At 45.5% G+C, this 72,089-nt stretch overlaps 1 protein-coding gene across 2 annotated transcripts; it reads right to left on the reverse strand.

Moving 5' to 3' along the window:
* Nucleotides 1–6,900: 6,900 nt before the first annotated feature.
* On the reverse strand, nt 6,901–32,985 carry CUNH11orf24 (chromosome unknown C11orf24 homolog). 2 transcript variants are annotated; one of them, XM_044426142.1, is made up of 5 exons: nt 32,883–32,985; nt 26,704–26,754; nt 13,334–13,583; nt 10,746–10,859; nt 6,901–9,075 (listed from the first exon to the last, which is right to left on the reverse strand). In XM_044426142.1, exons 3-5 carry the CDS (start codon nt 13,488–13,490, stop codon nt 7,913–7,915), a joined length of 1,434 nt encoding a protein of 477 aa, XP_044282077.1. In that variant the 5' UTR covers nt 13,491–13,583; nt 26,704–26,754; nt 32,883–32,985; the 3' UTR covers nt 6,901–7,912. The 2 variants fall into 2 exon arrangements, with proteins under 2 accessions (XP_044282077.1, XP_044282078.1); XM_044426143.1 differs by lacking the exon at nt 10,746–10,859.
* Between the last annotated feature and the right edge of the window lie 39,104 nt (nt 32,986–72,089).

Below are 72,089 nucleotides of genomic sequence, written 5' to 3' on the forward strand. Positions count from 1 at the left end.
AATGCAGAATTCCAGAGAATAGCTAGAAGAGATAAGAATGCCTTCTTAAATGAACAGTGCAAAGAAATAGAAGAAAACAATAGAATAGGGAGAACCAGAGATCTCTTCAAGAAAATTGGAGATATGAAGGGAACATTTCATGCAAAGATGGGCATGATAAAGGACCAAAATGGCAGGGACCTAACAGAGGCAGCAGAGATTAAGAAGAGGCGGCACGATTACACAGAAGAACTATACAAGAAAAAGCTTAATGTCCCTGATAACCACGATGGGGTGGTCACTGACCTCGAGCCAGACATCCTGGAATGTGAAGTCAAATGGGCCTTAGGAAGTTTGAGCAGCAACAAAGCTAGTGGAGGCGACAGTATTCCAGTTGAGCTATTCAAAATCTTAAAAGACGATGCAGTAAAAGTGCTATACTCAATGTGCCAGCAAATTTGGAAAACGCAGCAGTGGCCAAAGGATTGGAAAAGGTCAGTTTACATTCTGGTCCCAAAGAAGGGCAATGCCAAAGAATGTTCAAACTACCGCACCATTGCACTCATTTCACATGCCAGCAAAGTTATGCTCAAAATCCTACAAGCTAGGCTCCAGCAGTATGTGGACCGCGAACTACCAGAAGTACAGGCAGGATTTCGAAGAGGGAGAGGAACTAGAGATCAAATTGCCAACATACGCTGGACCATGGAGAAAGCCAGGGAGTTCCAGAAAAACATCTACTTCTGCTTCATTGACTATGCTAAAGCCTTTGATTGTGTGGATCACAACAAACTGTGGCAAGTTCTTAAAGAGATGGGAGTACCAGACCATCTTATTTATTTCTTGAGAAACATATATGCAGGTCAAGAAGCAACAGTGAGAACTGGACACGGAACCACTGATTGGTTCAAAATTGAGAAAGGAGTTCGGCAAGGCTGTATACTGTCGCCCTGCCTATTTAACTTATATGCAGAGCACATCATGAGAAAGGCGGGTCTAGATGAATCACCAGTTGGAATTAAGATTGCTGGGAAAAATATCAACAACCTGAGATATGCAGATAATACTACTCTAATGGCAGAAAGTGAAGAACAACTAAAGAACCTCTTGATGCGGGTGAAGGAGGAGAGCGCAAAAGTTGGCTTGAAACTCAACATTAAGAAAACTAAAATAATGGCATCCGGTCCTCTCACTTCCTGGCAAATAGATGGGGAAGAAATGGAGGTAGTGACAGATTTTATTTTCCTGGGCTCCAAGATCACCGCAGATGGGGACTGCAGCTAAGAAATTAAAAGACGCTTGCTCCTGGGGAGGAAAGCTATGGCAAATCTAGACAGCAGACTAAAAAGCAGAGACATCACCCTGCCAACAAAAGTGCGTATAGTCAAGGCTATGGTTTTCCCAGTTGCAATGTATGGCTATGAAAGCTGGACCATAAGGAAGGCTGAGCGCTAAAGGATTGAGGCCTTTGAATTGTGGTGCTGGAGGAGACTCCTGCAAGTCCCTTGGACCGCAAGGCGATCAAACCGGTCAGTGCTAGAGGAGATCAAGCCAGACTGCTCTTTAGAAGGCCAGGTACTGAAGATGAAACTCAAATACTTTGGCCACCTAATGAGAAGGAAGGACTCCCTGGAGAAGAGCCTAATGCTGGGAACAATAGATGGCAAAAGAAGAAGGGGACGGCAGAGGATGAGGTGGCTGGATGGAGTCTCTGAAGCAGTTGGTATGAGCTTAAGTGGACTCTGGGGGATGGTGGAGGACAGGAAGGCCCGGAGGAATGTTGTGCCTGGGGTCACGATGGGTCGGACAAGACTTCACGACTAACAACAACAACATTTTATCTTACTAACTCTATCTGGGAGGTTAGGATGAGAGGCAATGACTGGCCCAAAGTCACCCTGTGAGCTTGATGGCTGAGTGGAAACTAAAACCCAGATCACCTAAGCCTTAGTCCAACACTCTAACTGCTCCACCACATTGGCATGCTATTCTTGATCCCTTCCATTTTAACCAAATCATCCTCCCTTTAACCTAAAATGCTATTTAAGGGACCATCATATAATGTAACTTGAGCATTAACTTTTCTTTAGATTGTAACATTTAAAGGGAACGTATCTATTCCCTAACGTGCAGTGTTTGCATCATGTTGGGTCCCTGGGACAGAACAGACCACGAGCACTGCTGGGGCACTCTTGGTTTCATGATGAGGAGCCACACTACGGAAGTGTTGCTGTCTCTTGCTGGGCTACTCATTTCGCCAAGGTTTTAGGGCCGCCAGTAATCGTGGGTCACTTCAAAGAGGTCAGACTGGGCAGGTCAATACAGAACTGGCCTTGTGACTGATACCTTGCAGGACAACAGTGATCTATGGATGGCCTTGGCAGACTCCTCCCGTAGCTGTTTTCCCTTGGACAGGTTTCTTACATCTCAGGGTGGAACGTCAGGGGCTGCAGTTCAGTGGCTGAACATCTGCTTTGCATGCAGAGAGCCCCAGGTTTGACCCCTGGCGACTCAAAGCAGTGTGGGAAAAGACTCCTGCCCGAAACCCGGGCGAGCTGCTGCAGGCCACTGCCGACCGTGCTGGGCGGGACAGGCCAATGCCCGGGCACAGGTTGAAGCTCTTGCTGCACTCCTCTGCAGTGTCCTAATCACCACCGAGGAATCCCCATTGCATGGCTGCTGGGCTGGTGGAAACTCTCAGCAACCTCTGGGATGGGCAGCTGTCCCAAGGAACCGGTGCAGCACTGACTCTGACAAAAGTTTGGTCAGCTCTCTGGTATGCTGGAAAGCTCAGCTGATGGCTAGAGCATGAGTGGGGGAAGGCTTGGGATGAATCCAACCAAAGCGCTCATTGCAAAGGGGTGACAGAGGCAACAGACACTTACTTTTCTTCCTCCATCATGTCTGTGTAGGTTGGGAAGTGGCTCATTATATGCCGATTGTTAGTGGGGGAGCAGGATACCTCCCCCCGCATCACAGAATGAGCGTGTGATGCCAAGGCACTTTGTGGATAAAAATAGCTCACATCTGCTGCAACCTTTGGTTGTAGAGTGTCCTTGTGGTCCTACACAGTGTGTGTGTGTGTGATTACAGCCTTTGCATGTGGACAGGATGTCTGAACTGCTGTGTAATGGAACTAGAGCCCACCGAGACTTTTGGATGATCAGGGATACCCTGCCCCCTCCCTTGCTCAGACTGCACTGCTGCTTCTGAAGTAAGCTGCAACCGTACAGGAGCTGGGGATGAAATGGATCATCTCAGGAGCAAAATGCTGGTGTGAGCACTCCTGTGCATGGACATATATTAGGCTCTCGCTGGTATATATAACTCTGGAGCATCACAGCCCCTTCTGGGGGCTCTTCTCAGGGGCCTGGCTATGGAGATTGACAAGACAAGCCCTCGCATGCCACCGTTCACCACTACACCATGGTGCTTGCAGGACATTCTTGTTCAGCCCTTGCCCACACTGTCAATGCCCAGAGGGGAGAGGAAACCCCAGCATGGTCAGCTGCAGGAGGCAATGAATGCTTCATGGTGAGAGGGGCAGTCACTGCCACCCTGAAGGAGGTTGTGGGTAAGACCTGCCCTGGGGAACAAACCAACCAAACTTGCTTAGCCGCCCCCTGCATCCCTCTCTGCACCTTCCTGGATGGCATTTATTATCAAGACCCTCATCAGTCGGATTGAAAGGGGCAGACTTTTGTGTGTCCCCCTGGAAGGTGACATCAGGAGATGGATGGGAAGGGAGACCATGCATTCTGGTAGTTAATATCGTGTGGCTTGGCATCCACTATTATTACCTTAGTGGAAGAGAGATATGGGTAAATTTTGCATTGTCTAGGTAGGAATATTGGAGTCTTCTGCTCCACCCACTGGCAAGTGGCATATATTTTCTCATTCCCCCATGCTATCTAACATCTACATGAAAACAGCAGGTGAGGTCATCCAAGGACTCCAGGTGCCATGTTGGCAGGAAACTAATGATACACAACTCTATTTCTCCTTCTCACCTGGTCCAGGTGTGGCACTGAGGTTTTGAACAGGTGCCTGGGATCGGTCAGATTGGATAAGAAAAAATACACACACATTAATCCAGACAAGACGGATGGGTTTGGAGTATGTGTTTGACCTGTTCTGGATGAGATCATATTCTCCCTTAGGGCCAGGATAGAAGATTGGGAATGTTCCTGCAGCCTGCTTGCTCCTGGGTGCTAGTAGGAGAGCTGTGTAGGAAGAGCTGGCTACATTCATGGCTGATTTGGTAAATGCCACACTAAATTACTGCAGTGGGCTGCAGGTATTTGTGAAGTACTCCAAAACTACAGCTGGTTCAGAACATACTGCTAGTATTCTAGCCTTGCACCACCTTCCTTGGACTTGGTTCAAAGAATCAGCACTCACATGGACCACTCGAAAACCCCCAAGGGAAGGGGGTTTGGAAAACCTAATCGTGTGGGAGGCAATGGGACTGCATAGCACTCAGCAAGGGGTAACGCAAGCTGTGACCAACCCCCAATTATGACTTAACTCTGAGTGGCAGAGGATGTGCTTCGTGTGCAGAAGATCCCCAGTTCAATCCCCAGTGTTTCCAGGCAAGGCAGGAAAAGCTTCTGTCTGAGATCTGGAGAGCCACTGCTGCCAGTTAGTGGGCTAGATGGAGTGTCTGCTTCCTATGTGCCTAGCTGCAGCAGCCAGATGTTGTTTTTTTAGCAGGATACATGGAGTGATTCACCCTGCCCCCCCCCCCATTCAGCACCCCCGCCAAAGATGTGCCCTTCCATGGCTATTAGGCATTTCAAAAGAAGTTGTGGTCATAACATGCAGGGAGGATTTGCCCTGCCCTGCCCTGCCCTGCCCTACAGTGATCCTCCAACCTCAAATGTCCCTTGTTCAGGCCAGGATGGGAGCACCTGCACCAATAAAGAATGAAAGACAGGACCTTTTTGTTAGTGGCTCCCACCTCGCCAGACCTCCTTCCATAAGACCTGCCTGGCTTCTAAGGCACAGCAACATTCTACTTCCATGGAAAGAACTGACAGAACAGATAGCTCTCTCTTTCTCTCTCTCACAATTCTGCCATGTTTTATCTTGGGGATAGTTTTACATTTGGGACTGTCACTTTTAATAAATTAAAATAATAAAAAGGTGACACAGTTAATCTGGTTTGTTGTTAAATTAAAAAGTATTGCTGCTGCTGCTGCTGCTGCTGCTGCTGCTGCTCATAAGTCTGAGGCAGTCCCTTCTCTGCTACACAGCTGGAAATGTCTGTTTTCAAATGATGCCTGGAGGATCTAAAAGCGAAAGACATCCCTAGACAGACTTGCCTGACCCCTGTGTTGTTGACTGCCTGGCAATAAGCCAAGAGCTTTTTATTTTTCTAGGGTATTTAGTTTTGTTCTAGCTTTAATTAATTCTCATATAGCTTTACTGGGCCATGATGATGATGCATTATTACTCTTACATTTCTGCACAAGACATTTATTATGCATGCATTATTTCCCATTCATGCTTGTTTATACCTTCTTTAGATGATGGCATGACCCTCTAGTTTTTCTAGCATTTTCAGCAAGTTCTTTTTAGAATTTGGAAAAATGTGGCTTTTTGTTGTGAAAGCAGCTTTTCCCCCCACTTGTATAGTCACACTATTCCACTCTACCGCAGTGCCACCTAGACGTTATGTAGTAGAAAACCAGGAAGGAAACGCTTGTGTAGCGCTCAGATCTCAAGTCTGCAAGAATATTGAAAGATACAGTGGATTAACTATTAATTAACAGCCTTGTGTAGAAACTCTTTTAGACTTTGAGCCTTGTATTTTAGGTTGCATTTCTTTGGCTTAACTCTCAAATTATTTTTTAACTAGAAAATTGTCATTGGATGGCTTATACATTAACAATAATAAAACGAGATACAAGCAAACCGAAGCATATGTCATGGAAACAACTGAATATTCTTTCTTTGCTTTGCTTTCTGTTCTCTCACCAACTTTTCCCCTGTTTGCAGTCTAAAGTCCTTTAAAGACTTGGGGCAGGGACCTGTTCTTTTGGACTCTAAAAGCTCTACAGAACACATTTAAAAGATAAAGAAAAGGGTACAAGGCTTAAGATAGAAATATTTAAGACAATGCAGGGTAGGGAACACTGGAAATTGTGTGACTTTTTGCCTGTCTAATCATGCATAGGATTGCATCTTAAAATAATATGAAGCTGAACAGAAAAAAGTGGGGGAATCCACTGCTCTGCAGGCACACGGGCTTTTTTTCCCTGCAGGAACACAGGCAGAAAACATGCACACAAATGTTTTCTGTTTGTATTTTTTTTTAAAGCTGTTACATTCCTATCCAAATAGTTTCTTTCTTTTTAATTGGGGTCAACAGGATGCTGGGTCATCTCAATGCAAGTGGAGAATATCTCTTATTTAAATATAGTTCACAAGGGAGAGGAGAGGAAGGAGGAGAGAGGAGGGAGGAATCATCAGCCAAGGAAATAGGAGCATGAAGCAAAGCGGCCGTTCTGGAGGCATCTCCTGCTTCCCAGCATCTCTGGGGATGTTTGCGGACTGACAGAATCCATATGCCTATCAAGCAGCATAACAGCACACCCTATTGGCACATCCCTGGAGCAGCAAGGAACACTTGAAAATACAAATTAGCAACAGAAACTGGTCAGAGTGGCATTGATCAAAATAAAAGCAATAGTGCTTTCCTGAAAGTGTGGTGTGGAGAGCTGGAAGGGACCTCAGAGATCATCTAGTCCAACTGACCATTCAATGCAGCTTCTGCACTGCCCGGAATTGTTACAGAATCCCTGAAAGATAGTTATCCAGCTTCCGCTTAAATGCCTCTAGCAGAAGGGAACCCACCCGCTTGTCAGAAGACTTTTGGGAAAGGAGGGAGGGGAGGAATGGGAGAATAGATCCAGTGAACTTTTAAATGGCCCCCCAGGCCTCTTTTATTAAGTGAGTCTGTACAAAAATAAAATCATATAAGGTGCAGATGCCCCTCAAGGAAGAGCTGCTATGATTAGGAAACAGCACAGCATTCACAGAGTCCAGTAAACAGAGTTTTAACAAGCGGGAGCTCCCTGAAACAAGAGTCCTCTGCTACAAACATTGGCAACCCACAGGGAGTGGGGATTCCCAGGTGCGTTTTCATCCAGAGTCTTCAAGGATGCTCCTGGACTGCATCTTGGGCCAGCAGCTTCCCCAGTGGCTGCTTTACTGCTGTAGCACAATAAGCGAAGCTAATAGTACCATAACAAAGAATTCCCAGCCTATACAAAGGAGCTTTTGCACTTAGCCCTCTTTAGAGATGCGTCACTTGCACAAATGCTGCCAGTCCTTGGTCAGCCAGCAACCGACAGAGCCCAGCCAGGACTTGAGGTGTCAGGAATGCCAACGTGCCAAAACCCCACCACCACCCTTCAGTCAAAAACATCACTTTCTACCATTTGGTGCAAAGGAACAGGTGGGACAGCCTTCCCCAACCAGGAGTCTTTCAGATGTGTTGGGATTACAACTTCCAGAATCCATTGGGCTGCTGGGAGCGGCAGTCCAACAGATCTGGGGGACCCCAGGGTGGGGAAGACCGAGGCAGGCCGTGAACTGAGCCTGAGAAACCAAGCCTAGAAAAGAACGTGGTCCTCAGAGAAGGTTGGCCTGCAGCACCAACACCCTTCACAATGGCAAACAAAATGTGCACCACAGAAGCGATGCTACAGTTTGAGAAATAATATATCCATGGTAACCTGTAATTGTGAGTTAAAAAAATATTTTTGAAACACATGGCATTTCTCCTACATTGCACCAAAAGTAATTTGGAAGCACTTTCGATTGGTCTTATAGGCAGAACAGGGAAGTGAAAGACAAGTTACTGGAGGCTTTTGACTTCCCTCAGTAATAGCTGTACATATTAAGCTTCCTCTTGTTCTTCTTGCTTTCACATCTCAGAATCTGCATACATCCCGTTGATCAGGTAGTCTACTTGGGTGTAGTCCTTCTTCCTGTAGCTCTCATAGGCCTGTATGGCAAACAAGACTACAATCGTTATGAAAAATAGGATTCCAAAGAGAAGTGCCGCTAAGAGCAAACTGGCATCTTGCTGCTGAAAACTATTCTCGCTGCCCATTTCCTGCTGATCCTTGTCTTCTTTTACAGTCACTGATTTTGGCGATGTTGTTGCAAACCCTGGCAAGTGATCTATAGGAGTTCTTGCCATAACCAGTTGACTAGCAGTCTTCATTTGTTGTGTAGTAGTGTGAATTTTGGCACCCTCTGTAGTGGCAGCAGAAGTTGCCTTCCTGGATGTAGATTTGGCCTTGTGTGTTGTGAATTCAGTCAATGGTGTTGTTGCGGCCACAGTTGAGCTTGTTGTCATCATCACAGTCGTCGTCATCGTCGTCGTCACAGCCATGCTCGTATTGGCTGAAGTTGGTGGGCTGTGGGTGGCCACAGATGCTGACAAGCTCGTCACCTTTAAGCCGCCCCCTACAGGGGCTGAGCTAGCTGGTTCAGGAGTGTCATGTGCAACCCCCGCTTCTGGGGAGGTGAGACGTACTACGTATTTTGTTGCTGTAGGTGAAGTTGCAAGTGTCCTTGCAAGAGGTGCTGTTGATCCCGTTTTCTCGGCTGCTCCTGGCATTAACACATTGGCCTGTGGCCCTTTGGAACTCCCTGCACTGCTAATGTTGACAGTGCTGCCATTTGATGGGGAAACTGTGGCAGTTAATGCTGTGGTGGTATAAGGAGAGATGCTGGGAACCGAAGTAATGTTTGGGGTGCTAAGAGTTGTGTTCCCAGGAACCATGGCTACACTGTTACTAGAGCTGGTTATGGCTGTTGTTCCTGCTGCGATTTGAGGGATGGCGGTGGTCCCAGGGATGGCGGTGGTCGCCTTTCTCACAAGGGATGTTATTGTGACTGTGGTGCTGCCTGCAGTCTGCCCAGCGTTTGTCCCTACTTGCATTTCCGAAGAAACAGGCACTTCTATAGTTACTGGGACCAGCTGTGCATTAGTCGTCCTCTCCAGCTCTTTATCCCGTTCATCTGTTTTATTAGTCTGATGGCTTGCATCATGCCCCCTTCTTTTACGGATCATGAATTCTTAAAAACAAAAGCACAACAAACCCAGAGATATGATCAGAAATGGACTCCAAAAACCCAGCAGCTAAGACTCTCAAGAACTATACATGAAGGCTTTAGTGGTGTTGCTTCTAATTCCCTTACACTGCATGTGAATCAACTAGTCACAATACAGCCATCTTTGAGTTGTATCTACGACCTCACATAGGGCACTCCCCTTAGCTTCCATGACCCTCTGCATGCAGGCAACTACTACTTGTGGTAAGAAAATCAGCACTGGTGTTTTTTAAGTACAGATCTGCACAGATCTCTCAGAATGGTTATGTTCTGCCTCCAGAGGTGACAACAACTACTCTGCAATTACTGAAGTGAACAACTGGCATTACCACTGGTTAGCCAGTAGGCAGGCTGCTTGTGCTCCAATATGCCACTTTCATTCACATCAGATTTGCAGTACATTGAACAGGGTCGTGTTCGGAACTGAGCAAGCACTGGAGGGGCAGTAACACTGGTTCCACCCACTGGCCCCCGCACAAGCCAAAGCAGGGCCAAAGGGATCTCTCTCCCCACCCCATTTGCTGGAGTCCTTCTCGTAAGCTGCTTGCTTCTGTTTCTTCTTAGTGTGCTATTGATGCATTTACGAAAATGCCAAAGGAGCTCCTGCCATTCATACTGGACAGGAGAGTGCAAGTCGGTTTTGTTTTTAACATCCCTTTTGCCTCTGCTTCCACAGGAGAAAGTGGCAGAGCTGTACAAGAGCACGGCAGACTCGGGATCAGGGGACAGACTGGGGACTAGAGGTATAGCTCCTGGGGACTGGACTGAGCCAGTCTTCTACGCACACCCTCAGAACACATCAAAGCAGCTGTTTTTAAAACAGAATTCAATTCATTTAAATCATGGATGGGGAATGTGAGGCCTTCCAGATGTTGCTAGACATGACCTCCACTTTCTGCCAGCATTGGCTATACTGTCCAGGGCTGACAGGCACTGGAGTCCAATGACATCTGAAGGACCACATGTTTCCCATCCTTGGCCTAAATATTGGAAAGAAAACCAGTTTTTAGAAACAAAGAGAGCTAAATGGGGAGAGCTAAAATGGAAGGAACATCTTTCTCATCACTACGCCTGGCTCTTGGCTGCAAGGACGTGCTCAACTTAACATGGCCACTAAGTCCCTGAAAAGCCTTTTGAGGACCAGAAAGAACCATGAAAAATTTCCCCTTTCAAAGCACATGTACAGTAGAATTCTTGCACACTTTACAAGGGCCTTTCCTCTATTTCTAACATGCTCCATTTTGTTATGGTGTCACTTTTAATTAGAACAGAAGACATTTCTGCTGTAAAACCCAATGTTAGCCACTGATGCTAAAACCACTCTGATTACACCCCTGGCCTCCTGCTTCTAGCTTGAGAGCCAACAGAATACTAATGTCGAGGCTTCCTTCTTTCTGTAGGTGAACATAAATGCAAGCAAAAAGTCCAGAGGGGAAACAGCAGAGGCTTTTGATCATGTTCCTCTAGGACTACTGCTTCTCTTGTGGCAAAACTTTTAGCAATCTGTCAGAATCCCTTTTAAAACACACTAAACATTGGGAAGATGAACAGGAAAACAGAATGCAGCCTTGTGAACCAAACCTTTCATGTTTGTTTGTCTTTTCTTTTTGGGAAGGGAGGGGTGTCCACATTACCTCCCATTAGTTCTTTAACATCCTGCATGCTGGCATTCTGACATGCACTCAGCTGAGGGCAGCGCAAGAGGACACAGCGACTTTGATACAGCACTGACCAGCAGTGGTGATGACCTAGAAGATTGCAAAGAAAGCAAAGTGGCACTCATGACTGAAGCAAAATGAATCCCATCACACAGCCTTATCCAAATGGGTGCCCTACAGATGACTTGGACTTCAGTTCCCATCAGCATGGCCAATTGACAGGGGAACTGTAGGCTAAAACAGCTAGAGGAGCCCAGTTTGGGAAGGCTGGTCTACTGGAATTGGATTTTATCCTACTAGCAAAAGTAAATGGTGAACAACCATTTCTATTTCAGGTCTTTAGACGCTTCCACACTACAGTCCTTTAGAACATCTGTTTTTCTGTAATCAGCTGGAATTAAAATGGATGTTCCACCTACTACTTAACATAGTGTTGTATTTATCCTGCAAAGTCCTTCCTTATGGAGAAGATTTTTCTATAATGCTTATTCACAAGAATGTCCTGCTTAGCATAAGGTGCGCTGTAACATTAATTTAAAAGCTCTGCCATGTTGGTCCTGTCTATCGATTTAGGCTGGAAGATGAATACCCTCTGATTTGCCCTTTATTGTCAGATTCCATTGCAGTGGAGGAGGGAAACTTTAATCAATGATCTTTGTAGAAGACTGGGAAGAAATTGGTGATTAAGTCCTGCCCTCAAAACTGGAACTGGAACAATTAAGAGAGGCTATTCCAGGGGCAACTAAGGGTGCAACCCTGTGGCACTGGCTACTGTCTGGATAGCTGTAGTTGGATTGGGATCCCCAGAAACTTGTTCTGAGGGTAGAGTAGGGTGACTGCAGAGCATCCTCCTCCCGCCCTCCCTGCTGGTGCAGTTCTTCCCTGGGGCTACAGCTCCAACTTGCAAGGGTGACTTTGCAGATGGTTTTGGGAAGGGCATTCTGAGGAGAGGGAGGGAGAGATTGGGATCCCAGCAATCCTGGCAATGCCTTAGCTCCTCCTCCTCCTTGTAAGCAAGGACAAAGGGCCCTCTTTTGAGGGATGGAAGAGGCATGGAGGCAGTCCTCACCTCTTCTCTTCTCATACCCACAACAGGATGCCCATAATCCCCTGAGATCAGAGGCTTATGGACAGCCACATGGGATGGTGCCCTAAAATGCTATTCATTACTAATTTGATTGCCATGATGAACAGGAGACAATGAATGGGAGAACTTCAATTCATGGGAAAATGATGGCTCTTAATGTCACTTGATCTTCCCAGCCTCTGAGAGTTAAAGCAGATCTCAGAGAGCCTTCAACATGGCTCTCATGAACACCTCTCTGGGTGCCCACCAGGCTACTTGACGAGAGAGAGACAGAGAGAGAGAGAGAATGAGAATTTGCACGCTGCAAAGTGAAAAGCTGGCTCCCTCCCCATATTTACTTTGAAGGAGGTTTCTGGATCCCATGTGGCATTCTTGGCCAAGTTACTTGCCTCAGAGCTGCATTAGCCTGTGCAGAAAACTGGATTCAAGAGAGTGACTCTGTGTCTAGGAACTCAGACTCCATCACTGCCTTGGATAATTTACTTTTTTTTAGCCTCACCAATTTGCTTTCCAAGAAAGGGTGTTTTGAAACTGTCTCAACCCACCATTTTGTGAGTCGCCATCCTCCCTGCAGCAACCATTTTATGAGAGTTCCCGCACCTTTCTCAGCATTCTGAATGTGCCCACTGGCCCCAAAATCTGGGGAACCTTACACAGACAATGCTGAGTGAGACAGGAAAACTATTTCAGGATTTGAACCTTAAGACTCATGATAACTAGGCAAAAAGATGGAGCCTGTTATATAGAAGCCGACTGGTGTGTAGAGGCATGAAGCACAGTGATTGATGAACGTGGCATAAGACAACAACTGTCTACCAGACGCCAGCTGGATTAAGCGACAGCAGCCCTGCCTAAGTCAGGCAATGTGAACAACTGAGCTAAAAACTGTGAAGTCTCGCTCCTCTAAAGCAGGGGAGGGACAACGTGTGTCTCCCCACATGTTTTGGCCTGCAACTTCGTGGGTTATGCTGGGCTGAGAGTTGCAGCCCAAAACATCTGCAGAGCCATAAGTTGCCCACGCCTGCCTTAAAGCTTTCAAAAAAAGAAAAAAACTGACACGTCACTGTCAGAGATGATTTAAGTCTCAAACATCCTTGGCTGGGGCAGGGGAGGAATGAAATGACCCTCGAAGCCCAGGTCAACATTTGATTCTAAATATTTTCCAGGACTACAAGGCATTCAGATAATATGGTAACAAGGACACACAAGAATGCAAAACGTCACCAGATTCAGACACATCTGGCTGTAGAGAAAGTTAAAAATATAACACAATTTCCATGCTAGCCACACACACAAAGGCTCTTCTATGCTTCCTGCATTGCAAAGCCAAGCCAGTTCCTGGGAAGCTGATGCTGTTTTCAATTTAATGAAAGCTGTGAACTCATACTGCATAGAGAGGCCATCGTTACAAATGCTGTGAGGGACACAGACAGAACTATATGCCCCTCACAGGGGTGGTCTGGGGAGTAAGACTTACCTGAAACATTTAGACCTTTACAAGCTTGTCCACAAGGCTTTTCACTGCTGAGCAGATGTACATGGGTTATCTGAACACCACTCTCTTTTAAGACAGAGCTCCCGTTTTTAGACACACACAAGGACATCAGCAGGAAACACACAACAGCTGCCCACATCGTGAAGGCTTGTGCTGGAATGAAGCCAAACTTCTCTGGGTGGTTGTTCTCCAGATTGACCGGCTGCTGTTAGTCAGACTCCAGGTGACACGTCTGCCAAGGAAAAATACGAGTATGTACCATCCAAATGCTTGTGTGACATTTTTAGGTTGTGTCCAGCTTTGCCTTGATTTCTGTTGCAGCTGCCTTTTTATGGGTCCTCAAGCTGGACCTGGCCTGGCCTGTGCACTGTTTGTGGGCATGGGGCAGAGTTCAGCAACTGAAGCCATGCGGTCTGGACCAGAGCAGGGCCTGCAGTAAACTTGCTAATGGCCAACTGAATCTCAGTGCTGCAGGGCAGAGGTGGGCAGCACACTGGGAAATCTGAGAAACTGTTCTGGGAGCAACCATAGGATGCCTGCCATGCGTTGGCACAGCTAAGGCATAAAGGACAGTAACTTGCCCAGGGACATTTATAGGAAAGTAAGATGGTAGCAGCTAAAAGCTTGGTCCTTCAGTTTGGAGCAACACTAAGAACATGGGTCCTCAAACTAAGGTTCACGGGCCGGATCCGGCCCACCATGCCCTTTTAACCAGCCCGCCCCACAGGTTTTGCACTTGCTGGGCATGCATGCGGGTGCACAACTTGCTCACGAGAAGGTCATTTTGGACTAGCTTGGAGAAAATGATCTCCTCACGAGCAAGCTGGCGCTCCCCCCCCCCCCCGGAGTGCCTCCCCCATCCCCGCCTTGCCTCATGTGCGTGCGTGCATACACACCCTGCCCCCCCCAACAGCCCGTGCTCCCCCACCGGCACCACCTTGGCAGCCCACACTCACCACTGGCACCTGTCAACTGGACCCTGTTCAAAAAGTTTGAGGACCCCTGAGTAAGAATATTTTTGAGTAACAGCTGGGAGGTGTCTTCGTGAGCACCAACAAAGGTGTCTGGGGTCACACTATGCCCCAGGCACCAAGATGCCCACCCCTAGTATAGGACCAGTAAGTAGGTATGTAAGAGTGACATAAAGAACAGCTCCAACTATGAAATCATCTTAATAACTGCAAAGGATTACAGGATCAGCCTTTCCATCACAACCAGTGCATAACAGCCTCTGCTACCCTTGTCCATTGCCACTTTGCTGCATTAAGAGGCCATCCCAGCAGGCTCTAAGGGAGGCCAAGCATCCCCACAAAGAAGTTAACTGCCCCTCACTTTTTACCCCCAGCAGTCCTCTATAGAAGACTAGGCAAAATATTGGAGAGCCATCCATCTCCATCTTCCAGCAAACAGCAAAAGTAAAATTGCATTACGGCACCTGACACCTTTGTCCTGTGTCCTAATCTGGATTCCATTTGCAGTTCTTACCATCAAAAGTAATACTTCAGAAAATGGGCACTGCTTCATCCTTGGTTCTCTAGAAATACTCCTATTGCAGTTCCCCTCATCCTTCCTACGAGTATTATCCCATCTCATCCCTCAGTCATCTCTTGTCTGCTTTGCAGTCAGCCTGAACTCCTCGTATACAATATGTATTGACACGTGTGAGCCGGCCACAGAAGATGAAGTGTGCCTTTCTCTTCTTTCTGAAGCATTTCCATGATGACACTTTCCTGGAAATCGACACTTACCCACACACTATGCCTTGGAGACGGTTTGAACGGCTACTTCACTACCTTGGCTAAAACACTGCAGAACAAGCTTTGCTGCTGGCCAGGGAGCAGAATTGTCTCACCATGTGAAAGGCAGCTTTATGGTCACCTCCTTAGCACCTGGGAAACATCAACTGTACCAAACATGCTATTATAAGAAAGTCTTCTTTCATTCCCTTTCCCATAATACTGATGCCTTTATTACTCTCCTTGGGATTGTACACATTACTTGGAAAACCTGACGCCAGCAAATGAAAGCAGAAGAAGCAGATTTAGGACTGAATATTGAAAACAGATCCTTCAAAACACTTAAAATTCATCTCTTCAAGCAGGTGCCAATCTTTTCATGGATTACGTGATTCTTCATAGGAGATATCACCACCTGTCCCACCAGCAACCTCTTCATAACTAATACAATGATAAAGACTGAACTTTCTTACCATGTGTGTGGCATGCAAACTACTCCCTCATAAAGCCTGCCTCTGGCCTGACTTCTGAAAATTCCTCTTCCTTTATATAAGGCAGGCCTGCCACAAACCGCCGTAATGTTTCTAGCAATTTTATTTATGCTTTCCTTAATGAGGGCAGCCAAGTTCTGCTAGTGTTTACACAGCAAGTAGGGGCACTCGCTCCACACCTGGCGTGAGATTCTGGAATAAAAACATCTAGCCTTCTTGGGCTGGAATACCTGCAGTATCTTAAACATCAGAAAATGAATTACTGCACAAGGCAGATCTTAAATTCAGTTTCCAAAGGAGTAGCCATGAGGGTTGGTTGGTTGCAGTAAAAACAGTCCTGTCACATCTTAAACATAAACACATTTATTAAGTAAACTAGTCTACGAAAGTGTATGCCATAATAAATGTGCAAATACACAAGAGGACTCTGTCTTGAATTCAAGTGCACTTAAGCCTGAAGATGGAACAGAATTAAGACCTTTGCCACGAGGTCTCCGAGTGCACAGAGAGCGACTGCTGGAAGCAGTCACTGGGCAATAGGAAAACTAGCAAGCAAACACCTTTGGTCCAACGCAGTGGCTGAGTTCCCACATAACGCTAAGCAATGCTGCACAGTTACTGCATGGCATGGAATTTCACTTTGTGTCCTGAGCTCACATGTTTGCACGGTTTCCATGCATGCATGGTTTCTATGCTTCTCCATCTTCCCTGCAAATGGCAGCAAGTATCTCGTCAGTGCCCATGGCTCAGAATCAAGCCCAGGGTGTACTGCTCCTGCCTGTGCCACCTGCCTCTCCCCCACTGCCATTGGCAGGTTCCCCCAGGCGCTCCCCACTGCTTCCCTACTCGGTGCCAATGTGCAAGCACACCCACACTCCCATCCACCTCGCCCCCCCCCTTCGCAGGGCTTGCACATGCAGCCAGTGGCTGCCCCGCCCCTGCGCCCAAGCACCGGGGGGGGGGGGGCATCTGCACAGGCAGGGCAGGCCAGGGAGAGGGAGTGCCTGCTGCTGGAAAGACTTCTCAGGGAGCACACGTGGGCCTCTGCTGGGGAAGTTTTCAGGCCATGTGTGTGTCTGGCAGCTGCGGTGGACGGGTGGGGGACAGCGGGGCTCGTTGGGCTGCCTGTAGGAAAGCCAGGGACAGAACTGGAGTGGTGGGGAGGTGGGAGATGGGGTGGGAGCCACGGGCTTCTCCAGGCAAGCCCCGTTAGCGATGCCACACACAGCAAGTGTGCTCCTCTTGCGCAGGGCAGGTTTCACAGGAGGAGGCCACTCACTCTAAGAGCAGAGCAGAGCAAAGCAGCTTGCCATTAAAAAATGTTTAAGACTCCTACAGTTGTATGATAAAAGCAAGTGAGTAAACAGTTTGGAAATTAAAGAAAATAATGGTTGGACCCAAAGCTGGTCATCCTTTGGGAACAGATTTCCCCTTCCCCAGCAGCCCCACGCACATGCCCCACTTCTGCCGGAGGGTCAGAGACCCTCCAGGGCAGTTCTGGGGAAAGCACAGGAGGTGAAAAGAGAAGCAGAGGGCAGGGAAGTCGCACTGCACCCGTGAATGCCTGTTCACACAACCGTGGATCCAGCCCTCTATGCTGACAGTGCTGGTGCTCTCATTAACTGCATGCTCCATTTGCAAGATATTTATAGAACTGACAAGTTTCCCTCTTTTTCCAAATATAAAATAAGGTCACCAAAATGAAAATGAAAATCACCAAGTGAGTACAGTCTGCAGCAGCTGAGACATTAAACAGGCCACAAGATGTGTTTTTGAGCACAGAACTGACCTGCTGCGACAGAACAGGCAACACAACCGTGGCCACAAGCATTATCAGTATGTGACCCCGGCGGAGGTGTGGCAGCAGCAGTGCTGGAAGAGAAGCCAGAGGGCGGTACAGGAATTCGGCCCAACACAGCAGCATCGAGCAGCAGCGTGGAATATTCCAGGCTCCTCTGCGGAGTGCGATGCATCGCTCTAGCCAAAGCTGAACCTCAGCATGTAGCATAATGATGCCAGAGCGCTTCTGGCAAAATCCTTATGCCCCATAAATAGCCCTGAACCACTTTTCCTGAACTAAGCAGTAATCACAGGCCTAGAAATACTACAGAACATCTGTCCTTGCAGTTGATGGATTATTTTAAAAAATGACCTGACCAGCCTTCCTGATTTGCCCAAAGAAACAGGGTGTGTACTAGCCAAAGGCTCAGTTAGTGCTTGCATAATGATCAGCCCAAAGCCTGGAAGACAGAGTGAAGGATCCATGCCCCGCTGCTCCTTTCGATGCCTCTCTTTGTGGCCCTATATTGTCTCCCAAGTCCTTTCCTCTTGCTCAACAGCAAACAACCAGGCCCTGGCTCTGTCTTTGTCTCTCTCAGTCTGGTTCTCCTCAGCAGAGCAGCCGCGCTGCATTGTGCAGTGGTTAGAACAGTGCGGCATCGTCCTGAAATTGCTGCACACTCAGCTTGGCTGTCTGAGCTTGCCCCTTGCCAATGGGGGGGGGGGGGTGGTGAGGAAAGAGGGGAGGCAGAGACTGGGCTCAGGCAATACAAGAACCACATTCAAGGGTTGCATATGGGCTTACATTGAATCTATGGGCTGTTGTTAAGCTATGGCTCATCATGTGGTCTGAACCCAGCTGAGGTAACAAACCAAGATGAGCAACCCAATTCACAACCCATTAACAAACTATGGGTACTTTGTGGTTAACAAGGCACAGCTGGGCTCAGACAGCTGCTAACACATGTCTCAACAACTATCCACAGTTCAAGGACAAGTCACATTCAACCCATACTCAACCTTGAGTGTGGGTTATCGTGTTGTCCGAATCCAGTCACATACTCCCTGAGCAGCCACCTCACTGTGCACTCAGCTTCGTAGTCAGCTGCCTTAGGCCAAGTTGCTTTGTATAAACAACAGCACCAAATGGTTGGAGTGCATGATTGTGTGTGCACACATATGGATGGATGACAAATGTTGAGTTTATGTGTGGGCTTTAATCCTCCCAGTTTTGTCTTTGGCTCTCTGACCACTGCCAGAATCCAGCCCCTTGCCACTTTTTCCCAAGGGCATGCTGCCCTTGACTTTATCTTGTCCCCTGCTCTGATCCTGATCCTGACTGGACCCTCCTACCATGGCATTGACATGGCGGTGGAAGGTTCCATTACAAATTTCCACTGGAATGAATTAGAATATCATTTTATTATTGATACTTTTGTTTTTCTCTAAAGCTGTCTTATGAGATGCTGTTCTAACAAGTGGAGTGCAAACCTGTAAAATAAACTTTTTCTGTAGAGGTGGTAGCTGAAGTCTGCTTATAAGTGTACACCTCTGTATACTAATCACTATAAGCAGGTACAGCTACAGAGGAGAAAACGCTAAGGCAGGCCACCAGACTAATTAAAAACAATGTCAAAGCCTCATCGCAGACAAAGCATCCCCACACTTCCTTCAAAAGAAACCTCAAAAAGTTAAACTTACTGCAATTAATATCCTAAGCAAGCTAAAGTTTATTTAGCAAAATTCCAGTGTCCAAGTATTTCTTAGTTATCCTTGCAGATTTTCTCTGCAACTCAGGAGACTGCCACAGGCCAGAAAACAATTCATGCAGATGCTGGGGAGCAGCATTTCAATGGCCTTTCCCAGCTCTTCTCAACTGCTGTTTCCTTTGCTTTCTGTTGCACTTGCCTTCCCCAAGTGATGCCATCTTAGCAATGATTAGCAACTTCCTGGAACACCACACAAGTATTTTCTAGACACTATTCGCAACCATGAATAAGAAGACAATGATTTCCGCAGGAGAACAGCACACCACAAAATCATCCGCAGGAGAACAGCACACCACAAAATCATACCACATTGCCCAAGCAATGCGGCATAGCATGGGGCATAGCGGCATTTCCATGCTGCTATCTCGGTTTTGCAAATTACAGTCTTCCCTCACAAAGGCCTGACTTGCACATAATACTAATTCATGTTTAGTTAACCCATGGTTTGTTTGGCCAACTCAGAGTTTTTCTGAGCAAATTGTGGGTTGTTTTGTAGCCTCTGAGTTGTATCTTTTGTCTACTCCCTCCCTGTATCCCAAAAGTCTTCATGGTACTGTAGTCCTGGAATGTGAAGTGACTTTTTTTAACCACTCTTGCCCCTTGCCTCTGTAGCCTGGCAAAACATCCCAAGGACAAGCTACAGTTCTGGGTTCACATGTAACAACCACCCATGATTTAAACAACACAGAGTTCACAACATGGGTTCTCTTACTGGCTTGTTCATGATTAACCAGTCATGGTTTGGCTGAACTCCCACACCGTAATAACTCAGAATTCAATAGCTCATACCACGGCTGAGGATTATGTATGGTCCAGGTCTAATTGCCAAAACAGTACTGCATGTATTGCAGGGCATGGTCAGTTCACACAAGTCAGTTATGATGCCTACCAAAGCAAGCATGTATCCAATGATATGTCTCACAATCCTCTGCCAGTTCTGTGGCAGAAGTTCCTCAGCGGATGAATCTCTTCAAAAGATCTCCAAGGAAGGTAGAAAACTTAAGAAACTCTCACAGTTTTTGTCCAGTACCTGTGAGCAAGTTGTGTTTTGGAATTGATGGAAATAGGAAGTAACATCAAGATGAAACAGAGGTGCCCAAATCACATACAAATGCCTGACTGACAGCCTCCGCAAGAAAAGAACCACGGACAACCAGTGCAATGCGATCAGACATATGAGATGTATGGGACCTCCATTCATGCTACTACAGAACATGCACATAAAGCAAATGTCAAGCTTGAACTCTGTTTTAAATTGTGTCCTCCCTCTACTTTCTCCCCCCCCCCCTTCCTCCCTCCCTCTCACACACGGGGCTTTGTTCACCAACCTATTCTAGATGCTGATGTGGTGGACCGCACTGCCCTTTGAAGACTTCTCTATGAAAAATGACTAGGCTGCAGTTCCATTTGTAAAATGTCACTTTGTTTGGAATATCTGAAAAAATCCAGTTTAATATAAAGAAAAATGAACTGCCAAGCACCCCAGCGTAAAAGCCAGGATTGGATGATCAATCTGCCAATGCAACCACCTCCAGGGAATAAAAATCTGCCTTGAAATGGGGCTGTTGCCTTACCCGGCCTAATCATGACTGAAAGGCACAAGTGAATTTGTAAATGAACAGCCTCCATTTGGGAACAAGGAGTGCTTTGCTTTTCACACACTGCTGCAGATTAGCAGAGCTTTAAAGCCTAGACTCCAGAAGGGCTTGGGTGAAGTCTGCATTCAAGCTAGCTATAAGCTCAGAGGGCAAACTCCCCACACTGGGCTTTTCCTCCTCTTTGCAAGGCTCAAAGGGTATCAGACCTGTAGGACAATGACTTCCCAGTGGTAGAGCCGTCTTTGTCCGTTTCAGCAAAACCAACAGGGAATCTTATGTCACACATTGCTCTCGCCATCTGGCAAGTCAGACTGCTCAGACTGGGCCAGTATAAACCCACAGCCCCATTTAGTAATTGCTTCTGCAGGAGGGTCACTCTGTGAAGGAATTTGAGGGTTGGACTAGATGGGTTAGACAAAAGAGCCGCACCACATCCCAAAGTTTCCATTGCAGTGTCACCTCATTACTCCTGCCTTTTGTTTCTCTCAGCGCAAGCTGGGACACCTTTGGGCTACGGGGTGGGGGGCACTTCAGCAGAATTGCTCATCTGTCCTTCTGGCCTAATGCAAGATGAAAAGATTCTGGTCCAGGAGTCAAGTGGATGGGGGCCAGGAGGGAGAAAGGACATTTTTCCATAGGGCCATGTTGCTCTTACCTGGTTAGCCCCGCTCCCAGCACCTCACACCCCTCCACCCATCACAATACTGAAGCAGGTCCCCAGAAGTGGCTCCATATCTTCCTGCCAAGACACATCCCCAGAAAAAGAGAGTTCTGTTCAACCACAATGGTCAGAAAGATGTGGGGTAGCCTCATTCTTGTACTTCTTCAAGGGGTGGCCCCTCCAGGATCTCTGTTGTCCCACTTCTCAGACTAGCAGATAAAGACTTTCCCAGGGAAACCACAACTGTGTCGATCCTGGGGCAGCTCCTTTGCCATTTACAACAGCAACTTTATTAAGAAGCAGGGTCCCAGCCCAGCAATAATGACCTGAGGGGACAGAAACTGGCTAGAGATGGTAAGAGGCCTGTTTACTTCCCTTCCTGAAAGGTGCACAATTGCTGGCAGGATTCCTGGAGGTCTTAGCTGTGCTTGGAACTCTGCTATAGCTTAGAATCCATCTAAATTGTTTGTGAGTGCTTGTGAAGTTATGCATATTTCTTTTGTTGCACAAATCAGCTGATGCAGCTAAAGAAAGAGCCCTCATGAAGCAATCTAGGAAAGTTACACATAGCCACAACTGATCAGTTAAACAACTGGTGTGTTGTGCATGAGAAGGATTAACCAGGGTTAAGTCCTGGACTATTTTGTCGCAAACAACCCAGCAGTCCAGGTTCAGATGTCAGTCTCCACAGTGTAAAAAGGAGCTGATGGTGGGCTGTACAGTAAAAGCAGTGGCTCAGCACCACTCATGCACGACAACCCACGGACTGTTGAACTGACGGAGTGCTGTGATGCATGAGCCTGGTCTGCTACAAGAGCAGCGGTCCTGTTGGACGTGCAGCAGCCTTCCCGAAGCTGACACCCTACAGATCTTTTAGAATACAACTTCCACCAGCTGGCCAACCTGAGGAATGGGAAGGTGTTACGAGAGCTGCAGTCCAAAATACCTGGAGGGGACACCCAAGTTTCCTGCCTTTTTCACAGAGGCTGCAAAACTGGTATCATTATAGCTGGATTGTGGTGACTGTGAAGTCTTTAGGATGGTATTTGAGTCATTGTGCAAACCTTGCCCTCTGCAGGATCCTACATAAAAGGTCTTTGTGCAGTACTACAACACCGCATTTAGTGCTAGCGGCTGCTGTCTGTGCAGTGATGCCATGCCCCACTGGTGTGCCACTGTGACAGGCTGGATTTGCAAATGATGCGAATACAATGCTACAACTAGGGCATTGTGTTGCACACAAAGCTTGCTGTCGGGGCAAAATTCTATACCAGACAATTACTCCATTAAAATGAGACATCGAAAAATGCTGGCTTCACTTTTTAAAACAACTCTTCATAAATTAGACCCTTAGTTGGGTCAGGGTATTTTTCACATATTTTCCAAGTGCCTAAATATAAAGCTGTCATTTCCATAATTTTCAAGTGCCATGTGGAAAGCTGAAAAACAGGCTCAGTCTCCAGAACTGTTGCATCAGTTGTGTTCTCTGACCTATAAGCAGCTTGTGGGCATTTTAAGTGACATTCTCTCTCTCTCTCTCTCTGAGGTAAACCTGACAACGCTGGGCAAATGAAAGCCACTTCTTCAACGATTCTCTTTTTCTGTTCCTTCCTCACTGAAAAGTTTTCCATGAGACTTAAGTAGCTGATTAAATGGATGTTCTATATACAGCCTGGATATACACTGCAGTACCAATGTGAGAACACTGCAGAGCTTGCACCTTTGGATCGGCAGAATGTTGTGTGCAAGAAGAATATAAATGAGGAAATCCTCAAAAGCTGCAAAAATGTGGATTTAAATTGTTGGGGAGAGAAACGACAACCAACATGGGCCTTGGCGGGAAGATCTACAGTGTGGCACTTGAATCATCAGGTGCTGCCCTCGTATAGAGACACAGCATGCACTTGTTTCAAGACAGTTCCTTCTTTGTGGTTTAGCTGGGAAATGATCCGTCATTTCTGCTCAGGAAAAGGCTGTAAACCTTCACTGCCCAGCTCACAAGCTTCTACAGCAAGGTGAGGACCATGCGGTTCTTCAGATATCGTTGGACAGCAACTCCATCAGCCCTAGCCAGGACAGTCAATGGCGAGGAATGAGGGGAGACGCAATTCAACAACATCCAGAGATGCACCAATTTGTCTTCTGTGTGCTGAGGGAATTTGGCTGATTGCAGTTAAACACACCATGCTGTCCATGTTCCAGTTCAGCAAGGTCGTATTGCTGTACTGCCAGTTTGGACTGTGTGCACCAGGGCCATCCCTGCTGGACCACAAAGCTCAGTGCACAGCTCTGGACAAGTCACCATTTCAGACCAACCTCCCTCACAGGGATGCTACAAGGATAAAATATACACCCCCCTTTGCTTCTTGGAGAAGGGGTGAGGCAGTTGCATTTCGGGAACTATTTACACTCTTTCTGTGGTATCAAATACGTTTTCATTCGGACCAGCTTAGACATCACAAAGTCAGTTTGAGGTTTAAGCACTGTGTGAACACTAGCTCATAGCTTTGTGATTTTTAAGCTGGTACTACTGAAGAGTAATGGGATTATTAGTATTCTTGTTTTCATTTTTTCTCTGATTAGATTGTCTAATACTGCACAGATAATTGTCCACTGCTATTGTCTATGTTTGGGTTTTTGTGCATATTTAACGATGTGCACATTTTTTCTAGTTTCTCCAACCCCTGCATAGCTCAGAGCCCTAATTCAATTGTACACATTTTAAAAAATTAAGTGCATATACTAAAGTGCACCAACATTTTTCAGTTTTTCCAATAAGTACAGAGGAAAAATACATCTAATGAGAACTTTAGGGACCATTGTGGATGTTCCACCAAAGAAAAGGCTGGATGTTGTCCAATACAAGAAGAGCTGTTCTGTTCAAGTCTTTTGGCTCCAGGAATCTGTTGAACAGACATTGCTACAGAAGACTTAATGTCTCCCAGTGCTGCATGTATTATTCAGTTTCATGATGCTTGTAATTACTGTTAGCGGTCACAAAATACTAGGGCACACTAGAAAGACCCAAGATCTAACTGGCATTATAAAAGGAAATAGGGCCTAAGTGCACCTGATTCAAAGTTAGAGAGAGATAATAAGCAATCCCAAGGACCTACTCAGTGGATCAGCTTCCTGCAAAGTCTTTGCAGGTCAATAAACCTGGCAGACTTGCAGCTAGAGGCAGTGGACATGCTTCTGCATGGTCCCAACTGCCCATGGCTTAATTCATCATGGGTTAGTTAGGGCTGTTCATGTTTTTTCATAGTTTGGCTTAGGGTAAGGTGTGTTCCATAGAGACTCAATTAATTAATGAGTCCACTAATGGTCATGGTATGTGAACCATGTCTCTAGTCATGCCTTTTAGTCAATTTTTTTTAGTCTTTTCTGGATCTCTTTTATTTGGCTAACAAGTGCAGTATTCTTGTCTCAAAGGAAGCATTTTAAAAAAGAAATGTGTCTGAATTATTAGAATTAATGCACATACAAACTTTGAAGCTATGGGAAACTTAATCCCAAAGGAAAGCCTCCAGACAAGAATGTTTAACTATGTACTTTGAATTCTGGAGATTGCACCTTTGTTTTATAAGCTATTTACATAGATCAAGAGTCATGTGTTTATTGCAAACTCCTTCCACATATAATCCTAAAGAAAATTGCTATTGTAATTCAACTCCTTGTACCCTCCCTGCATCACCCTGGCAGTCGGGAAGCAGAGACAACTTCTGGCTTGACTTCTTGCAGCATTCATGTGACAGTGTTCTGTCTCCCAGGAAGATGGATGGATCTTTTAGTCCAATGGCTCAAGAAGTCAACAGAGTCTCCTGAGGCTCAGCTCCTCATTCTGAACAATTCAAACGCGGTGATCACAAACTGGGTTCTTGTTGCATCCCTCACTGTACTCCCTACTGCTGTCAAAACAGAGATGTAGAACCTCAGGCCCACAGGCCAAACCCAGCCCACCACACACCCCCTTCCCCTCAGTCACTGATCGTTTGGTGCTCGGTTTTTCTATAGTTTCTTCCCCATTCTAAATGTGGGGTACTAAGTCAGAGCTCTGCCCTTTTGGACCGTTTTGACTTTGCGCAAAGGGATTTTCCCTTCAGCCTCAACCTCTATTAGAATAAAGCCCCCCAAAGTTTTTCTGAAGTAGAAATTGGCCCTGAAAGAGGTCCTGTGCCCCAAAAGAGGTTCTAAACCTACTCCTATGTGTGTATACTACTGTCTACCTACCTACCAAAAGTAGTTGGGGGGCTACATCAGCAAGGATCTTCTTAGTTGTGGCATCCTGTTTACGGAATTCCCTTCCACAGGGTGCTCACTAAGTCCCCACACTATTATTTTGACACCAGGCATTTTAGATTTTTATTATGGCATTTGTTGTGTCTAACCTGTTCTATTGGGTGAGGCAGACTAAACTTTGTTACAGGGTAGAATATTAAATAAATATACACACAGCCATCAGCCCCACAATAACCAAGAAAGGTAAGGAAATACTATCCAGTGGGCCATACCCAGTGGGCAATATTATCCAGTGCATGGCATGTTGGCAAACTGTGAGTTAATCAACCCACAGTTTTCTGGGATAGGCACAAGTCAATTCTACTTGGACTGGAAGGGACCCTCGTGCAGTGGGCACCCCCGGAAATCATGGGTTAATCTAATCAGTGAGCAAGCCCTGGCTGAAATGCATCCTCTGCCACCTATCTGGTGCTCCTCCCTTTCTCTCTGCTCAGGACATAAAATAGGAAGCGTGAAACCTCAGCTAGGCTCTTGGGGAACATCTTTCAAAGGCCAACAGAGGCAGAAGTGAGGAACTAAATTGCCCGTCTCCTGCTGAGGACAATGCAAATGTGAGCAAGTGCATGTCATGAACTTAACTGAGGAGCTCTGGAGAAGCTGCCACGGGCAACCACACCACACACAGTGCAAGAACAGCCGTTAAAGGAAGCTTATGTGGAAAACTGCTCAGAAAGTTTATTATACTAATTGGTGCATATCTATTACTAAAAAGAAATAAGATACATACATTTGTGTAAGGTTGTAAAGCAGTCCTTATTGTGGGTTCACTATTTCACACCTCACCTGAACCTTTCCAAGTTAATAAACGGGGTTGAGCAGAGCACCTTTTCAGTTACTGTCTAGACAAGTAGCACCTCCCTCGGCTGGTCTTCGTTAAGGTCTCGCATCGTTAAGAAGTAGCATCACACATCACCGACTCCAAGAGACTAATGGCTTAAGTTCTCCTGCAGGCAAGACAAGTTCATTTCCACTGCAAAACAACCTGATACAGGCAGGAACCCAAACTGCAAAAAACTTACCACATCTATGCTTGCCAAAGGCATCCTCACTTGTTAAAGGAAGTCTTGGTCCTGCAGCAGAGGAAAGGAAGAAAGCACACATCATACCAGGCAGAACAAGAAGTGAGGAAAATATCTTAGCATTGGAGCTTCACTAGCAAACCAAAATAATGCTACAAAAGATGACAAATGTGCCTTATGCTCCATATTATTGGAAGCTCCTTTACGTAGATTGGTATTCAACCCAGGCTGGATTCAATTAAATCAGGAAGGGCAGAGGGAGACTCCAGGTGCAATCTTATGGGCTGCAGCCTTGTGGCTCAGAGGACTGTGAGGGTCCTGTGTCCTGCCAGGATGTGTAAGAGGTGCAGTGGAGGCAATCCCCAGCCACCAGTGCCCTTGTTTTGCCTGGTAGGCTTTTTAACCCAAAGCAAGGGCACTTTAGAGCAGGAGGGAAGCAGGGCTGGAAGAGGCTCAGGATTAATTACATCCTGGCCTCTTTGGTCTCCACCTATCCATACCCACTAGAACGCCCTCTTTTGCCCTCTCCAAGGGCTGTGCATTCTCCAACTGCCCCTTTCAATGTCAGAGAGTCCGATCTCCAACCTTAGAAATAGTTTTCTGGGCCATCCTATGGTCACTGAGATACTTGCCTGGGGACTTTTATTCTGTTAAATGATTAATTTAAATCATTGCTTGATTTTTAAATATCTGTTTCCTGAACAACAGTACAAAACTGACTACTAAGCCATATTAATTACAACTAAATAGAATACTATTCACACAGAGAAGTATTCTGAAATAAGAGTGCTATTCATTCTTGCAAGCAGACTTTGCATCCATAAACTTTTTGAATATATTTTGCATGCTTTCCGATGTATTCCCATATAAGGTCTGTCTTATAACCAATACCCATTACAGTTTGGGGTTAACAGCACAATCCTAGACATGTCTTTTCAAGCAAAAGTCCTCAAGCACTTTACAAACCTGTGGAGGAAAATCTGCTTTCTAGTAACTGTGCTCTTGGGTCAACAGACACAAAAAGTACAGCCAGATGCAAATCACAAGCCACATTCGGTACACCCAAAGGCCTCAGTCCATTCCTGCTTACTCTTCATAATGGGCAGCAACTCAATGTACCAAAATATAATAGCATAGTAGCCCGATAGGTCCAGGTTGCAGCAGGGAGAAGCGCATCTCCCTGGGTTCCAAAACTGATTAAAAACTTTTAATTAAAACTTTACTGCTGCTCTCCAAGAAAATTAGGTCTTCCCCTTTGCAACAACTGTATATAGAAAACTAAGAACATCACAGAACCAAGATGACAACTTCATTCAGTATGGCCTTAATAACTGTACTTGCCCATCAGGTAATTGGAAGAACAATGTTCCAATCCCACTGCCCACCAAGTAACCTTGGAAGATATTGCCACAACAGCTGAAGACAACCAGTCAGAAACTTTACCATTAATGTACCTGGCCCATTTTGAGAAGGATGACAAACCTAGTCTGTAGCAGTTGCAGCCTCGTCATGGAATTTTGCAAAACAACATTCTAAAATAAACTGAACAAACCAATGAAAGTTTGGCCAAGGAACCTGAGCTATTACAAGTGTAATATATTGACATTAATTTGTTTGCAGAAGGGGTGTGCCGGATTTTGAGGCCACTGTGTCTTCCTTGTTCCAGGTTCTCAGCAGCAGTGTACCAAATACCTTGCTCTGCCAAAACATCTTTCCAATACTACATCTTTTGGAAGGATTTCTGCTGCTCCATAACAAGTTTGCACCCAGCAAGTCTTCTCCTGTAATTATCAGACACACCTAAACTCTGGATATCTGTGATTTCCCTCCTGTAACTATATGCCACACTTAATTGCTGCTAGTTGGAGGTGCTAAAGCATCCTTAATCCACTGGTCTTTTTCCTCTTCTGTAAGATGATACGCCCACATACCTTAAGAGAAAAGATTCTCTTCTGCAAAAATGAACCTCTTCTGCAACTGAACCTCACAGAATTGTTAGACTCAACTGTAAAAACCTATGCCTGTGGCATTCACCAACATGTCTTTTAAATGTAGGTTTAATAATGGTTGGGGATGATGGCTATTGTAGTCTAACACATCTGGAAGGCACCAAGCTGGTACAGAGGATTATTTTCCCAGCACTGCATAATAATATGGGTATCTAAAAATCACAGTACAAAAATACTCTGGCTTTCTGAAAAGCAGGATCGCAGTGACAAACACCAGATGTACGTGGGAGGATGGAGGCCATTTTGAATGGAAGCAGAGGGAAGAACTGAAATTATCTAGGCTAAGAATGAGGATGATGATAATAATGTTAATAATAAAAATCTCTAGTAACCACAAGCAGACTGGTGTCCGATGTTAACCGTGACTCCCACCACAGGAAAAGAGTATTGCATGAAGAGTATTATAATTATTTTTATTTATTGTATTTCTATACCGCCCCAGCTGAAGTTCTCTGGGTGGCTGCAACAGTCCACAAAACATATGAAATACAATAAAAAATAGCAGAAATACATTACAAGTTCAAAACAGCAAAAACCAAAACATCCTATCTAGTTTGTTCCCAAGATGGGTAGAAACCTGAGAGAGGGTTCCCTCATACACAAGGTCAACCTTTTAGTCACCATACTGACACACAATGAACAACAGGAAGGGAAGAAAGATTTCGCACCCCTTTCACACCCCACAACACAAGCCTTTCAGCCAAGATGATCGACGAAGAAGAGAGCTCTAGAAGTCACTTATTCCTTGTGCCAATCCCCGCCAGTACCACACTAGATCACAAAGAGCAAAAAGCACACCACAAAAAATCAGTAACATGATTTTTCAAAGCCTGAAGGAATGTTCAAATATATAAACACTTGAAATAAAAAGAAATTAACCCCATTCATCTTTTGTGAAGCAAATGGCAGTACAGGCTTAGAGACATGCCAGTTTGCGAATTGACCCCATAGAGCACAGAGATTTTTTTGTGCTTATCAAATACAGCAGGATATAGTGTTATCTAAAGAAGCATGCCTGTGTGCTGTAATGCAGATATCAGAGGTTTCAGGCCATTCCAGAAATGCAGAGACATAGAAGCCACTGTCCTTGCCTGGAGCCTATAGGGACAGGAGTGGGAAAAGAATTCCAGCACACTCCCATTTCACAAGTCTTTAGGAAACACATCAAAATAGAACATGTGCACCCACAGCTACACCCTGCTATATTTGCCAGTATCTTTCACACTCACTTTAACTATTTCTTGAGATAAGGAATTGCTTGGTAAGAGATCTGTAGCAGTCACTGCCTGCAATGTTCAAAGTTCCCCTTAAATGAAGTCCAGGAGGCCATCAAATCCAGTTTTCTGTCACAGGTCAAGCCACTTAACATAACAAATGTATCACAATCATATAGCAGATGCTTTTGGAATGCTGGCACCTACCTCCATGTGGCTCAAGTAAGCCAGCCAAGCTGTGTGCTATAAGAAAGGTAAAACGAGTCCAGTGTGTAAATGAATGGGATATAGCTAACAAGGCTAGCGGGAGAGTCACAGAAGTGAAGTGAATTAAAGCATGGACTTTAGTTAAGGGGGTGGGGAACCAAGCTGGGAAATAGAACAATGTAAATTTTTAGTTAGTTTATTTGAATAACTGGCATGTCCAATGTCCATCTTTATTGTTATGTATAAGAGCAATTCATACATGAAGTTTCCAAAGGGACATGTTAGAAGCACAAGTGTCATTTTCTACTTGCATACAAAATGCATTATTATTGAACTGACAATGCGCACAGTTGGGAACAGTCCAAACAATGTTTTCTATGTAGGCAAAGAATCAGAACCGGTTCTCCACCAGATGCACACTTAACCTCCCATGCAGAAATATACCTGGTCACAGGAGCAACCAGTAGCAATGATCACAGTAGTCACAATCAAAGAACTCACTGCTGGCTAGACTCGCGTTGCATTGCTCCCTTTGCAAAAGTGTGAGAATACCTTGCATTCTTCAAGTGCAGAAAAGCAGCACCATGTGAACAGGTGTAAGTCATGAGTGAAGTCCACAGCCTTGCACAAAAGTAAGCTGTTTACATCAGAAGCTTGCCAGCAACATGCAAGATTGAGACCTATGCTCACATGACCAAACAAGATCAGCATTGAAAGCAAGCAGGATTTTTTGTGTGAATTAGCCACTCTCAATCCAGCTTAGGCACAATTTAGGTCTTTCTGAGAGGGAGGCTGGATGGCAAACCCATTCTCAAAGGCACTGATCTGCCCTGCACATGTAGTCAAGGGCAGCCCCAGTGCAGAAGCAGCAGTGGTGGCAAATACCTGCTTCAAGGGCTACCAAAGTTTCCATGCTCCTGTAAATGATTATAGGAAAGGACCCAACCTAGATGGACCCTAGAGGAGATGAAGCACAAGAATGCAAGAAGACCAAGCTGAACAGAGAAAGGGAGAACTAGATTCTGACTGGCCTAATTTCACAAAATGAAGGAAGAAAACACATAACTTGGGATAATTATTAGAAACACCATAATTCTATTTGTAATTTTGTTTGACTAAATTCAGGATTACACTTGCATATATATGCCTGGCCAATGGGCATTCATGCAATTTTTAACCTTGTGTTTTCTCTTTTTAAAATAGAAAACATCCCATGAGGAAAAACAGAGTCCAGCACAAAACTGTGAAGTTAACACATATTAAGAAGTTTAAGTCTATCACTTGTGGCTCAAACTGAGATTGAGATTTTATTCATGCTCCAAGTATTTCATTAATTTTCAGCCTCCAGGTCTTGATTAGCGCTACTTTATGAACGGTCACTGTAATTATTTCACATTCATCAAAACTTTACCATAATTATTATGATCTAAATTTCTTTCTTCTCTCCCCCCACCCCATTGCTAACACTTTCTTCTTCTCTCCCTTACATCCAAGTGTGCACCCAAGCCACTCAGGATGAACTCCATGTGCATCTGATGGTTTCTTGCCCATAAAAGCTTATGCCATAATTTGTTATATTTTTTCACAAAGACTTCATTGTTTTGCTGCCACAGACCAGCTTGGCTACCCTGCTAGAAACAAAATCAAGAAAACTCCCTATTGCCATTCCATTCTTTGTAGGAGATATTAGCAGAGTCACAAAAGCTTCCCTTGATAGCCACATGCCCAAGCCAGTGCTGAGGCAGAGTAAAGAAAAGAGAAGATGTCTTTTGAGTATACCGTGTTGGCATAAACCTCTCAACCCACCACCATCTTTCAAGTAGTATTACTGGTAAAGTACAACCAGCCATTACAAATAAAAGAAGGAAAAGCGACTGGATAGAATAGCATTCCAGCACTAAAAGTGTGATTTGAGAAGCTACTTAAAGTGTTGCAGACAATGACACACTTTCAAGGCAGTGTAAGATCGCTCACTCAGCAGCTGCATGAACAGCTCCAGGCAAAAGATTTAATCCACAGGCCCGTCAAAATTCCCCCAAATCCCAGCCCTCCCTTCTTGGACAGCAATCTGCTCTAAACTGGTGCTTTCCAGATGTGCTGGGCTGCAACCCCTATCCTGAGTCCAACGCATCCGAAGGGCGCCACGCTGGGGGCAGCTGTTTCACTTTGGAGTTAAATTCGAAAGAAGGAGAAAAGAGGGAGAAGAAAAGTGAAGGGGGCTGGGGCTCGGGCTTGCATCTACACCACTGGAGGACAGGAAACATTAGCTGAGTGTCTGTAGGCAACCGAGTTTGAGCTCCACCCTCTGCCAACGTAAGAACGAAACGGTGCAAATTCCAGTTTCACGTCCATCCATCCTCGCAGGTGAGAAGGCTGGAGGATGGTCAGTACCGCGAAGCTGAGTCACGGGGCGGGCGACAGAGTCCCCCCCCCCCCAAATCCGAGATGAGAAAGGGAGAAAGGTCTGGCGGGATAGATGATTTATCCTTTAGGAAGCACAGACACATCCCGGGTCCGAGGAGGCGTCTCTTTCCTGGCTTCCCACAAACTTAGGAACGTACAGCGAGAATTGTGCGGGAACCGTGAGACCCCCGCGACCCCTTCCCAGTGGTCTTCCTCCTCCCCACCGCCGAGCGCTCCCACAGGTTGCAAGGCCAGGAAGTTACAGATCGCCCCCAAAAAAGAACCCAAAGGAAGTAGGCTGGACTACCCTCCCGAAGCAGAAGGAGCAGCAGCCACTGCATCCCACCTCCGTCCGTCGGGCCCACATGGAAGGAACGCAGCCACGGAAGCAGAAGGAGAGCGAGCGACAACAGCCCCCGCCACTACAGCCCGCCACATGCCGCGGCGAAACCCCGCCCCTCAGTTTGGTTAGCCCCACCCACCGGCACGGAGGCCTCGCCCACCCTTCCCTTCAGAACGGGCGTCCTCGGGACAGAAGACACGCCCCCTCCTGTGGCCCCGCCTTCCAGTCTCCTCCAGTTCCATTCTCCTCCGACGAAACTTCATCCGCGAGAACCCGGAAGTTATGGATTCTCCTTTGACATTCCCAGGGATAAAAGGCGCGGGGGAAGCTCATTTTTCCTCCCTTTAACGCCTCATTCTCCAGTCGCATTGCGTGACGTAAAAGGATCGTGTTACGCAATACAGGGGCTGTCTTTAAAAGGGGAAGTCGGTCCTGGAAGCCCTTCATTCTTTTCTCTGCCTCCCCGTCCCCTGTGGTGTTGCAAGAGTTTTAGCGGTGTCCTCTCTTGGGTGTGTCTGTTGGATTCGTTTTCTCATGGCTCGTATCACTGGGAATCATACGTGGTTGATCAGGGCGGAGAAGGGCATTAGATAACAGCAACACCGAAGGATCTGGATGCCTAGCCACGAAAATAGCATTTCTTAAAAAGAAAGTCCATCAATCAAGCGAACGTTATCAAAATGTGCTTAGGGTCATAAAAAAGCCAAATCCGTATTAACGGCTTTTAAACGTAGCCCTCGTAGTGAGCTTTTCCTGCACGATTGGTGCAGTTACATAACGTTTATTTTAGGACAGAGATGATGCTGTATTGAACAACGTTGTTCTAGAGGTTGATCAGTGATTGTAGCATTTGCTCTAGTTGAATTTGACTGAATTTTTAAAAAAACCTGATCGCTGCCTCTGGCTGCTGCTTGGTTTTATTTGTGTCTCTGTGATTTAGTTGGATGGTTTTTAGTGTATGCTGCTCCGGATCTTGTAGATGGCAGAGGAGCATATGTACACGTATTGTTTGAATAAGTGAAAAGCAAGCAAACCATTGCTCCATTGATACGCAGAACTGAAAATGCCCACACTATGGTAGTTACAATGGAGTAGTGGAAGCTTCCTTAAGCTGTAGTGCTACATAAATAGAACTCAGTGGCATTTCTCAGACACAGCTAGGATTACTCTGTTAGCTTCTTTAAAATTATCCATTAAAAAGAACTTGCTATCCTCCTTTGTTGGGAGTGTTTTAACTACTAAGAAGTATATCACCCATAAAATTTCTATGAAAGAGAATGCACAAAGGACACAAAGCAGCTTTCAATCACAACTTATTTGGAGGTCTGTTCAGTAAACAGCAGAATCAAGATTAAGTTGCCATCCGTGCTTTTTGAATTTTCCCCCTACCAGAACATTTGCAGTCCTATAGTTTGGGCAACATAACATTCCTGAGATAATACAAGGGTAAAGAAGGGAGTAGCAGCAAAGGTGGAGAGCTGCTTTTCCCATTTTTGTACCTTTTAATCTTCCTACTGTGCAGCTGGGGTGGGGGTAAATAAATGGATTGACTCCTTGCAGCTGTGTTCTGCAGAAAGAAGCAACCCCAAGCAGCCAGTTGCTTTCTTGTCCTTTTCTATGATTTGCAGAAACAGAATAAATTAGGCAAAACAATCTTTAAAATGTTGGGTATGCATGGATAAAAGCACACTTTTCTGTCCCCTCCAGCATGGCCCAGCAGGTTGCATGTGGGTTGAAATGGCTCCTCTAAAGCACAATGTAATCTGTGGTTTTACACAGTATATGAAGACAAGCCTTGTCCCAGGGAATTTGCAATATAAGAAGAATTAAAAGGGGAACACGCCAAAGGATGAGTGTAGGAAGTGTAGGCTGGTATAAACAAAGAAAGAATGCACAATTGCTGTAGTTTCCTACCTCACAGGGTTGTTGTGAAGATAAAATGGAGGGGAGGAAGTTTGTGTAAGCTGCCTTGAGTTCCTTGCAGGAAAAACAGTGGAATAAAATCATGCTTAGACTTGGTTACAGACCAAGCTGTAACAGTGCATGGGGACTTGTGTGGGAGAGGGGAACTTCAGAAAGATCACACTGGCTTTTCATAACATGCTAAGGCACTGGAGAAAACCTGGGTTGTGTGTGAAAACGCATAAACACCTCCAGGGAGCCATGGCTTGTTGTAAGATTTAGGGAAACCTTTGTTGCTTAGTGTGTTATCCAAACCTAGGCAATATGATAACCTGGGTCTGGCCAAAAAATCTAGAAGTCCCTTGGCAACATCAAAGAACTGTTGTGCTTCTGACCACCCTGTGCCTTCCCAGTCCCAGTCGAGCCTTGAGACGGGCAGTGCATGGCAGGGGAAGGTCCCACTCGAATTTGCTTCTTCAAGAGGAAGCATCTGAGCAGGTGCTTCCTGCTGCCTGCCCCAGCCTAACTAGCAAAGGTCCCAGAATCAGCTTTCGCAGCAGCTGCAGGAATATAAAACAGGGAACCTGGACAGCACTTGTGGCTACTTGGCTGCTGCCCAGCTTCTCTGATCTGACCGACAAAGTTCTTGTTGGTTAGGTGCCGTGATTTTGCCTGCTGGGACAGTGTGTGCTGCTAACAAGCAGAATCACTCCCTCCGCCCTGACACCTATTTGCCTGTTGGATTTGAGTGGATGGGCAGCATCTGAGTGGCTAGAAGGAGAGCAAGGGCCACCTTGTGCCAAGCTTCCCAGTCCAGTATTAGGCGGCTTTGGGGACCCCTTTACCATGTGTTCCTGCAGATGCCAGCACACCAGGATTGCTCATAAGACAGTTAGAATGCCATCAATCTCTGGAAAATTTTGGGGGCAAAGCACCTTGAAGAAAATGCAGTGATTAATAAAAGCCAACATGGGTTTATCACAAATCCTGGCAGACTAATTGAATCTCATTTTTTTGACTGGGTAACCTCCCAAATGGACAGAGGGAACACTGTGAACATAATCTACCTTGACTTGAGCAAAATTTTGACATAGTGCATTCAGATAAGCAAATGTGCAAAAAGTGGAATTATACAGAAAACTATTAGGTGGATCCAAAATTGGCTGCTAAATTGGGCAGAAAGAGTAATCATCATTGGCACCTTCTCAAACAGAAGGAAGGTAACTAGTGGGATGCCACAGGAATCAGTACTGGGCCCAGTGTTCTTCAATATCTTTATTAATGATTTAGATGAGGAATTACAAAGGAACAGTAATCAGATTTGCAGATGATATAAAACTGGGTGGAATAGCAAATACCCTGGAATACAGAATGAAGGTGATTTAAGATGAGGGTAATCTTGATAAATTTGAAAACTGGGTGGAAAGCAACAGAGTAAGTTTCAGTAGGGGCAAATGCCAAGTCCTCCACCTAGGAAAACGAAACCAAATGCATCAATACAAGATGAGGAATACATGGCTCAACAGTACTGAAAAGGAAAAAAGACCTTCGTGTTATTGTGGACCACAGGCTAAATAGGAGCCAACAATGCAATGCCGCTGCAAAAAGGGCAAATACTATTTTGCGATGCATTAATAGAAGTATTGCTTCCAAATAACAAGAAATAATAGTTCCCCTATACTCATCACTTGTCATGACATTCAAACATTCAAAAAATTCATGAATCCAGACATTCAAAAAGAAACTGGACAGCCATCTGAGTGGGATGGTGCAAACTAGTGTCCTGCAACAGCCAGGGGTTGGACCCGATGGCCTTCAAGGTGCCTTCCAACTCTACTATTCTATGAATCCTGCTCTGCGGCATGAGCAAGAGCATGGGGAACAGATGGCAGCTGTCAAGGGTGCCTCCTCTTGGTGGCTGTTATTCCCACTCCCTTCAGTGCTCACATGGTGTGCCCCAGTGAGGGGGGAAGAAGGGAGGCAGTACTTGAGGGACCCCTATTGTACCTGATCAGGACACAGATGGGGCCCAGCAGCAACTTTAAGCTACTCTGGGCTTTAAAGTATCATGAAAAATTGTTTCCATCTTTTGGTTCTTTCTCCATATCCTTTACTACAAGCAACTTGGGGGTCTCATATTAATCCATATTCATTGCATTGCATGGCTTTACCATGAAATAGAAAAGACAGTATAATCCCAGTCTTTCCCTACCTGGTACCTTCTAGGTGTTTTGGACTTCAATTTCCAGAATTCCTAGCAAATGACCATTCTGGCTGGGATTCATGGGACGTGAGATTCAAGACCTCTGGAAGTCACCACACTGGGGAAGGCTGACTTAACCCACGGTGGGATATCACAGTAGTCTTGCTCTTTTCACATTTCTTGCCCTTTATCTTGCTATTTCCTTCTTTCCTTTGGTCCTTCTTGATCTTTTTCTCCCCCTTTCCAGACATTTCTCTTCTAGAGAGAGAGACAGAGAGAAAGAGCATGTGCAGCTGGTGGTTTTGATGTCAGAGGAGGAGGTAGGAGTGCCGGGGAGGCGGGTATCTAGAAGAGGTGAGCCCAGGACTGAGCCAGGGAAAGCTTTCCTTTTAAGGCTGGTGGCAGTTTCCTTTGGAGATGGCAAACAGGGTGTGTGGATTGGACTAGCAGAACAGTCCCATGTATGCATACTCAGAAATAATTCCCAGTGTTTTTTAAAAACATGATCAGGATTGGATGCAACATACACTGGTTATTGTGCTGTGCTTCTGTGGATCCAAATCTATGAATTGACCAAATCCTTCCTCTGCTTGCACCTGTCTAAGGTGAATTACTTGTCCTTTGACCAGCCAAACCCTTATGTGACCAGACACATCCTCCATGGAATCCACTTTCTGGGGTTACCCACAGCAATCCTGCAAATTCTCAGCTGTGCCATGAGTTCAAAAAGGTTGTTTTAAAATAGCATTATGCGTGTGGACCCTTAGGCAGGTTACGAATACAAGTGAGAGAAAGCCTTAATTGAAAGAGCCATGCTGCAAATCCATGCTAAGCATCCTTTCTGAAGAGGCAGGCAGATGTTTCTCCTTTGAGGAGGAGGGAGGAAGAGCAAGTGCCTGCTAAGCCGCTTTCTTGCTTTATCCTGACAGCTCTTACAGGAAACAAAGGCTGCATGTGGTTTTCCTAAGTGTCTTTCTCTATTTGTCTGTGCCGCACACACTGGGACTGCTTATAGCTGGAATAACTGATGCATTGATTTGTTCAAGCACATTTCCTGAGTGTGCCCCTGGGTGCACACAGATGCCATTCAGCTGCTTCTGATGTGCCCCCTCCCCAAAGCCTACCTTTGTTCAGTACCAGGCTCCCTTATTCCATTAAAACCAATGTTCTGTTAAGACATCTGCAGTAGATACTGTTATTTCTTTGTCTCGTTGGCATCTCACTCATCATCCAGGGAGGTCAGCAGATGTGGGGATTATCTATGTTTATTCACACAACAATCTTGCCAGGTAGGTTGAGGGATGATGACTGCCCCAAGCTCACCCAATGGGTTGCATGGCTCCTATCCAGGTCCAGGAGAAAAGCAATTCTAGCAATAAACTGCTCAGTTGTTATTTATAGCCAGCCCACAAAAACAGGCCAGGGTGCTAAATCCTTGCTATGCCTTATCTTTGCAGCTGGACCTTCCCCTCAACTAAGCACTCCATTTTTTTCTAGTAAAGGAAAGCACATTCCTACGATGCTTAGACCAAGAAAGAACTAAAAGAAAGCACCCAATAAGTTATTGTGGCAACTGTGATTTTATTCATAATTTAACATGATTCTATGTGGTGCTCAACTTGCATTCTACATGATTTTCAGTTATGTAGGGAAGCATAACCTTCTGGAACTGTGGAGGAGAAGAGCTATCTGATTTAATTCTATGGTGAGCTTCCGAGTTCAAAAGAACACACAAGTGCTAGCACTGTATGCCCAAGTTAACTTCACCATGGGGCCTTTAGAGCCTGAATTTTCCAAGTTTGAGCAGTTCTGAATCACTTTATTCAAGTTTATTTTTAAAGATGCTTACTTTCTAAGTTAAGATGAGTTCAACCTATACAGTGAGGGGAGGAGAAAAAGAAGTTGGATGGAAATACTCCTTTCTTTTTTCTTCCACCCTTCTAAACTGGACCATGAAGTATTCATAAATCAGTTACCTAAGAGTTTTGCCTGTTAGGGTTATTACTGGAATTTCAGATGGAGAGCAACATTTCCTGGCAAAGTTCAGATGTTTCTCCAATATACATCCTTCCTTCACAGTTCACATCTACCTGAGTCTCCCACTCAAGCAGGTTCCCTGTCTGATGTGGTATGGGGCCTGTATCTTGTTACATTACTCTTACACCCAGCCTTTCTTCCTCTTGCAAGAACCAATGGTAATTTATAAGGTTCTCCTTCCATTTTATCCTCAAAACAACACCCCAGTGATTGGTCCAAAGTCACACAGTGAGCTTCATGGCCAAGTGGGGACTTGGATGCAGATCCCCTAGTCCCATTATTAACTGCTACATCTCACTGAACATGATCTCTGCACATCTTGAAGCATAAAGTCATTGCCAGGTTTTCCCATCCTGAGGATGATTTCTGTGCCGGATCCATACCTACCTTGAAAAGCTTGTTACATTCTGTTTAACATTGTAGTGTAGTACAGTGGAAACCTCCCCATGCAGGCACACCTTACTATTGAATAGTTTCTTATTGACTGAATGGAGTTCAATTCACAATAAGAAAGGGAAAGCACAATTTATGAGAGTTCACCTGCCATTAAGCTGGTAACTAAATGCCTTTGAATAAAATGAAAGGGACTTGACCGCTGGAATGGGTGGAGGGAGGATTATAGTGTCTAAGTATAAAAAGAATCCAGGTGATCTTAGGGTATAATCCTATGCATGTTTAGACTGAAAAGAGACCTGCAACTCCCAGGATTCCCCAACCATGGGAACTGTAGAACTTCTTTTCTATCTAAGCACACATAAGATTTCCCCTTTGGCTCAGTTGATTGCCACAACTGCAGCTGCCAGGGTTAAGCTACACATGATCTGTTTTGAAAGGGGTACTTAGGATTCTCGTCCTTTTCCTTTCCTTTTAAACTAAAAAGAGCATCTAAATTAGCATGGTGGTACTGGAAGGGTGACTTTCCTTCCAGTTTCTTGTTGCCACAGAAAATTGTCCCAACCCTGGTTCTTTTTGCTTCCGAAGCTGCTATTTGCTTGTACTTCGGCACTGTGGTTGGTGACATGGCAAGATATGTTGTGCATTAGCTAATCAGGCAGATAAAATCAGGGGACGTGAGGGCAGAGTTGCATGTATTCCATGAAGGCACAAGATAATTTCTACTGCTGAGGACAGAGTTCAGTATGCTGAGCATTCATTTTTTCCCTTGTTAAGTCAAGGCTTGAACATAGCATGGCTGGCTGGGAGGCGCGTGGAGCTGGTGGTGGAATCAGCATGTGGTGGAAGCTGCTACAGTGCTTCAAGCTAGCTTGACAGCTGTGGGCAGTGTCTGATGAAAGCTCAGCCCAAGGACATCTCAGCAGGATTTCCAGCTATCAAGAATAGGGGAAGGAATAGGCTGCCATGCCCTCCGTACTTTCTTACCCCACTTCAAATAAACAGCAGAATAAATTGTGTAACATTAGCTAACATAGGCCACTTGGCTTAATGCATACAGATTGGAGCATTCTGCTTTTCTTGCCACGTATTTCAGCTTGCCTTGGAGCAAGATGAGCCTCGCTCTCTCTCTTTTTACCTTTTCAGCTTTTCCAGCATTCACTAGGCGCCCAATTTAACAGGCTAAACTCTTGCTGGTATACAAGTAGTCAGAGGTGCAACCCACACTTGAATGACGATGGCGGCCCGGGGAAGTCCCCTGGACCAAGCTGAGCATCTCCTGGCATTTTTTGTGCCGTGGGCCACGCGAGGCTGAAAACTGTCCTCCTGTCCCCTCCTTGAGGGTGGCCATGTCTCCCTTGGACAGTTTCGCAGTTCCGAACGGAGAAAAAGACCTGTGATGAGCACCCCTGGCAAAAATGGTTCCTTTTGGGTACCTTGCTCAGACATGCGCTGGGAGGCTTGGCTGGGACAGGAAGGACAAAGCCGGCTCCGTTGGGTAGCTGCTGCTTCGTTTCAAATACGCAATGCCCATTCGGATGGTTTTATAGAGCACCTGCACGTCCGCCCTGTTACCACTTGGGGGCAGAGGAGCAAATATATCATCAAACCAGTGGCATGGATCGCTTTGGAAATAAATGACAAAGGAGATTAGTTCCCTGCCATTCATTCTTTGTTCTGATGCTGACGTGGGAAGCCTCTGGCTTGCGAGTTGACACAAGGCTGTAAGGCTGTAAGATAAATCAATCCAAGAAGTATTTTGCTGAGAAGCTTATGAACAGTTGTTTATTCAGAAGCATCTTTCAGGAATACTATATGAGGACAGCAATTTATATATGTACGGTGGAAGAAAGAAAAAATGCCTCTGACAAACTGATCAATACAGAATATAGAGACTACTGAAATATTAAGATAGCATAACAGTTCAGGGGGCAACCAGTACATTAATGTTTCAGGATTCGTTTTCTGAAAAAGAGGAATGTATGCTGGGAAGGGAAGGGAAGGGAAGGGAGCAATATGATGTAAGCAGGTATAAAGTGATATTGGTGAAGAAGAGGAGGAGGGGAGGGGGAGGAGGAGGAGGCAGCTTCAAGTATAAACTGATGGGACCTGAGCTAGTGGTGACTGATCAAGGAAGAGATCTTGGGGTTGTGGTGGACAGCTCTGTGAAAATGTCAACCCAGAATGTTGCTGCTGAGAAAAAGTCAGGTTCCATGTTAAGCACAGCTGGGAAAGGAGTTGAAATTAAAACTGCCCACTGTGTGGTCATCCTTAGAATATTGTTTACAATTTTGGTTCCAGAGCTTAAAAACAGATGATTGAGAGTGGAGAAAAGTGCAGAGAAAGGCAACTGAGATCAATAGTAAATGGTCAAAGGGTGGAGCAGCTCCTCTGTGAAGAAAGGTGACAACAACTGGGACTGTTTAGCTTTAAAAGGTGAATAAGGGGAAACATGATGGAGACATACAAAAGTGTACATGGGGTACAGCAGTGGTCCCCAACCTTTCTGGCACCAGGAACCGGTTTCGTGGAAGACAATTTTTCCATGGATTGGCGGCGTGTTGAGGGTGGGGGTGGTTTTGGGATGATTCAAGTGCATTACATTTATTGTGCATTTTATTTCTCTTATTATTACATTGTAATATATAATGAAATAATCATACAACTCACCATGATGCAGAATCAGTGGGAGCCTCCCCGTGACCTGCAGCTCTGCAGCCTAGCCGTTACCTGCTTCCCGGTCCCCTCGCTTCTCACACACACCCTCCCCAGCTTCTCCGCAATACTTGGCACCTGGTGCTACTGCTGCTGCTCCCTCCTCCTTTCGAGGCCCAAGACCCCAAAGGATCCTAATGGTAATCTGTATTTGCAGCTGCTCCACAGCAGTGATGTTAGCTCTGGGAAGCAGCTGCAAATACAGATGAAGCTTCTTTGCTCCCTCACCCCACCGCTCACCTCCTGCTGTGCAGTTCAGTTCCTAACAGGCCACGGACCGGTACCAGTCTGCAGCCCAGGGGTTGGGGACCCCTGGTATAGATAGGGTGATCTCCCCCCCCCCCCCACTCCGGCTGTGTAAGGAAGTTGGGAAATTCTGCTATACTCTTGTCCTGCTTGTGGCTCCCTGTGAGCAGTTGGTTACCCACTGCATGAACAGAATGCGAAATGACTGTCCCTTCATCTGATCCAGCATGGCTCTTTTTCTGTCTTAACAAAAGCTCCATGTGGGACTACAAGTAGAAAATTCTGTGTTTTAGTATTGGTAGCTGCCGTAAGCACAATTTTTGGCAAGGAGGTGGGATTAAACAAATCAAAGAAAATAAAAAGAAGACTTATCCTGAATCAAACAAGCTTAGCTCTCATATAGAGCTTTGAAAAATTTGGTGGTTGATTACTCTGGTTTGTGGTTGATGCACGATAGGGTCAGCCTGTGAAACTGAATGAAAATCAGCTTTTCCAAGAGAAATCAATTCTGTGTCAAACTTTTAAGAAGTTAACAAATTCATTGGGATTGGACATCAGAGAAAATGAATGAGATTTTAAAATACAAAATGCTTTTTGTTGAGATATTTAAATGGTCTTTTGCTATTAAGCACATGTGGTGGTGGTGGGGGGGGGGTCATGTCCAAGTATTAAAGCATTCTGGAACGACATCCAAAAGGCATCCACAGAATGGATAGATATGAACCTAGTAACATTGCTGAAATTTAATAGTTCACCTAAAATAGATAATATAATTATTTCTTGCTTATGAACAATGGCTAACAGGGCAGTTTTATGCATGCCTGGATAAGGGTGTAGAGCATGGGTCCTCAAACTACGGCCCGTGGGCTGGATACGGCCAGCCATGCTCATTTATCTGGCCCGCCTCAGAGCTTTTAGACTTGCTCAGAGAAAATGATCTCCAAGCAAGTCCAAAATCTCTGAGCTGGCGCAGGCGTTCTTTGAAACTGAGCAGAGAGCAGGTGCACGTGCCTAATTGCAACAGCTCAACAGGACATGCGTCGGCTCCCCGCCCCCCACTGCATGCATAAACAGAGCGGGAATATGGAGTGGGAAACAGAGGAAAGGGCAGGAGAGAGAGAGAGAGACGAAGACACTAAAAAAGGATTGAAGGTAAGAAAAATATATCTTTAAAAATCTGTTTTTAGTTATGTAAGCCACGTCCTTGGCCTTCAATGGGCAAGCTACCATTGAGCAGCTGCCCCCGGGCTGCAGCCCGAGGGAGCAGAGCAAACATTTTAAAATTATTTTTTAATTTTAATTAATGTTTAATTTATTTTAATTTTATTTTTTTAATGTGCAGTGTGCATAAGAATTTGTTCTTTTTTTTTTTCAAACTATAGTCCGGCCCTACAACAGTCTGAGGGACAGTGCACTGGCCCCCCGTTTATAAAGTTTGAGGACCCCTGGTGTACAGGATGGACACCTAAGGCTTCAGCGGGGCTTACTTCCCAGTAGATGTAGTTAGGATTGTGCTATAAGACTTCTACTTGCAAAATTATGGTAGTTAGTTTGACTGAAGGTAATATAAGTGAAATCATCAGTTTGACAGCTGGAAGACAACAAAAACCAAGATTTCTGATTGAGTGCTCTCCTTTTGAGGTATGAAATGTGGATATCAAAATTCATGTTTATAGTTGTTTTTCTGTATTATAGGTAGTCTTTTTGCAGCATTTGAAATGTTATGCTTTTTGACTGATGCTTTACATTTCTTTTATTTATTTTTATTAAAGTTTTAAACTAACTAAAAACATCAAACATCATATACATCGGATTTACTGGGTCAACCCCCTACTACATATTTTTTAAACATTCTAAAGTCAAATTCAAATCAATTTATAATAATTTGAAAACATCTCTAAATGCTTTACATTTCTATTGTAATTATTTGAATTACAAATTTGTATGCATAATTAGATATCTCCCACTTAAAGATGCAAGGTAGTGCTGGAAAGGGCCTTTGTTTGTAGCAGAGCGGATGCTTACAGCGAGAACAGGGCTGCATGTGGAACTGAGAAAATGTGGCGTTGGGTGTGCTACTCTGTTTGGGATGTGCATGTACAACAACCTCCTTCTGCAGCAGTAAAACAAAGCCGCATGTGCATTTCTTTCATGCATCCTTGAGTGAATATATTGGGCCATCTTGAAGACATCTGTTCTAGCTCATCGCTGAAATTCTGCCTTTGGAAATGATGCTAGTAAGATAACCATACATCTGCATGATAACAGTTCTGTCCAAATGCTCTTGGCCCTGCTTCAAAAGGAATTTTTAGCCTCCCAGAAGTGGAAGGATGCAGGGCTATGGGAGTGCAGCAGTAAGTTTAAGGTACAAGATGTTTTCAGAAATTGTCCAAAACTTGCTGTCCTTTAAACTTCAAGCTCCAATCTGTCTCTGAATCAGCAGCCTTGCTGTACCTTATGGCAGAATCATTCTCCAGTTTTCAGCATATAGGAACCCACTGCCTCAAAATGTGATTTCATCCTAAAATCTAAAGATCTGACAGTGCAGGCTGTTTGGGAAGATGCCACCCATCATCTTGAAGTAATAATTCCTTTGAGTGTCCCTATCATTTTGTTTTTACCAGTTTGACTTTCACAACACTACGTCCATTGCATTTTATCCCTCTAATATCTTTGCTAGATTGGAAGTGAACTGGTGTAATTGGTATAGTAACTTTACATAATGTTGGGCTGGGGGGGCACCCAAACCCTTGGTAAATGGCACAAAAACTCTTAGACTAACTCCTCCAAATCTATCCAGCTGTTACAGGTACAGGACAAACCCTGCCCTCTTTTGCATCTGGCCATTCCCTTTCAGTATCATGTGATCCATGCATCTTCAAACAACATCTGCTCCAATGTTCTCCAACCTGGTGCCTTTGAAATATGTTGAATTTCAAGGTCCAGCATCCTCTGGCTAGCTGAAACAGATCTGGAGGGCACCAGATTGTGGAAGGCTGCTTCCAGAGGAGCAGTTGTGTTCATTTTTACAGCAAACCAGTACAAAGATAGCTGTGCTCTCAGCCAGCCACTGTTTTGTGAATGGGCACTGCTAAATACAGCAGTTATCACTGTACTTCATCTACCTCTGATCTCATTGTTTACACTACCACTGTGTGTGCATGCATTCCATGAAAGCCTACACTGTAATAAATGGATTTGTCTTTGTTTCATTTACTCTCATGTGCTGTTGTTTGAAATTCATGGTCAGTAGGGGTTTAGGTTCTGTTTGCCAAGAAGTAAATAATCTTGAGGATCTGGCGGTTCCTCTTGCCCTTATTTAATGAACAAGGGTGAAAGAGCCCCAGCCTGGGACTGCAGCCAATGCCAGGTCTTGAATTATTCTTCAGTGATGATGAATGAATGGCTGATAATGAATACGACATCTAAACTGCTCCGGTTGTTAATTGCGGCAGGCAACCTCACTGAGGGCTGTGGCTCACGGGTTTGCCTGGAAAACACAATAGGAGCAAGCATCTCCTCAAATCACTCACCTCTTTTTGGGTGATTCATTGTGTTGGGAAAATGCAGGTCTGTGCAAGCAAGGGCGGGAAAGAAGGTCAACAAAAGTCTCAACAGCTCTTTAAGGCTGCTCAGCCTTTCTGTAGTGATCTGTCATGCATGTCCTGCAGGTGTTTTAGGTGACTACTCCCAGGATTCCTGATGATTGGAGAAGCTGGCTGGGGCAGATGGGAAATGAAGTCCAAAAAACCTTCAGGGAGCACCAAATTAGGGAAGATTAGCTTAGATTGTTTGTGGCTTGTGCATTTGATGGTGTGTCTGCTGCCTGAAACAGCTCTGTTAAATTGTTCCTTCCTTGGAGTGAAGCCCACAACCAGTCATCTGTATTTGGGAGAGTTGGTGGCACCAGTCCTTGATTTAGTACAGCACTAGGCAGAGAGAGCTGATAAATGAAGCAATGGCTTTCCAGCTGCCATGCTAATCCACCTTTGTATCCACCTTTGTAGTCTTATACTACAGTTCCTATCATTCCTGGCCATTGGTCCTGCTGACTAGGCAAGGCTGGTATAATATTTATTTATTTAAAATGTTTCTAGACCATCCCATTACCAAAGTCGGGATGGTTTAGCAATACAAAATGTGTTCTAAAACACAGCGTCCTAAAATTCAACTCATAATAAACCGCCAATTAGAACAGTCAGGTCTTAAAACACTGGGAAAATAAAAAGGTCTTGGCCTTTCCAGTGAACTAGTCCTTTATGCAGCATGTATTGGGGCATTATAATAATTCATCCCATGAAATACACATCTTTCCCAACTCTAAATTAATGCTTCTCTTCTTGTTTATTTTTCATCTTTCGCAGAGGGTGGACACACACCCGTGAATACACACCTAAGCCTTTAAAAACCAAAGCGGCACACATACCCAGAGCTGGGACAACATCAGAATATTTCACACCGTTTCCTTTTAGTGAGCTGTTTGGAGACCATGTAGAACCTCTGTGCAATGATGGACCATAACTCCACCTTGACCTTATTTTGAAATGTGTGTGGCTGTATCTTGGCTCTCCCTTACATTTGTTCTGGATGTCTTGTGCTACAGTAATCACATTTGGAGACTCACAGACCTACTGTGCAAAAAACCAAAATGAAACTGATGATGCAGTCGTCTTTTTGGGCTTGGATAACACAGACATCCTTCTGTCCTGGCCGCAGCTATACTGCAACGTTCTCCGAGTGCGGTCCATTTTCATAGGACAACATCCAGACAAGGTTAACCAGGCAATCATCACTGTGTGCACATTCGACCATGTTTATCAGAGCATGGCTCCACTTGCTGGGAGAGGGTGGGCCCGAGTACAAGCTAAGGTCGCATTAGGCATCAAACTGACTTCCTCTTGTACATAATCAAGAGAAGAATTTACAGCTATGTAAATGTCTTCGAGACAAAGCCACTGGCTTTGAGGGAAGGAGCTCAGAGGCAGCCTAGGCTCAAGCTTATTGCAGGGCCATTTCTGGGTGGGGGGCATATTCCTGGGGGTGGCAAGCAACCCCCCAAAGTGGCTGCATGGGTGCTGGATGGCTGGCGGTGGCACTCTGGGTGCTTGGAGCCAGAGCCAGGAGCCACAGCTGCATGTCCCACTGCTGCCAGTGTCCAAGCAGTGGCCAGTCCCCCAGAGAGCCACACCCAGCACTCTGCAAAGCAAGTAAGGCAGTGGTAGATCCAGTCACTGGGGGCAGGAGAAGACCGGGAGACGGGAAGGGACAGGACGGGAAGGGAAGGTGGTGGCAGCAGCGACTGTGGATGGGGAAGGGGAAGAACGGAAGACGAGGACGAGGAAAGGCAGCACTGCCAGGAAGAAAATGAGCAGTGGTCACAGTCAGTGAGTGTGGAGAAGGTGAGGAGGCAGCTGCCACCGGGGCAAGCAAGTGAGAAGAGAGGTCAGCAGTATGCCTGCCTGTTGGCCACCAAATTGCCACCTTGCCTGCTGAGATGGGTCCAGCTGTGCTCCACACTGATGGCATAGCAGGTAGCTGATCTTTTTTCACTCTGGAGCAGGAAGAGGAAATTTCCATCTCCCAGGGCCACCCTCCTCCTTTCTAATTGTTTGTATATAAGTCAATATTTGCAATTTTTATGCTGATTTGTATCCTATGATCCTGGGCCTAGAATTTTTTAAGTGTGTGGCAGTGTCCCTGCCACTCCTGTAATTCCCCTGTAGTAGCGAGCTGTCTGTAGTTAGTTGCCTGTGGCTGGCATGGTGCAGTGAATTTTCCACTACTAGTATGTTCTGGAAATGATTCATAAAGTCCTTGGAATGATGGCCAACACCTTTGCAGGCCTAGAAGCGTCATGTGAAACACCAGTTTCATCATCAAAACATGTTTTTCCTGTTCTGGCTTGCCAGAGCACCTCCAAAGGCGATACTAATTGGAAACCTTTGAGCAAAAGCACTGAAGCTACGTTTCTAAGCATACTTACTAAGTGGGTCACTCAGTGGGGACACAACTCTGAGCAGGCATGAGTCAATAGGATCATGCTGCATGTAAAGGCTGCTCTTGGAGGCTGATGGGGAACAGTTGCCTGGATTAAGGACAGATAACACACAACAGTCCACATGATCAGTCCTCCCCTGGCAAGTTCCACTTTTGCCAGGAGGTAAAGAGTAAGCTGTATATATGCACAATTTTAACATCAGAGGCTCTTTTAACTTGAGAGGAAGTTAAACAAAATATTGGCCAACTGGAGGGGTGTTTACATGAAATTCACTGAAGAGTCATATGCATCACTCTGAGTCACCAGAGGTTAATTCAGCCCTGGAGCCCAGCAGCACATGCCTTCATCCATTTTGAATTTTCACTGTGCTCATTGTGGCTAAAAACAGAACAGTCATGCAAAACTAGTCACTGTTTACTAGGTGTTCAACACAGTGACTGACGATGCTACCCAATGAGGTTTTTACTCTGCAATTACCCTGCCTAGTTTGTGGAATTTTAGAAGACTGGGGGTCCAGGCATTGTAGTCATCTTCTACGCATAATCCTCCTGGGTTTTCCCAGTGTGTCTCTGGTCTTTTTGTCCTAGCAAGAAAAAAACCTTTAAGGAAGAAAAGATGGAATAACTGCACAATGCCATTTGATTTGTGCAGGCTTTTGGTCCAAGACCTTTACCATTATAATTAGATAAACTTACTGGGATTTAAAAGCCAAAGTCCATGCAGATTTACTCCAAAGTAAGTCTTCTCCTTAGATAGATATGTCTAAGGCTTGTACAGCTTTGAAGTTTGGAGCAGTGGCATCAATCATGTTGGCTTTTCACTGGGATGTCCATGAACAGAGGGAACTGCCCTGGGAAGCCAAGCTGAATCATCCTGAAGGCTCAGCCATTAAAAAAAACAAATCAGAACCACCCTTGTATAGAACTGAGTACTAATGACACCTAGTGGTTGAATTCCAAAAATGCCTTAGAGGTGGAAATGAAGATGTGGGCAATCTATAGGAAGGGTGAAGACCCAGATACAGGAAAAAGAAAGCTCACTGTAAGATCTCCACCTGATATTGCATTTCTCTCCTAGATTTTTTCCTCTGGTGAGGAGCCCAAGGCAGCTTACAAGGCTTCATCTTTATCCTCACAACAACAACCCTGTGAGGTAGGTTGGGCTGAGAGTCTGTGACCAGCCCAAAGTCCTTGAGTAAGCTACATGGCCAAGCTCCTGGTTCCCATCCCCAGTCCAACACTGTAACCACACACTGGCTCTTCATCCCTGCTGACTTTGCCCTGAGCCACATCCCTCCCTCTTGCCTCCAGCAGTCTGCCTATCATTCCTTTCGAAGAGAGCTGCATGAATGCTCTCACATTCGCCTTATTATTTTAACCTGCAGAACTGCTCAGTGCTGGTGCTGGTGCTTCTTGGGGACATTACAGGAGACCAGCCAGTCAGCATAACACATACTTGGCTTCTACTTCAAAGATGCAGAGCCATGGTGGTTTTTTGGTTTTTGTTTCCTGTGCCAAAGAGGAAAAGGTGATTTGGGTCCGTGTGATCTATCATCCAGTATCTCAGACCAGTAAAGGGAGAGACAAGCACACAGATCCTGCCAGTCAAATGCAATCCCATGTAATCTCACCAGCACAATCGTTATGCAGCTGTTTCTCATTTGGCTTGTCGCGTGGAGCCGACCCAGTTTGCTCCCAGGTCAACTTCGCTTCCTTGTTTTGAGCTTCAGAGCTCAGACTCTTCCCAGACTGGATGGAGGAAAAATGACGCACCTTTGCGTGCTTTAGGTCTTCCCCATCACCTCCAGCCTCTGCCCAAATACTTTGCAAGCCCCTTTGAAGTGAAAGCCTTTAGGAGAGGAAATGAAACACCCAACATGATGTCTACAGTGCCACCATTCAACACCCAGAAACACAAATGGCGCCTCTTCCTTGCTGAGGATGGGAATGGAACCTCACAGCAGCATTGCTGTTCCCCCAACCCACCAGCTCTCATCTGTGGGGCAAGGACATCCTTTTCTCCAACAATGGAGACACATATGGAGAATGAGATGCTGTTATTTTAAGAAGGCTTTTTTCCTAATGAGTTCTTATGCATATGGATGTTATCATTTATCTAGCTACCTTGAAAGAATAAACATGAACAATAATCCAACTTAGCTCACAAAACGCATCCATAAAAATACAAGCAAGAGCAATCCTTTCTGAGTAAAGTCCATAAATCAAATGTTCATTAAACAAAACAACCTTCTGATCCCCTCTTTAAAAATTCTCTAAATTTGCAGTGGGGTGGGGAAGCTTCTTGGATTTACTTTCGAATTATGTAAACAAATACAAACCTTTAGTTTTTACACTATCCTTCATAAAACTGTTAATCCAGCAGCAGGCAAATAAAAGCCAGTAGTTCAGAATCAGTTGGACTGCACTGGCCAGCAATGCCTCCTGCATTCTAGGTAGAACAACAGGCCAATCTCTGCATGAAAGAATAAATGGACACACATCTGGCATCGAGAACAGCACACTCCAAAACCACGCAGCATGCGGCCAAGCACCTGAATCCACGCATCAGTGCAAAATTGCTGAAGTACAATGAACCAAGAGGTTCAACTATCCCTCTTGCTCCCAACAACTAATTCTATTTCTACAAATGATTGCAGACCCCAGAAAAACAATGTCAGCAAGGAGTACACATATTAACTGTATATCCTCATATCCTCTCTCCCTCTCTCTCTCTCTCTCTCTCTCTCTCTTTCTTTCTGAGCACACCCCTATGAGGTTACTTGTAACCCTCTGAACTTGGGAGGTTGCTCTCCCTTCACCCCGCAAAACATTCAGAGGGCCAGTTGCAGCCAAGGAAATGTTTCTCTGCTGCTTGCAAGGGGAAGGAGCCGAGGAAGCACCTGGATTCTTCAGAGAAGGGTGATGCCTCCCTCCTCACCTCTCCTCCTGCCTCCCTGCCTGCTGAGGCCCCACAGGCCTCCTGCTCAATTGGTCAAGTGCTCCATCCAAGGCTGCAGCTTTCCCAGGGACTCAGTTATTCACCATGACTTGATACTCATTTATTATGCTGATACTCAGCATAGCTGGGATACACAGTGGTGCAACTTGTCAGGGCCATTTCAGAGACCAACCCCTCTCCGTGATCGTTTTTTCCCCAAACATTAGTCTTTATTGAGCTGAACTTTCATCAGTTAAAATAAGCAGAGTGTTGGGTGTTCATATGGAGGAAACCGTCATGCCAGGGTTCTCTTTGTCTTGATTTGGCTCTGTTCAGTATTGTGCATCCCAATTCTCCCCCAAGGATAATTGTAGCCAGTGCTTTTTTTCTAAAAAGAAAAAGGTGCCGGAACTCAACGTCGTGGGCAGTAAGCACACACACCAATCCCAAGCCAAGCAGCATCTGGAGCAGCTATCTCTCACTATCAGATAGTAGATCGCAGACACAATAGCAGTCTGCAGGCACTATAACCAAAAATCACTTTGTAAAATCCATTGAAAAAAAGGTGCGGAATGCCGTTCTGCTGTGCTCTATGACAAAAAAAGCCCTGATTGTAGCTGAAGCCAAGCAGTGGAGCATGGGCCTGTCTAGAAGTCCTGAGTGAGCATGCTGCCAGCTCAAAGAGTTGGGTTGCCATCCTGTACATCAGGCGCGGGGAATACATGGCCATGCAGATGCTGCTGGACTGCAATTCCCCGCAGCCCTCATCACTGGCTGTGCTGCCTGGGGCTGATGGGAATGGCACCTGAAGGGCAACGCACACCTCATCCCTGCTCTAAGCACTTACCTGGGAGTAATGTGCATTGCACTCCTTGGGACTGACTTCCCCGTAGACCTCAATAAGATTGCACAAAGTGTTATTCGGAGTGAAGACTGTTGCATGCCAGCATTGCACACAGTGAACTCTTCTGCCCTGGGGTGAGGCACCGTTTCCTTCTTGTGCTGCAGGTGAAATGCAAGATATCTGCAAACTGGCCAATACCTTATCAGTCTGGTCACTACCCTTTAGCCATTTATCACCTGTCTTTTTTTTTTTAAGAAAAGAATAATTATTTGTAAATATACGCAACTACTCCAGGGATGGGTGGGAGAGGCTCAGAGTTGCAGAGAAACATTTTCAGAACTTCTCCCCAGAAAGGGGAAGGCAAAAACTGAACCCTGTGAGAGTGGCTCAAGGTCAGGCTTACTGCTCTGAAAGCACTGCAGATGTCTTTGCCTCTAGCTTAGTTCTGCTGGAGATGAAATCAACTCAGGAATAATGCACTCATTTTTTAAAGTCTTCCCCAAACAGAGACTTTAAACACCCCCCCCACACACACACACACATACACGCAGCGGGCTATTTTCACACTCAAATGAACAAACGTGCCCCTGCCTCATGTTTCCATTGCAGCCAGTGACCTGGGGTGGGTTGCTGCAGTGCATGGCCAGTAAGTCGTGCTGGGCATGTTTCCATCCTCGCTTAGTGTCTCAGTGTGGTATCTTACTGAATCTCTTACATGGATGAACATGCGGGTGGAAAGGTCAGATTCACAGATCTGCTTGCGGCCAGAACTCAAACCGGGAAAGGATGTGATGAGGAGGAAGGCGAGGGGGGCTGAGCGCTTGTGCAGAGACAAAGGGCACCTTTCCCCTCCCCCACAGCAGCTGTCTTCCCTGCTCAAGCCCACCCACCCCCTCTCCTGCACACTTGGCAATTAGCTGATTACCCTGGCAGGAACTAATATGCAGCTCAAATCCAAACCGTAATTCAGATTAATTGAATTTATCAAGCAGGCTCCTATTTTGCAAGCAACGCCTGGTGTAGCTGAGTGGCAAAGAATGGCAGAACTACACATTACTACAGCAACTGCATGTGTATTGTGTGTGTGTGTGTTCATGTGCCCAGGTTCACATTTTCCAAGGAAAATGGATGTTGGCGCAACACTTGAAGGAAGAGCATCGACAGATGGGAAGAGCCTTCAGCCTTCGACTGCCAGCCAATTCTCCTCAGCAAATTCCTCCACACACACCCCTGAGGTTGCTGGCTTTCCCTCCATCAGTCTTGAAACCCAGCTTGGCAGGTGGGGGTGGAAAACCGATTAAAAATGGCAATTGACAGGGAGAATCAGCAATTGGGAGAAAAGGTAAGCAACCCACCCACAAGCTCCCTTCTATCTCTGCATTAACATTAGGTGAGCACAGGGTCAGAGGAACAGAAGCATTTGCAACATGGAGATAATAACATGGATTGTTCATTACACGGCTACTGTTAAGGGTGACTTAGCAAGCAAACAAGGTGTTCTATAGAAGCTAGGCGGGATTATAAACCCGTCACTACCCTAACTATAACAGAGACAGCGCAATTGTGTGAATGTTTTATCTTTAAAAGTTAAAATACTAAATGTTTTGGGGGTACTGGGGAGCAGTTCTTTGAGCAGGTGGAAAATACCTACATCTCTCCTCAGAGAGCTGAGCTAATGCAGTCAAGGTGCTATGAGAAGGGCAGAACTGAGAAGGGTTATTATCCATGTGGACAGGATTGATCTGAGATCGTGCAATACTCTCATCACCCTCAGTTGGATGAGAAAAATGTGCAACGATGGATTCCTGAATATGGGAGCACTTCTCATATACCCATCCAACAGTTTAGGAATACTGAATAGGAAGGTGTCCTTGCTGGTTGGGAATACTGAATGGGAAAGTGGCTATTGGTGGTTGGGAAAAATTGGATAGCTTTAGAAGTGGAGCCAGGCATGGGAAGGAAACCCTCCCAGTGAGCATGTCTCCAAAGCTGCTTCTCGGATGCTCAGATTGTCTGCCTGTTCGTGCTTCTTTCTGGCCTGGCCAGGCTACAATATTAATCTTTCTATGTCACTTAACGTGGAACCTCCAATCCCTGTTCAATACTGCAGTGTAACTAAGTGTGACATGTGGAGCTGGAAATAGGCTCTTTTTCTTATCATCTTCTTTATTATCAAATTACTAGGAGCATCTTGCAAGCTGAAGTGGTTAGGGATTTATTTTTTTCTTGGAAGATAAATGGCATCCATTCTATCTTCATTTACGCCTGGTTAAATTACATTCCATAAAGCCACAGAGTTCTCTGAAGGGAGTACAGACTGTATATATCGTCAGTTCCAAAGTTTGTAAAAACCTACCTTGCCTGTTCTTTCTTCTGCATTCCAAAAAAGGCATTTCTTCTTCTTCTAGAAAGAATGGGAAAACTCTACTCATTGAAGGGGAAAGCTTAGCTTGGTCAGAGTCTGTTAACTGATAACAATCAGCTGAATGTTCCCCATTATACAACCTGCTGACAAAAGGTAGGATGTTGAGGAGAGTGGCAGAATTCTGAAGCACTTTGGCTCAAAATAAAACAAAAGCAACATAATTTAGGAAGTGGTTGTAAATATGAGGACACACATTCAGTGTAATAAAAATAAATAAAATATGGTTTCCCCCACTCATTTTGGGGAAAGTGGACAAAATTCTAGGGACCTTTTCCCACTTTTATGAAGGCAGGTGGAAGGTAGCAGGCAGAATCCACAAAAGTATGTGAACTTGAACAACTTGGTGTTGTAGGAATTCAGCATTTATAAGGACAGGGCAATGGCATAAAGACAAAAGAAAAACATCCATTCAATCTTACTTAAATAGCTTTAAAATAAAGATACCTAATTATCTAGGATGAATTTATTTCCAATAAACACTCAGAGTAAAATTTAGTTTACAAAAGAGCAGATTTTTGTTAGCCGCGATGCATCCTTTCTGCCTATTTATTTGGAATGAATAATGCGAGCCTTTTGATCTATAGTTAAATCAAGTCCTACTGGCTCACTCCCAAGTATGTGTACATAGGTTTGCAGCAGAACAATAAAACCTTATATGTGTCTACTCAGAAGTAAGCCCCATTGACTTCTGTGGGGAATTATTCCCAGGTAAGTGGATATATAGTAGGATTCAACAAAATCTCACTGACCTCAAAGGGGTGTTGAACCTCATTCCGTCTGAAGTCCAAATTTAATTCTAAAGAAAGCCTTGGGGGGGAGGGTTGGGGCTGAGTCAGATCCACTTTGACTCTTTCTTTCATTCTTCTGACAAACCCATTTACACCGATGGCTTGGATAAGGTGAGCAACTAACTCAGCTAGAATTTCTGACCTACCTTTGTAATAACACCCCCTTTGCTTCTCCCCAGTGTACATATTTGTCAAGTAAGGATGATATTGCATGCATCTGGATGGATCAACTCTGGCCCATAAAAACTTAGGTCACACTATGTCTGCCAGCTACAGTAACTCTTTGTCTTTTACTGCTGAGGGACAGGGTTGAAGTGGGCCTCCAACAACATTTGTTGTGTGTAGTATTTTTGGTATTTGCCCCCCACCATTGTTTATTTCAATGGGGAGCAGAGGTGGGGAAACTCTTTCAGTCTGAGGGCTAAGTTTAAGCTTGGAGAAGCTCTTAGAGCCGCAGCATGGCTGATGGCAAAAGGGATTGGGACAAAAATATATTTATTAGCATTTATTATTAAAAGCATTTCTGCCCCGTCCTTTACTGAGGTCTCAGGACAGCAGTACAATAATAAAAAGCATAGAGGGGCTTAAAGTTCTTTCTGTCTGTATCTAAGTCTTAGGACAGACATTTCTATCTTTCAGAATGGGGAAAATACGGCACAAAAGTTGGGAAATCAGATGATTGGTGGTTGTACAGAAAGGATGAGGCTAAGGCGTGTAACAGTCTGGGGAACCCTAGAGGGATGGGCTAGGCCCGTAGGAGGGGCAGTTCTGCCCCTGGGCCTGAGATGCCCCACCCCTGATGCAAAACCAAGCATGCAGTATTGCCACTTGCTGTCCTCCTTTTGCTCAGTGGCTCTCTGAGCACGTTTACGCACCGTGCACCAGCAGATGAGGGCATGCCAGTCTTCAGCAGGGGAGCCTGGTGTACATAATGCAATGTAATGCATACTCAGAAAACATAATGTATGAAACAGCCCTCGGGGCAGACTTGGAAGATAGCCAGGTGAACAGGGGGCGGGGGCTGACCCCCTACATTTTCTCTGCCTGCTTCCCAAGACTTTTTACAAACAGTTGAAAAACAGGTTGCAATTTTTCTCTTTAAAAGGCCTCCAAACCAGCTCCCACTCAAGGAAAGGAAAGGAATTTAGGCTTGTCACAGGCCTGTCAATAGGCATGTTAAATGCATATTTTGCAAGATTTTCTCTGAGAAATATCAGTTGCCTAAACCTAAATACCCAATGGTACATGATTATCTGATCAGAATATTTCTTATGGGAATTGCATTTCTGATGGATTGATTATGTACACATGTAAACTACAAATATATTTTTTATTCCCGCATAACACTACTTCTAACAGGATTTATTGTTGAACCAAAGCCAACCAGCAGAGGGCGAACAAGTGGCTGTGTCTGATAAGCCAGGTGCACATTGGCTTCTGGTGAGGCTCTCAAAGCAGCAAACCTCATAGCTGTTACCTAGGAGTAAATCTCATTGAACTCAAATGGGACGTTGACCGTCATTCTTGTATGGACTATTTACAGCAGCAGCTATATTGCAAGGCTGCTTTGTGAGGCAAGCATGTTTTCGAATGTGCAGAACAGGTGCTTCTATACCTTGAATAGGAAAAAAATGTTAATGAACATTAAATAACATTAATGAAGAAAAATGGTCCAGCAGAAAGATAACATCTGGCAGCAAGATTTTCCTCTTTATCGCGTGCTATACCAATGCAGGTTAGGGACAAATATAATCTTGAAGGATCAAGAAGGATCTAGCGTTCATGTATGGCAGAACCTGATACATTAAATTGGTCGGAATCTGTGAAATATTTTAAAGGTAATTATCTAGTTTATATGAATCAAATGATGCAACATAGAGCAGTGTGAAGTATCTCTATTTTATCTCCTTTTAAGACAGAGACGCCCTAGTTGCTGCCATCTGTACTCTGGATGTCAAAGTGGCTGTTATTAAAAAGGAGGAGGAGGAGGAGGAGGAGGAGGCTTTAGTAGGTGCATTTGCTCATAACATGTAATTAGGTGCTTAGATAAGTATGGACTTCTGCATGGAGGTCTATTCTTGTGGGATTCATTGCTGAACTACAGGTTGATTCAGCTATATGTGTTGTCAAAAATGTGCAACTCCTACTGAATTTTTCCTTGTGGGTAAACACCAGATAGAAGTCAGAACTGCAGGGTACAGAGTTTCTGCATCTCACAGCATCATTAACAGGAGTTTGTATTAAAACAGGAAGCTTTGCTGAGCAGCAGAGCTTGCCAGAACCTTTATACATCCAAGCCTGCTAGGATTCGTAACTTCCAGTTATGCCATCTTTTATCCCACTGTCTGGTCCATTTGTTGCTGCATATTGAAGGTGCAGTCTTCTTGCAGCCAGCTGGGTGGCTTGACTCTCATTGACTTCAAAGTAATTTAAGCAACTGGAAGTGCAATCGTGTGCATGTGTAGACATACCTAACTGGGGAATGCTGGGAAGGGTAGGACCTTTTTTCTGTCGAAACATGCATAGGATCATGCCCTTAAGTGTCTGCAGTATTGACATCTGTATCTGTACCTAAGATGAGGGTTTACTGGCCTGCCTCTGTCTTGAACAGTAGAGCACAAACATTACATTCTCACTGGCAGAGCAATCCTAGACTTTAATTATGCTCAGGAAAGGAGGATTATACATGGGAAAGGAGCCAACCAGCTTCAAATAGCAGAGACACACTTCCAGCCTCACAATCCACAGAACATATAAAATGAAGCCAGAGCTCTCCCCAACTTTTAATCTTGGTGGCAAAGGAAGCAATGGCTTTGGTACCAGCCCCCAGCTACCGGTCCCCAGCCATCCCTCCAGAAAAGGCATCAGATTTCTTCCTGCCCCTCACAAACCCCTCTGATGTTCTGGAGCATCAGACACAAAGGGAAGCAAGAGGACAGCATGGCTTCCATGTGGTTCCCTGTGCATTGTGGCTCCCTGCAGCATGCACAGCCCTCCTGGGACCAGAGCCAGCCCGAACACGAGGCACGGTGAAACCTTTACTCAGCCAGTGGATTAGTTGGCTAGGAGGATTGCAGCCCCAACCCTCTGCTGCTGGAAGGGCCCCTGTGCCTCTCCTTGGAGAATACCCTTCCTCCCTGTTCCTCCTGCACTAAGCCCTCTCACAAAGTAAGAGACCAGGTCGGTGGGCTCTTGGGAGAAGCTGCCTCCCTACTCTCTCTTTCTCATTTTGGGAGAGGGCTCAAAGCAAGAGATTGCTGGATGGGCTCCCTGGAAAGGTTGCCCACTTGAATGCTGGCTCACTCTCTGGCTTTGAGGACTCGCCCAAAGCAGCCAGGTGGGCAGGCAATCAGCCATTCCAGGAGGCTCCCGGTTTGCCTGCTCTCCAAATATGGGCCAGTTGTGACAATGGCAGGAAGAGCGTAGTAGCCTCGGTCACCATAGAGCTTACCTGCCTGGTGTGTTGTGACTGGCCCAAGGCTCACATGTTCTAGCCTCCCCAGGCAGATTCCTCCAGTTCTGCGGGTGGAGGGGGCAGATGACCGGGCAGCTTCACAGTGGCCTGGTGAAGCTTCTCAGGCAGAACTGGAAGGGAGTTCCTTGACCCCATCAGGAGAGAACAGGCAAAACCAGTGGACCAGTTAGGAAGTGTCTGGCGTTCCCGCCCGCCCTCTAGCCCTCCAGCAGCAGGAGCTGCCCTCTGAAAGGGAGAGGAGGAGGGGGCATTCCAGTTGGGATTCAGTGCTTCACATGGGCAGAAGCTTCTCCCACACCACAAAGAGAATGCTGCTTTCATCTATGCTGCTTTGTAATTTATAATTTGCTCTCTTGATAGGGCTGTGCTTATAAGGTCTCGTCTACATCAGCTGGAGAGGGAAAGCAGGGTGGGGGGTGTTCCCCACTGTTGGGGGGGGTGCAGCAGTGCCATTCAGACAAGACAAGATGCTCCCATTCACAGATGGCAAAGTGGGTGCAGAGCGAGCCACAGCCGTTCTCTATTCAGCATGACTGGAACCTCGCTTTTGTGGCAGTTTAGTGTCGAAGCTGAACCGTTTGGTTTTCTCCTTTTTGCTGTCTTCCTCATTCTCTTTCATTCCTTATTCAGCATTATGTATCTAGAATCTGACTTTGTTCTGACACACTAAGGATTGTCATACCCATGAGGCAACCGCACTTTCATTCTCCATACTGGTCCCCAGGGAGATAAGGGGAAAGTGGGATGTAATTCACTCGTCATGAACTGACGCATTTTCCCGCCAGTCGCATCCCAGACCCCGGAGCTCCAGATCCTCACTCCCTCACACACCAGGTGACCGCAGGCCAGTCCCCACCGTTCTGCGGAACCGACCTTGCAGGATCCTCATGAGGATAAAATAGAGAAAGAGCAGGATCTGTGCTGATTTCTTGGGAGGAATTGGTGACGGGGGAGGAATGTAATAAGCTAATACAAAATTACACAGACATGCCATGCCATGTGCTTTCTCGTCTGCCTTACAGTGTCCCCAGTGCTATGACTGGGTACTGTGTGAGTCACACCGTATCTTGCCATGGCTGTGTGGTTGGCTAATTGTTGCTGTATGGACAACCACTATTTATTTATTTATTTATTTACATGTATTTATAGGCTGCCTATAATTGCCGAGGCCTTCCTAGGCGGCTTTTTATCCCTTTCCTCCCACTGATGTCCTTGGGAGGAGGGGAATTCTGTGTGCCCAGTGTGGGGATGGTGTGATGTGGCGCTGCCAGTAGAGGTGTGAAGACATGGAGGGTATGAAGGTGGCACGTTCCTCCCCGGTGCCACCCCACCCTGCCTCGGACTCACCCTGTTTTTACTGTTCCACCCGCATACCTGCATCAGCAGAATAGCCAGCCTGGCCGAGTGCTTTTCCAGTGTGTCTGGGGTGTTCCTCTAGTCTATTTTTCGCAGCATGGTGGTGGCAAATCTTGCACTAGAGAAAGTCACAGCAAGGCTTGCACCGAATTTTTATGCCCTCGTGGGATTTTGCCCCTTAGCACACCATAAAGCAGTATGGCGTGTCGTGTTGCTATTGAATGACACTGCTGGGAATTTGTACCTCAGTTCAAGTCCTGGATCCATGCAGGTTCAAACCTTTTCTGACTGGTCCTTTCTCGGTGGAAGCAAAAGCATGAGTAGATGAAAGGTTCAGTTCCCCGCTCCTGTGTCACACTGCCACACCTTAAACACACACACACACACACACACACACACACACACACACACACATATGCTCTCTCTAGGGAATGGCCAGTAGCCCATCACCTCTAGCTGTGCTCCCAGGCTTGAGGGCAGTGTGGGCTGGAAAATCCAGGCAGGTGTGGCTTGGAAGCTGCCTAGAAAAGGCGGAGGTCATGAAAGAGCTCTGTGGCTGTCCCTGGTCAGGCAGAGAGACAGGCGCTAAGGAGAGGACAGAGCAGGATGCGAGTCCCCTTGTTCCTCTTGGCTGAGGTCAAAGTGGGCTGCAAGCTTCAGCTGTGCCACTTCCTCATGCCACCTTCCACTTCTCAGTGACTAGTCTGTGCTCACTGGATGTGGGGCGGGGGGAGCCAGCAGGGTGAAATTCAGTTTGCACTAATTTCCCGTGTCTGTTTTCCCCTTTGGTTTCCTGGTAGTGATGGGCACACAGAAAAGCACAAAGTGTCTTTCATCTGGAGTGATTATTTCCCAGATGACTCCATGTTCTAACAAGATGCAGTCTATGCCAAGTGCTCCTCTATGATTGCATACCTGCATGAAGGTCAGTGTCTCAGATCGCAGGGGCGGTTGTGAGAACCAGAGATAAGTGGCCAGCAATATTCCCCCATGTTAGAGCTACAGCCTGCCCCTTGCAATATTGTGATTGGTGTGGGGGGTAAGGGGAAGAGACCTTTGCCCTTTTCTTATTCTACAACTCAATGAACTTTTTAGCTGAAATGAAACCACACAGCGTGATATACCACCAGCAGCATGAACTGGCCGTATGCAATGCAAGCCCAAGAGGCGTTTCTTGCCATAGGCTGAGTCCAAACCAGAAATGCCACAAAAGACCCAAAATAGCACAGAGCAGCTGCCTCACCAACACGACTGAGGCAGCAAGAGAGCAGACGCCGTGCATAAAACCAAGTTTGTTTAGCTGGTCAGCATCAGAAGGGAGGGCATATGGCCAAGGGAGGGAAGAGGGGCTGCACAGAACATAGGAGAGCTCTGTTTGGCCGAACTGGAGCGCCCTGTCACCCAGAGCTTCACTTCTAACAACAGCCAGCCAGATGCCTGCAAAGAAGCTTGTGTGCCCACAGGAGACAGAGTGCTCAGGCGTGCACTGCCTCTGCTATGGAGGAAGGCAAGGAGCTGCACCTCAGCCGTCTGTGGACGCAGAAAACAGACTGTCCTACTGGAAAGCACTGGGGGATATTTAGATGTTACAAAAAGTTTAGAGCCTAGACAAAAAGACAAACAAAATGGCATAACCATTTGGAAAGGAATAGATAGTTTTATTCCCTGCTATCTCACTCTGACTATGGCATTCAAATTCATTCATCTATATGGTCTTCTCATATGATTGATAATCTTTTGTGAGAAAAATCAGGTAGTTGTTACACATTTGTTTTATGGGAAACAGATTAGCGCTGCATTTAATGTTTCTGTACAAGACTGGAGGGGGCCAAAACACATTTGAACGCCTCTCTTGCTCACCTCTTTCACCTTTATTCATGGCCTCATCAGTTCTATTTCAGCACCATTTTTAACAGGTGCTTCTTCCTGGCTACATGCTCTCAGCCAAACAGGAATCATATGCCCACTGCAATGTCACAATGATGGCACACTGTCACTGTACAAGCAGAGTGTGCTAGAAGTTAATGTCAGAAATTGAGGTAGTGTTTCCTGAATAGATTCTGAATGGATAGTCATCTGGCTGCCACATTGCCAATCTGATTATGACAATGTCACATAGCCAATTTCAATTGAGGGCAAGAAGCATTGCCATCACTCTGAATAGGGGGAAACTTACACTGGTTCAAAGCTTTTCCAGGAAAAAATCCCAAAAGGAAACCAGTACTTTTCACAGGTGATGAAAATGTTTGCAAAATGTGCACCCATCCATTTCAATTAAACTCTAATGCAGAAGTCATTTTTAAGTAGTACTTCCCTTTTTGTAGAAATATGGTTATTTCTTAGCACTCAAAGTTCAATAGGATATGGCTAGGAAAATGCTAGTGCATCAGTAGTAACCATTGCATTGTTTTTCAGCAGCAACCATATTTCATTAACTTTGCCAGAACTGGTCCTCAGGCACTGGGTCTGAAAGTACGAACTGCTCTTAGGGAAGAGCCTGGCTTGGCCTAGATGTTTTTTACAGAAATAAAATTCAATGAGTCTACAAAAGAATTTGTAGTTTGTTGGCACAATAAATTAAAGCATGATCAAAATCTCTGAAGGCCACTTTTCTCTGTAGCTAAATCACATTTTGAAATCTTACATTAATGAACATTCATGACAAAGGAAGCATGAAATTAGATGCAACCTGGGGAAAAAAGAACTGGAAAAGCACATTCCACCACCTTTTCCTCCTCCTTGGTAACTGAAAAACTGATCCAACTCACTTTTAAAAAGAAGCCACTGTGGGTGAATTTGCCCATGGGGCTTCTTGCTGCTGCAGCCACCATTTTGATTATTCAAGGCATGGTGGAGACAGATGAGAAGTTCTTGTTAAATGTGAACCTGTTTGACAAGCTACCCACAATCCTAAACAGCCCATGGATGGGGGTGGGGGTGCTTGTAACCCATGCCAAAAATCTACCCAAGCCAACAGCTACAGTGTGCCCCCAGTGTGTCCCAAATATTCAAAATGGAGGTGGCTGCTGTGATGAGAAGCTCTGTGGGAAAATTCATCCGCAATGCCCTCTCATTATGTGTGAACCAGGCCTAAGAACTTTTCCCCACAAGCAGCTTTGTTGGGGACTGACTTTGTTGATCACTGATCACCTCCAGGCGATCCATTCAGGGGGCTGTCCTCATTCTGCCCTGCAGCTAGCCTAGAATAGGCACCTAAGAGTGGTCTATTGTTGGACCAAAACACCAATGGCAGCGTTACAGCCTTGTAGCAAGGAGATAGGTCTTTCATGGCATGCTTCCTGCTGCACTTCTTTTCCACTATGCTGCTCGTTGCAGCAAAGTGTGGAAGTGCACCTAAGAGGTATCTAATGCTTTTGAGGACATGCTCAACCTCTTACAGCATATACCAAAGAAGCTTTTGAAAATCCTGCCTGCAGAGTAATTTCCCCTTGACTGGTTAATGTCAGTAGCATCTGTACATTCTCAGACATTCAAATATTCCTGTTCTCACATTTTGCCCTGGATGCTTGCTTCAGGATGAAGAAAAAGGATATCTTAGCCAACCCTTGCTCTTTTCACACAGTAATGGAGGTTGTATTTTAAAAGAAATAGTTTACCCATATTTTCTATTCTGGGGGACCATGGTAATAATTCCTGGAATTAACCACATTTTCCCTTTAGCATTGCTTCCCCAGCAGTGGGATTAATGTCAGCATGCAATCACAGGGACCTGTTTAGCCATAGTCCAAGCAATACAGCTGTGTTAAAACATCTGGATGAATGCTGCTGTGGGAGCTGAAGTAAAGCAAATCATCTGGCTTCTCATTAATGTTCTGCATCTAAAATCACTGACCAGACAGACAGGTTAACCTGGATGCTTGGTTATGCTCCATGAACAGATCTTTCTCCTGATATTACAGCTCGGTCCAAAAATGATGAGCTGGAGTAGAAGGAACCAGATGTTCTGGACTGGTGTCAGCATTTCATTGCACACATGAGAACTAGAAGGCCCCAGCTATGCCTGGAAATCATGCTGTCTACCTGGAAACCCTTATCCAAGAGAGGGCAGTGATGGTGGCCCTCCAGGACAAGAGAATGTGCTCTCATATTCCAAGATGCACTATCATTTCTTGTCTGTTACAAAGCTAAGCCTTTGTAAGGGCAACAGTTTTCTCATAAGCCCCGATGAGCTCTGGTGGATTTACCACAGCCATCTTTCTTAATGTTGTCCTTTATTTTAAGCGAGAGACCACCCTATCGCTAAGCCACAGTGGTACTCATATGCCATTCATTTTGTAGACATACATGGGAACAATTCTGTGGTCTCCCAACAAAGTCTAGGGGGCCATCGGATTACTTGGAATCCCAGCTACAAGTTTCTGCAGGTTCCTGAAGCTGGGACCCCAAAGACTGAGTTCCGGTGCTGAAAGAGCCGAGGCAGCTGCCCCCATCCTCAGGTCGCAACTGGGTCCTAGAGAGAGCAAAATGCAGCACGCCAACCAGAGAGGGGAAGAGTCTGGGGCTGAGAATTATGCCTATTCCTATCAGCACTTTGGCCTCCTTTTCTCTTGCTTCATCTTGATGTCTGAAAACGGCTATCCAGATAAAACTCATGGTACAAGTGCAGGGGTGGCAGAGCCAAGCAGTGAGGGTGGGCGGTGATCAGATTGTGCCCTAAATGTGTTACATCCCCTCAAAAAACCCTGCAGAAACTCATGAGACAGGTACAGTTTTATGAAGGCAGAATTTACACTAATCTCCAAAGTCTTTGGAAAGTTATCAGTGATTAGTTTGCCCCCTGCCAGGTAAAGAAATGCCTTCTTTGTTCAACGTCCTGGCTAGCAATTATTAGTCTTGCTGACATGCCACTGAGAGGCTCTCCCCAGCTCCTTTCCGAGCCTGCTGAGTCTAATCACTACCCATCCAACCATTTGTTAAGCAAGCAACTGTGAGCACATGCACATGCAGTGGATTTTGTCCTGGGGGCCAGTTGCTGTTCCCTAGGCTAGTTCCACAAAGGATTGGTTTTCTTATAGGAACTCACAGCTGAAAACATGGATGGCATCAAATATGGAACATGCATACATGCATAATAGCTGCAAGTTTTCTCTCTTCCAAATGCAAATGTGGAGGAAATCCTGGCATTCTGCTCATGAGTATTTGGAAGTGAGAAGCAGGGAACAGAAGAGTAGCTCTAAGTAAGTGCCTTTCTCTTAACTTAGCCTGTTCCGACACAGTACAGATGAGGAGAAAGTGCATCCAGGCTGCAGAGCAGGATCATGAAACTTTTCACCTCTCATTTTAGAAGTTGAGCCCCAACCACTACTAGGCTGGCTTTGCACACTTTGCCTTGGACATACACACACCCTTGTCTCACCTGGACAGGTATGAAGCTACTGGCACTGAACATCTGTGGAAAGCAGTGGGATGAGCCTAAAAGCCACCATCCACATACAGAGTGACCCAAATCGTGCTTTAGGATTAAAACACCAGTGCAAGAAATGCTGGTGTTTTGCCCAGGTTGCTGCAGGAGTGAGTGAAGATAAATATTCATCAAATTAGATATGCAATGGAGCCTCATGCCATCAGTCTATCAAGAAGCCTAGATGATGTGTGTGTGTGTGTGTCCATACATAAACTGAGAAGCCCCTAGACTGAAGAGGTCTGGAAAAATGTCTGGCAGTGTTGTCCTAAAATGCTTATTTATTTTGCCTCGGCTGCGAACAGCTTGATATTACTTCAGTTTAATCAGGATGATGGGAGTTAGCGTTGATTGTGCTGGGAGGGTGGCAAGCAAGCTGTTCCCAGCCGGGGTGTTGCAAGAAACCCTGACACCTGGCTCCAGCCCTCCTCACTTCTTCCTGCTCTTTCAGCGCAGGCAGCAACCAAAGCAGTGCATTGCCTGGGCCTGTTAGTTGCAGCAGAGGGGCCCACGGCCTGGGCATCTGCCCCGCCACACCCTGGCTGGATGGGTGTGCAGTCAACCTGCCTCCCACCCGCTCCATTGCAAGACTGGAAGTCTGTGCTCCGTACTCAGGCAGCCTTAGAAAGGCTCTTGGAGAAGGCTGCACTGAGACTGAAGGCCACATGTGCTCAGGAAGGGTCAGAGCTCCGCTATGAGTGAATCTAGATGGTAAAATAGTTCCCGCCATGTCATTAATGGTCCAGGTCAGTGCTGCCGAGGCCATTAATGCTCCATGTCCATGCAGGGGAAACGGCTTGCACATTTCGCCACCCAGTTGTGGCAGGGATTCGGAACTGGAGGCTTCCCCCACTTTGTGAATATTCCCAGCTGCATCCAGAGATAAAATCCTACACTGAGATTCAGCCAATATTAGGTCACAGCTGTGGGGGGAGCTTTATGAAATATCATATACAATGTGGTGTAGTAGTTAAGGGCATGGGACTGGGACTCAGATGACCTGGGTTCTAGTCCCCACTCAGCCATGGAGCCAACTGGGTGACTTTGGGCCAGTCACAGACTCTCAGCCCAACCTACCTCACAGGGTTGTTGTTGTGGGGATAAGATGGAGGAGGAGAATGATGTAAGCTGCCTTGAGCCCTTTGAGGTAAAAGGCAGGATATAAATCAATAAATAGATAGATAGATAGATAGATAGATAGATAGATAGATAGATAGATAAAAATTATAAAAATGTAAGAAGAGCCCTGCTGGATCAGACTAAAGATCTTTTGATGGAACACTTGTGTTCTCCCAGTTTTCAGAAAGCCTGGTACCCAGAGGCAGGTTTGACTCTGATACAGGGGATCTCTCGGTCAGGACTAGTGGCCACTGAGAGCCTTCCCCACGAATGTGGCTAATCCCACTTAGCTGCCATTTCAGACAGCTTCAAGCATCCCATCCTGTGGTACGTGCATTCCATGCCTGAACTACAGCATGTACTGTATGGAGAAATACTTCCTTTAAGTTGTCTTGAGCCCAGCAGCAAGGTGCTAATGGTTGGACTGTGGGTGCTCATCATGACATTCCCCAAAGCCATGTCCCCAAGGAGAATCCAAAAATATGAGCAGCTGCACTTTCGTATCAACTAACCAGTTCGTGCAGTTTTCCCTTCTACAAAGAGCAGGCCTCTGCTGAATCTAATGGGACCTCATTAGAGCATGTACCAGAGATGGGGTGCCACTACTGAAAAGGCCCTTCCCCTGGTTGCCACCCCCTTACTTTTTTGGGGGGCGGGAGGTTGCTGGGAACAACCTCGACAGATGATCTTAAGGGTCAGAAAGGAACATATGGGACATATTAGTCCTTTGTCCCTCTGACCCAGTACTAACTGTGCCCCACAGTGTCAGATAAGAGAGTTCCCCAGTACTTGCTAGCTGAGATCCTTCAACGGGAGGTGGCAGCAATTGAACCTGGACCTTATATACTGGGAAACAGTGGAGGGTGCCCATTGGCTGTTGGTTCTGACATCATACGCCCCCTCTCCCTCCAGTCATACAACAATCTTACAACTTGTCCCCCTCAATACAGTATTACTATTTTCCTTTCTTTTTAAGGCTATGGATAGGGTGCTGCAGAAAGAAAGCCCCTGGCTGCAGCTCTTTGAATAGTACTTCTGCCTTCGGAAAAACTCCAGGAAGCCATGGGGCCACCCCAGAAGCTTCCGGAATGCTTGACAAGGTGGGAAAGCAGGCATGCTTAGTTTAACAAAGGTGCTAAGGCTGCAGCGCAGCCTTGCAAAGCAGCTCACAAAAGTCTCTAGCCTGCTGCGAGCTGGAGAGGGAGGGGCAAAGAGCTCGACCTACTTGGTTCCTGTCCTGAGCACAGAAGAGCGGCGTTGTGTGCATTCCCTGCTCTTGCTTATGGAGAATCCATGCACTTGCCAGTGTGTAGTTCTCTTCTACGATCACTACCTGCCGAGAGCTTAAATATAAAGCTGTGGTAATCCTAAATAAGTCTCATTGAACATTGTGGGACATTTCTGAGTAGACACATTTAGGATCATGCTTGCCCAGGGCCCCCCAAACCTGGAGGCAAACCTGACCAGTCTAAGACATGAACCCAGGTGTCGACTCCCTCTCTTCCTCTCCCCTTCACTGGCCTGCTCCCTGCTGACTTCTGCCTTGCTCCTCCAATCTTGCCTCCAAGTCTGACGCTGGGGCCAGAGGAGATCAATCATACAGATACGCTCTTCCTACTGCTAATATTTTATGTGCTCTTTTGTTGCGTTTTTGTTTTTGAAATTGATATTTTGATTGTTTTCATGATCTCCTGTTCAGGCATAATATCTTTATTATTACCATGAGGCATTTGGGGCATAGAAAGGTGGGACAGAGATAGTTACAATACATTCCTAAGAGCAGAGGGAGCAGAGGTCTAAAATTAAATGAAACACAAAGTCAGGTGAATAGGAAAGCTCAGGCTAAAACAGAGGGGGAGAAAATCTCAGTCGATGACATACTAAGGGCTTACTTGGTGAAACATTTTGAGGATTTTCAGTTTCTGGAGCTGCAAGATTGACTTGAGGAAATGGTGCTTTCCTTCCCCACAGTGGATCAGGGGTCTGATGGTGGCTAAGCTGAAGGCAATCCATCACAGTACTTTCTACAGGTACAATCCCTTTCTCACTCTTTCGTCCTCTGGCAGGCAGCTGCTTGCAGTAATCACTAGCAATGGATGAACTGTCACAAGATATTTCAATGTTGTGGTATTGGTGCCAGGGCTGTGAGGGATGCCTCACTAATCAGCAATGCAGGTTTTTATTTCCATTAAAAAACTCAACTTTTAAAATCCTGCAATGATATCTACACACAGAGAGGGCACAGGGGATTCTCCAGTGGTGTATTATAAAATGAAGACTTTAACATTTCCCAGTTTTGACCTATGGAGTCACTGACCAATTGAGTTCTGTTGAGTTTTGTCCAGCCTTGCTTTAGGTAATTTGATGATGGTTATGATGGAACTCCCGCTGTTGGCATGTGATAAACATTTGCTTAGTTCTGGGCATGTAATAAATTAGGACAGCTTTCCCCAACCAGATGCCCTCCAGGTGTGTTGGGCTGCAACTCCTAGCACCCCAACACCTCAGCAGGGCACCCAGTTGGAGAAGGCAGAATAAGTAAATGCTATATTGGGGCAATCCAGTAACTCCTCCTTGATGATGCCAGATAAGGCTTTTATGGTGCCATCAAGCTGTGTCATTCACAGAATTTTACCAGTGTTCCAGGTATTGCCTTCTATGTATAATAATCTCATGCCATGCCACTATTCCCATTTTATTTGCCAAATGGCGTTCTTTTTCTTCCATTCATGAGGGAAAGATGGAAAATTTATTTACAAGTATTTATAGAACGCTTTGAGGCTGGAGTGGCTGCATAGCATCTGTTACGGAGTAGCATTAGAGGACTTGAGTAGACTTTCTTTTTCCAGTCTTCTCCCTTTGTATGTTGCACGCAGAGATCCAGCTGGTATGTTAGGAAAGAAAAGTCATGAGCTTGTAAATCAATCTGTCAAAATTCTGTTTTTCATGTTGAGAACTTTACTTGAGATCAGGGACAGGATCAGTGAGACAGCATAAAAGATAGCAGAGAAAGGCTTATTCCAGCTCAGAGATGGGCAACCTCTGGCCTACAGGCCTAATCCAGCCCACCAAGCCCTGATTCCAAACTGCAAAGCTCTTCCTGCAGGAAATTTCCCTTGCCCCTTGCCAGCCCCTTTCCTGTCTCCCCCTTGATCTAACCTTTAACCAGAGGTTGCCAAAAGGACATCATGTTTGCATTCTAGATATTCCCTGTTCTCTTCCAACCTGTTTTGGCCTTCAGCTCCCATGATTCCCTATGCTGGCTAGAACTATTAGAAGTTGTAGACCAAAGCATCTGAAGAGCCACTAAAGAGCCAGCAAGTGTTCCGTGTTTCCTGAGCACTTCAGGAATCCTTGCTGTTTTTGTTGTTTTGTGGAGTTCTTTGTCCACTTCAGGGCTGCTGTTTGTTTTTAGAGTCCTTCGAGGCTTTTTGAAACTCCAGAACTGCTTTTGCTGCAGCTTCAGAGTGCCTGGCTTGGACACTGTAAATATCCTGGCCTGACATAAAGACAAACAAATGGGTCCTGGATCAAATCAAGCTAGAGCTTCCCTAGAAGCAAAAAGGACAAAACTGAGTGGAGCTGCCATGGACAGGGCATTTTGGGGGGCTTTCATTCATAGGGTCTCCATAAGTCAGAGGTGACTTGCCAACACATGACAACAACAAAGCTTGATCACCCCACTGGGGAAAATGCAAGCATATCTAAGTTTTGGTAAAGTAAAATGATTTTAGTCTCTGTGTTACGGGCAGTGGGTGAAGCTGGGGAATGAACTGAAACAGATAAATGATTCAAACTGTAAATTTGAGATCAGTTTCTCAGTTCAAACAGTGGATTGATTTGTGGGATGCTGAAAGTGAATATTTGACTTCGTTTATTGGTATTGTTTCTGGGAACAATAGATGACAATAGGGGATGGCAGAGGATGAGGTGGCTAGATGGAGTCACTGAAGCAGTCGGCGTGAGGATGGTGGAGGACAGGAAGGCCTGGAGGAATGTTGTCCATGGGGTTGCAATGGGTTGGACACAACTTCGCGACTAACAACAACAACAACAACAACAACAACATTGGTATTGTTTATGTATTAATAGTAAAAAGTGCACTTCTGAGTCTCTTTCTTTTTCCTGGATGCTTTTTTGTTTTGTTTTGTTCCTGTAGGCTTTTGGAATGGTTGAAAGTGCAATTTTGTGGGGCTGTTCATGCATCCTATGCACATCTAAAGGTAAGCTCCATTGAATTAAATGGGACATCTAATTCCCATTTCAGATGATAATGCTGAAAGTGGAACTTAAGTTGCTTTTAGGAATTAAAATTGGTAAGAATCACATTACTGGCCCTACTAGTTTTGCTTTTGGATTCACCCATATTGTCACTGGTGCCACCTATTTGCCTACAACAAGAAAACAAACCTGAAGGCACTGCCCAGATTGGAATTCCATCTACTATGTGCAAAGTGTTCCCCACCCATGACCTCCCTTGCTTATACATTAATCTCAGTGCATCTTATATGTTGGAATATTCCCAAACCATGTAGGGTCAGGATGTCTTTTGCTTGCAGGAAAACAGGGGACAAGTTCCATCAGACAGACTAGAAAATGTCAGGTCTACCACACAGAGAAAAGCTAGTGCAGCCTTGTCCCACGAGCTTCTGAGGTGTGGATGGGATTACAGCCCTCCTTCTGATAAAAGACGAGTTCTTCCTGGCCATCTGGGCCTTTAGGATAGTGCTTGGGATATGCACTTGACTGGCATACAGGAGGGACATGTAAATCTCCACATCTCTCAAGAAAAAACACCTCCCGCCCCTGTTAGCCATGACAAACCATTCAAAGCAAATTTCCTGGGAGCTGGGTTCCCTGGATGCTCACAAACAGGTTTCTCATTTTTCCGGGAAACAATGTGATTTTAATGCAGCCATTTGGGCTCAGCAAAGCAGTTGTTTTCAGTGTTTTTTCCTCCACTAGAGAATGATCCTCCCCTAGAGGCAACAGCAATTATATCTGATGCTGAAAAAGTTGCATGTATGTATGCAAGGATAGGTTAAAATTTACAAAGAAGCAGAGAGGGAGAAGAGGAGATAGGGAGAGAACATCTTAAGGAATTAAACATATAATTCAATGGCCTTGAAGTCAGCACAAATCCTAAGCGACTGAAAGAACACCATATGCAATACTAAGGGAAACAACTGATTTTCGTAGGGAGAGGCCCACCTGATTCTTCATTCAAACCATGCAAAATTTGGCAGAGATGACCCTAAGCAGTAATGGGTTCTTCCTCAAAATATTTCCTGCTTCCTCATTCATTCCCCTATCTTTTAGTGCGGGATATTAAGGCTCTACATGGCATTGA

The sequence above is a fragment of the Varanus komodoensis genome, unplaced genomic scaffold (genome assembly GCF_004798865.1).
Source record: "Varanus komodoensis strain SLA01 unplaced genomic scaffold, ASM479886v1 scaffold16, whole genome shotgun sequence".
Taxonomy (NCBI): domain Eukaryota; kingdom Metazoa; phylum Chordata; class Lepidosauria; order Squamata; family Varanidae; genus Varanus; species Varanus komodoensis.

What these genes read in the sequence shown, in the direction of transcription:
- CUNH11orf24 (XM_044426142.1), bottom strand. Translation starts at nt 13,490, where the DNA reads ATGTGGGCAGCTGTTGTGTGTTTCCTGCTGATGTCCTTGTGTGTGTCT. An exon ending in TAAAGGTCTAAATGTTTCAG is followed by an intron (nt 10,860 to 13,333) that starts GTAAGTCTTACT and finishes GCAATCTTCTAG; the next exon opens with GTCATCACCACTGCTGGTCA. An exon ending in TGTTAAAGAACTAATGGGAG is followed by an intron (nt 9,076 to 10,745) that starts GTAATGTGGACA and finishes TTTGTTTTTAAG; the next exon opens with AATTCATGATCCGTAAAAGA.